The 72,089-nt window shown below is 44.7% G+C and overlaps 2 protein-coding genes across 4 annotated transcripts; both read right to left on the bottom strand.

Annotated features, from left to right (window-relative positions):
- Positions 1 to 23,353: 23,353 nt before the first annotated feature.
- tmem229b (transmembrane protein 229B) lies at positions 23,354 to 32,314 on the bottom strand. Its single transcript, XM_034563688.1, has 3 exons — positions 32,250 to 32,314; positions 30,967 to 31,121; positions 23,354 to 25,912 (listed from the first exon to the last, which is right to left on the bottom strand). The coding sequence occupies exon 3, from the start codon at positions 25,855 to 25,857 to the stop codon at positions 25,312 to 25,314; it is 546 nt and encodes a 181-aa protein (XP_034419579.1). The 5' UTR covers positions 25,858 to 25,912; positions 30,967 to 31,121; positions 32,250 to 32,314; the 3' UTR covers positions 23,354 to 25,311.
- Positions 32,315 to 34,485: 2,171 nt separating this feature from the next.
- On the bottom strand, positions 34,486 to 66,878 carry mta1 (metastasis associated 1). 3 transcript variants are annotated; one of them, XM_034525337.1, is made up of 19 exons: positions 66,792 to 66,878; positions 66,332 to 66,457; positions 58,042 to 58,109; positions 55,647 to 55,740; positions 47,130 to 47,256; positions 45,949 to 46,012; positions 45,442 to 45,559; positions 44,184 to 44,286; positions 43,492 to 43,591; positions 42,853 to 43,041; positions 41,581 to 41,655; positions 41,104 to 41,162; positions 40,433 to 40,893; positions 39,484 to 39,635; positions 38,604 to 38,793; positions 38,412 to 38,501; positions 37,550 to 37,705; positions 35,799 to 35,949; positions 35,009 to 35,630 (listed from the first exon to the last, which is right to left on the bottom strand). In XM_034525337.1, the coding sequence occupies exons 2-18, from the start codon at positions 66,357 to 66,359 to the stop codon at positions 35,840 to 35,842; spliced, it is 2,184 nt and encodes a 727-aa protein (XP_034381228.1). In that variant the 5' UTR covers positions 66,360 to 66,457; positions 66,792 to 66,878; the 3' UTR covers positions 35,009 to 35,630; positions 35,799 to 35,839. The 3 variants fall into 3 exon arrangements, with proteins under 3 accessions (XP_034381227.1, XP_034381228.1, XP_034381229.1); XM_034525338.1 differs by lacking the exon at positions 66,792 to 66,878 and adding an exon at positions 66,639 to 66,657; XM_034525336.1 differs by lacking the exon at positions 66,792 to 66,878 and having other exon boundaries at positions 34,486 to 35,630; positions 66,332 to 66,505.
- Positions 66,879 to 72,089: the final 5,211 nt, after the last annotated feature.

The following is a 72,089-nucleotide window of genomic DNA, read 5'->3' as shown; positions in this document are numbered from 1 at the left end:
AAAGAGTTGCTCATTAGACGGAGCTGCCCAGAAATACGCCCCCCCCCCCCCCCCCCCCACCCACCCCCCCACCAGCACCCATTGCCTCCACACTCTGGAACAGGAAGTGATGGATCAGACATTTGCAAAATTCTATGCTCGCTAATAAACAAAGTTGCTTTATTCAACGTTTGGCTCTGCTGACAGATCCTCTGTGTGTGTGTGTGTGTGTGTGTGTGTTTGCTTGAATGTGTGTGTGTGTGGGTGTGTGTGTGTGTGTGTGTGTCCCTGTGTGCCGGCATGTTTGTTGTACGCCAGGCCGAGTGTGGTAATGATGCACATTTTCCATGAGGTAGGTTGCTGTGTACCCTCCGGCATTAAAAGCCCAGAGAGGGCCAACTGAACATAACTGATGAGAATGGTGACATTTAAATACCCGAAACGACCAGAATAGACGCGGCTGTGATCCACGGAGCTTGTATTTTTTCTTTTATGCACCATACATTTCTGACTTGACGTACAAAGAGCTCGATGCAGAGCACGGACAACTGCAGCTGCGGCGTATCTACACATTAGATTTCCATTTAATGCGACTTTACATTTACAATACACAAAAAATCTAAAACTAGACATTTTCCATATAAAAATGCATAAAAATGTTTTCAAAAGCGAAGATTTGTTGATTTTCAACATTTTAAATCAAGATTTTCTAACTTGAACTAAAGGTGTCACTTTGGGCTCTTGGCAATTGAACCAAAAACAAGCAAATAATGAATTGAGAAAATAATCCACACATTCACATTCCCAATGAAATTAGTCCTTCGTTGCATCCATAAAACTAAGCTGCACCTCAATAAACAACAACAATAACATGCCAATCTAAAACTCACATGGGCCGTTATTCTGCATCGAGTACTTTTACTCCGACTATCCGAAGTACATTTTCACTGCAGGACTTTTCACTTCTCAAGGAGTGATTATCGCTTTTATTTGAGTAAAGGACTCGTCACAGTCCCCCGGACCTGTCTGGCATCGGGAGCGCTTGGCACAACGATTCCTATTGAGTCTTGACAACGACATTTTTTTTTTTTTTTTAAACTAGGTCATTTGCAGAAAGCTCTCGCTGGACACGGCGCAGTGGAAAGAAAATAAACGAGGGAGGTGAACGGAGCTCGACTGGAGGCGGACGAGAGGGGAGCTCAAGATAGTGCTCAGGTTGTGACGACGTATTGCCGTTTTCTGTGATTTGGAGATAATCGGGCCTCTGATATTCATCTCCTTTTCACTGTGTGCCGTGGCTCTCCGAGTTTCCCTCCCGGGGAGGGGGGGAGAAGGTTCAATAACATATATCTCTTCTTATAAATCATGCAAATCCCCATCTCTCTTTTCGTTAACGCACCGACCTTCTTGCAAGTCGGGCCCCGGATGACGTCTGATAGCAATTAGGCTTCAGAGGACTTTCTAAACAAGCCCTTGTCACAGTACGTATGACAGTATTTACGATCTATTCTTCACTTAAAATAAGATACGTTTGCGGCCCACATGTTGTTGTCATCACTACGACGGGGCTTGTGGAAATACCAGCCGAGCAGGAAGTGAAAAGAAAAACCCTCAGATGAGAGACAGGAAGTCAGGTGACTCGAGCTCTATTGTTGCCCCCCCCTCCCTAATAATGTAACAGTAGAAAAAGATTCTACCGGCTTATTAGCTCCAAACAAACGCTCACACCGGAAAGAGGCGCATTTCTCTTCACTGGAGTTCTCAGTCAACGCTCCATAGAGTTATGGAATCGATCCCTGCCCCCACATCCTCTCTTCACCGTGAGCCCGAGGCTTATGTCTGCCAGATGTCCGAAGCAAAGAGAGAGGGGGGGGGGGGGGTTGTATGAAAGGGCTGAAGACTGCCAGAGGTGTCTTATATCGGAGGAATTATTATCCTAATGATATAACATAACACATGCCGTCAGTCCCTCCAGGAGTAACAAACCCCCCGATCTATATTAGAACCACGTCCCTTTCATTTAGCTGACCTTTTTTTGGGGGGGGAAAGCTAAAGGAGGAAGACGATGACGAGGATTTTCCTTTTCCAACCCGGGACTAATGCACCGTCGGCCTGTACCTGAAAGTACGAAAAGATCACTTATTTTTAATCTAATTTTTCCATATGCAAAGTAGTAAGTCATATAGAGATATAGTGAGAGAGAGAGATACAGAGAGAGAGAGAGAGAGAGAGAGAGATAGAGAGAACCAGTTAAAGTAAGAGGAGGAGTTGTAGATGATAGTAAATATAATGTGTTTTCATGGTGCTGCAATCCATACAAATACATCACATTTACTACCATGAACGTGGTTAACGATGTAAATTAGTTTAAATTGTATCAGATGGGTGGCTGCACGGTGGTGTAGTGGCTAGCACTGTCGCCTCACAGCAAGAGGGCCGCGGGTTCAATTCCCGGTCGGAGCGGTCCTTCTGTGTGGAGTTTGCATGTTCTCCCCGTGGCAGCGTGGGTTCTCTCCGGGCTCTCCGGCTTCCTCCCACAGTCCAAAGACATGCTGCAGGTTAATTGATCTCTAAATTGCCCATAGGTGTGAATGTGAGAGTGAATGGTTGTATGTCCCTACATGTGCCCTCGATGGACTGGCGGCCTGTCCAGGGTGTCCCCTGCCTTCGCCCTATGTCAGCTGGGATAGGCTCCAGCGCCCCGCGACCCTAATGAGGATAAGCGGTATTGAAAATGGATGGATGGATGGATGTATCAGATGGATGTATGAATGTAATATTGCAACACAGATTAAAAGGGAACTGCAATCAACTGATGGCTCTCTGTAGTTTCTGTCACACATAGTGATTTGACACACCGTTCATGAAATATTGATTATTGCCCCATTAAATGCCACATCTCAGATTTAGGAACGACTGAAACTTGCAAAACTTTTTGCCAAAAAAAGTTTTACCGAGAAGGATCCATTATGGTTCTGTGCAATCTGAGTCTTAATAGACACACACACACACACACACACACACACACACAGGACTAGGCCTTGAATTCAAGATTATTTTCACTATCAATTAATCTTCCAATATATATTCTCGATTGGTCGTTCGGTGTAGAAAATGTCCGAAAGTATCTTAAAAAAAAGAGAAAAAAAAGAAATGATGATCTACAGATTTAGTCTATGGCAACATCTGTGAGCGTCTGGTTGGGTCTGACCAGCAGTCCAAACACAAGTCAGCTTATTATCATAGTAGATCACGATAAGCTCATTTTCTAAATGGGAACCAGAACGGTGAAGTTTGGGCAACTTAAACTAATTGATTACTTTCGTGTGTCTCAATGAGATTACCTCTCTAAATAATAACAATCAGCTTGTCATTTCAACTCTAAACAGGACTACTGGTAAAAGGGTTGCCAGTCCAGGCTCAAAAAGGTTTGTCTGATAATTGACCAAATAAAGAAAACACACACTTGGGCTCAACGAACCCTCCTTATTTAGCTCACACGAGCTGAAGAAACCCACTGATAAAATCGAATAAAAGATGCCTGAAATCCGTCCCGGAGCTTGTGTAGGTTCTTGTAAAGTATACACATGTCGAGAAACTGGATCCCGTAACCCGACTGGAGTCGTACCCGCGTAGCGCACATGTATACAGACCCTGCTAGATGGATATCTAGCCCTCAGCCCCCAGAGCATTGCAGTGAATGGATGAGGAGGAGGGTAGACGGTACCTGACATTTACTTAGCACTGCGGGATAGACAGGCCATTGTCGTGGCTGAAACGAGAAACTCGGCCGCAGAAGGGCGAACGGGGGAGAAAAGAGGGCGGTGTCGGACAACCCGATATCAATCTAATGAAATAATAGCGAGCTCTGATGTGGATATCTGGGATATCTAGACTTTATACCCCCATTGACAAGAGTCTTTCACGACCTTGGGAAGCGTAGAGGCACAAAAGAGGCTCGAGTCGAGGCTTGTGCGCTCTGAGATGACACATGTCAAAACAGAAAGAATAACTTTATCCCGACTCCCCCTCTTTACCCCCGCGCTCAAAACTTCTGGAGATGCGACCACAGATAGTTTGATGAATTTTACCGGCCTAAATGTCACTCTTCCTGGGGGTTGTTTTTCTGATTGTCTGTTGATAACTGATAGAAATGTAAACAGAGGGAGAGAGGGAGAGGGAGAGAGGGAGAGGGAGAGAGAGCATGTAGAAGGCATAGTCAAACATATAAGGTAAAGCCAATAACACAAGCGCTCCTCCTGCAGTGTGAACAGCTGGGATTACTTTCCCACGTCCCTGCAGTCAGCCAGACCACCAACAACAACAACAACAACAACAACTACAACAACAACAAAAAAGGAGCACAAGCCACTCAGCATCCATCAGAGAGAAAGAGGAAGGGAAAGAAGAAGTTGAGAGATGGTGAAAGGAAGTGAGACTGAGGCCAAACGAAGCATCTGCTCCAGATCCTTTTTAGTGGACTTCGTTCCCCGTTTTGTTTGTCCATTGGTCAGGAACACAAACACACACACACACACACACACACACACACACACACAGAGATGTGTGTGTGCACCCGGAGAGAGGTTTAGAAGTCAATAGGACACCGCTTCGTATCGTATCGGGGATTGTCTTAGCGGCTCGTCCAAAGGAAGAATTATAAATGGGACCGACACAAATCAATGTTATCTTTTCACTCGTGGGGCTTGGAAGGAGCGAGCCAAAAGAGCCACACAAAAAAAAAAGAACAAAGGAACAAAAAGGAGGAGAAAAAAGGAGGGAAGGGGAGAATGAAAAGCCCCCTTCTGACTCGCAGTGACCCACATACATTTGCCCAGCTTTGCCGTGGCTCTCTCTCTCTCTCTCTCTCTCTCTCTCTCTCTCTCTCTCTCTCTTGGCAACCAGCAGCCTCTGTGAAAGAATCCCAGCGTTCAGCCAAAGGCAAAGGGGAGGGAGGGGAGGAAAGGATGGCAGAGAGAGAGAGAGAGAGAGAGAGAGAGAGAGAGAGAGGGAGGTGTGGAAAGGGTGGACACCAGACCCCTCCTCCTCGCCTTCCTCCTCCTCCTCCTCCTCCTCCTCCTCCTCCCGAAGGCCCGTTGCTCCTGGCGACCGGCGCTCAATGGATTCCTCTAGATATCCAAGAGGCCGAAAAACGCACAGGAAGAAGTCTCTTTACTCAAATTTTTAAAAAAAGAACCGAGCCGACATTTTAGTAATTTTTTTTTCTGTGTTCAAAGGTCTTTCAAGTCAGCAACATGCACGTAAAAAAAAAAACTTAAGTTCTGTGGAAAACAAAAAGTGTACACGCACGTCTTCCATTCACATGACGGGTATCAAATGAAATGAAATGAAAAAAGCATCGTCGCCCGAGCTGTTTCATTATATATTACGTAATGACCTCTGACACACCGACGCATGAGCAGCATCTTAATGTTGCAGCTGGTTGGGACTCGTCCAGCGGGTTCCCAAACTTAAAAAAAAAACAAGGTTGAATTATTTTTGACAATGTGCTTTATTTGACGTTTCTTTGCGCGTGTTGTGCAACATTTCCCTCTAAATGGGGTAAACTTAACAGCACTTTGTTCTGTACATTTTCTTCACCTGCAGTCGAAGAGCGAGAGAGAGAAGAGGAAAGTGGATGTTTTTTTGGCACACTGGTTCTCTTGGTGCAAAGCAGCTGCAACCAGCGAAACAAACTGAAAGAGACCCGTAGAAGGTTTTTTTTTAATAGGCCGTTTGATTGGAGTAGTCCAGACTCGTAGCCTAATGATGGATGAATGCGGAGCCTTCTAAGCGACAGTGACATAATCAGAGAGCTGTAGGTCAGCGAGTGACAGCTGAGTGGCTGTGGCCCTGAGCGGGGAGAAAGAGCCCTTTCAGCCCCCCGACGCTCGCGGACGCCGATCCAAGTTCATTAACAGTCAGACCGGCTACAGGGCCCGCTGCAGGCACACATGACACACACACACACACACACACACACACACACACACGTGTATGAGCAGTGCAAAAGACACACACCGAACATCACATAACGAGCAGCTTTTTCTTCTTAAAGAATCCGTTGTTTTTTTTTTTTTTCTTTAATGGTCTAAGGCTGTGATTTTTCGCTCTTTTTTTTTTTTTTATGGCTCTGGCAAAGCGGTTTATCTATAAACAATAAAAAAAAAAAAAAAAAAAAAAAAAGGTTGGGCCTAAAACATTTTTCTCTGGTTTTTGGCCCCTTCACTACTAATCATCTATACACTCTCCCCTCTTTTCCTGCCATTAAGCTGCGATGGAGCCAAACCCGCAGCCCAGCCAACGAACCTGATAGTCGTGGAACCCATGCGGCCGCCCCCCCCCCACCACCACCACCACCTTGGAATGCATTTCTGCTGCGCTGCACTTTTCACCATCCAGCAGGGAATGGATGCAAGTCCACCCCCCCAAAAAAAAGCAACACCCCCGTACCCAGACACCGTTCGTGCCCACACAAACCGACTGACACCGAGTACATTTACTCAAGTTTAATACTTTTTACGACACTTCTTGTAGGGGAGTATTGTACTCGTTACTCAGCTACATCGATCTGACAGCCGTAATCACTGAGTAACAACAAAAAAGAGGTAATCAAGTAAAATACGACATATTGCAAAAGATTAAACTCGTGATTTCGAAACAATAAGCCGCGTTTTAGTCGTTTTCAGCCGTTGGTTCTTCTCTCCTTGTCTGATTAATCATCTCGTGACCCTGCAGATTTTTGGATGGGATTTAGTTGTTTTTTTTAATGCCACTATACTGCTGACATCAAATCTCAGGGTTTAACAGTGCACATTAAACACACACACACACACACACACGTACAAAAGAGCCACAAACACTCACACCCTTCTCCTCATGAATGACCACAATTGAACGAGAGACACATTCCCCCCTCCCCACCTCCCCCACCACCACCCTCCCATCACACTTTTCAGCTTCCCCGAAACCGCAGCAGCGGTGCTTACGGAGGAATAAACGACGGCTCTGGCCAGACGACCCCCCCCCCCCCCCCCTTTCTGAGTCTGTGATCTTGTGTTTCAAAGTCAACACAATGTGGAGGCCACTTCACCTACAACCCACACACACACACACTCTCTCTATCCGGCGCATCTCTCAACCTTCTTATTCGATTCCCTCCTCCCACCTGCACCGTAACGCCACTCACTCCTTCCATCCGCCGCCTCTGAAGCGTGCCGACCCCCCCCCCCCACACACACACACACACACACACACACCTCGCCGACGCACGCATGTACAGTAATTTGGGGAGCGACTGTGGAGGTGTTTGCACTGAAAATAACTCAACTTGAGCTTTGAGATTGAAAACTGGGAGGGAGGAGGGCGAGAAGGAAAAAGCAAAGATGGACGAAGAAAGAGAAGGAAACAAGGAAGATAACTAGAGTGTGACCTGCACCCCCCCCCCCCAGTCCCTGTGGGAACCATTCTACTGCCCCCTGGTGGTGCACAAACAACAACAACCCTCCAGACAATGAACCCCTTAAAACACACCTCTTTCCCACACCCGCGGTCTCACTCTTCATCTCACTCTCTCTCTCTGTGATGACTCAAATTATACGGCGTACTCGCTCTGTAATTACATCGACGCAAATGTGTGTCCTTGACACAAAAAGAGACACCTCGCGCTCTCTCCCGCTTCCACACCTCGCCGCTCTCGACTCTGCACACGTGCTCACCTGCAGATTATTTTTCACGAAGACATCAACTATAGGTCACGACCCCCGATTAGAAGATGCAATGAATGTGGATGCATGGAGAAAAAAACCAAAATGACACCCTTTGGGCCCGATATCGTGCTGTGTGTGTGTGTGTCAGTCTTTAAATCATATCTGCCACTGAAGACACAAACCAGAACTTCACGTTATCTTTTATTTATTAACTGCGGCAGAACCCAACATCATATATATCGCAATGAGTTGGGATATCGTAGCATGCTTAACTCATCAGCATCCTCTCTAGGGCGCTCTCAAGCCAGTGGAGACAAGACGGAATATTACATGTCTGTATTGAATGTGAACTCATTCGCGTGTTAGCGCGGAGGCTACGAGGGATGTAGCGTGACACGGTCTGATTTGTTTACTGTTGCAGGATCAGAATCATCTGTATTGCAGGAGGAGGAATCAAAAAGATCGACATCGATCCGCGTCAACTTTAAATCCTTTTTTTTTTTTTTTTTTAAATAGCCTCGGAGAGCGAGTGCTCGCCGAGTCGGAGGAGTCTTCGAGATGCGCGTTTGCCAAAACCGACCAGTTAAGTCGTCCTCCTTTTTGAAGCTTTCGGTCTGATTGAAAACACGTCCAACGCGGCATGGTTCTCATCTTGGTGCTGGGCCCCCGTCCCAAAAAAAAAACCCGGTTGGTTTGGCAAAAATAAAGTCGGTCTGGTCAACTTCCCAGCCTCAGATAAAAAAAAAAGAAATAAAAAAAAAAAAAAAAAAAAAGAAGAGGAGAACAGTCGCTTCCCTTTTAACCTTTTCATGGAAAATCAAGTGCAGCGGATGAGCGTGCACGAGGCACAAACCCCTGTCTTTTCCTTTGGTGCCACCCTCAGGCCAGAACTTACATGTGTCGCCCTACAAGTCGTGAGAATCTCTCTTGGAAACAGAGGTTCTCCGTCTAGTTTTCACCCAAACGACCATCGACACTTTTGACCCCACGACCTTGAGACTCGGTGTATCTCACATGTGCCAATGCAAATATATACACACATGATTCTTGGTTTTGATTCTTGGTTTTAAGACCTCATTCCTGCAGCACTCTATTGGGTTTGTTTGCATGTGTGTGTACATTACATCAACGTGTGTGTGTGTGTGTGTGTGTGTGTTTTAATACCGGTTTGTGCAGCAAATCTGTAACAGCTTTATTAACTATCGGAGGTGTTATACATAGCGAGCGAAGCAAATAGATCGAGCGTCCTCAACTGCGCCTTCACGTAGCTCTGGTATCACCGTCTGACTTATCGTTGCGCCCCCTACTGGTGACATTATATATAAGTAAAGAAGAACAGGAGGAGAAACAACAACAAAAATTAACAAATTGGGCGAAGTAAAATGACTCGCTCTGCTAAAAATAGATGTCGACTCAACGGAGTTGACAAGGGCTCCGGCTTAAAAAAACAACTAACTATTTAATAATGATATCCATCATCGCGGCCATGCAAGCGCACATTCCTGGTAAATCACTTCCTTGTAAAGTGTGAACACTGCATCTGTCCTGTTCACCTATCAATCAAACACAGTTGTGGAATCCTTCCCTGTATTTGTTTTTATTAAACAGCCCTTCAGTGTTTTTTCCCACGCCATAAGCCTCCAATCTCATTCACTCAAACTAGACTTTCTGGAATTACGTTTTGTACCTGAAACAACGTACCTGTTTGAACATCGGGCCTCGGGTCTAAACACCTACATTGACTCCGGGCTCAACGTGTCACATGTTCTCCTGGCCAATAAAATACATCATTTTTGTGCCGCCCTCAATGAAAGATAAAAAGTGTAAAAAGTTGTACAAATCGTGCCTTTTAGTGTCTGATAAAGCGTTCGCTTTCACTTGCAACTCATCGATCTGTGCATAAATTTTTATTTTTTTTAAAATACAAAACGTGTGGCGGTGATGCCACCAAGTACACTTTACCGGATGACGCACAACAAAGCACAATCACAAGAAGAATAGTGACAGACGACGACCTCTGACTCACATCAACAACACGCTCGTAAAGCGTCTGGCACATTAGTTGGCTGAGATAATACACTGTGCTATTGTTCTTGGGTGTGTTTATGTTATATACAAGCTGATAAAGAGATTTTAAAAAGTTCCTTTCTCAATTTCTCTTCTTTCTTCTCTTTTTTTCCAAAAATACTTTAATAATATTTATTCAAAGAGTTGCATTTAGTGACGGTGTTTGATAGAGTGGCAGCGGGAGGCGGGGCTTAGAGCAGGGTGAATTGACACGTCAAACACGAGCACTTTCAAATGACCCATATGAAGGTTTTACATGATGTAACCTTGATGCTTTATGAGCGGTTGAACAACAACGCACTCATGCTTTATGGATCAGTTATAAAACATTACAGAGACACACTTTTGAGTTGTACAAAAAGCAGGTAATTGGTTATAAACCAAAGTATTGGTACGAATACAAACGGGGTCTCCAAAGTTCCCCCAATTCATCCTGTGGTGGAGAAAAATGTCACGGAAAACTAATTCTATAGTTTTTGAGGCATTTTGTGTTAAACCACAAAAGTCCACCTCGTGGATTCATCAGTACGCCATTGAAGCGTTGCCCGTAGTTACGTCGTTTCGCAGCATCCGATTGGCTGACACTTTCCTGCGTCATTGGAGCGCTGAAGGAAATGTTGAGACCGCAGCTCAGCTTTGATTTGTAGCGCGTTCACGCGCCCGCCATAAAAGCGACAAGATAAATAGTCAGTCGGAGCTTCGTGTCCCCGGCCTCCATTAAAAAAAAATATATATATATATATATATATATTTCAAGCCCGTTGCCGTGCCGGAGGGAGTGTGAATAGAGCGTCACGCACCAGGGTTCATCTTCTGGGGAACATGAATGTCTGTACATGACGAATGTCATGGAAACTTCAGAAGTAAGCCAGCTGGTTTTTAGCTTCTCAAATGTGAGGAATTTCTGCTGGAATTCTCCCCAAATGTTCTGCTGCTTGAAGATTAAAACCCATAATTGGTCACACATTAGTCAATAATGGTCTTTACTCAACACGGACCGGTGTAGGCGTAACAGTGCACCGTGTGATGTGCCGCCATCGAAAGCAATGAATGGACTTCCAGTCAACCTCACAAGAACTGTCATGTCACTCGCGCACAAACACACACACACAGACACACACACACACACACACACACACACAGACAGGTGCACGACCTAAACAGACAGGTTGGTTGCGTCTTCCCGCCCTCCGCCCTCTGCCTTATCTGCTCAAACGGGGCACTTTAATCTTTTATCTACCTGCTTAACAGCTCTCAACGTTTCACATCTGCTCCGACAGACTCTCGTAAACACCATCGAATGGCGTTCCCGTATCAATCGCTTTGCCCGTTGGTCTGAATCAACAAACGGGAGCGAGAAGACTTTGGATCTGAATGAGTAACGGCAAACTGAGGTTAAAGTACTCTAAACTAGGTATGAGGGGAAAGTACCTTCGACCCGCTGAAACTACATAACTAAATATAAAAAGGAGGGAATATTAATCCTCGATCTTATCTCAAGCCGCGCGAATTCCTCGTCATGCTAGAGGAATTAAAATCAATCTCCGAGGCATTTATTAGACGTTATTGAGACTTTTGGAATTAGCTTACAGAGGCTCTCAAACTGTCCCCGATGACAGGGGGGGGGGGGTTCGGACACCAAAAACGCGTACAGACTGCTATCATCGCAGGGCTTCCCAGGTTAAGAGGGGTCCAGATGGGCCGGGGGGGGGAGGATGCTCAGATGGGCCGCATTCTTGAGAAAAACTTCAACCTGGCAGAGCATTTTTTCAGATGTGGGTGGTCCGCCCGGCGTAACGTGGGACAGGCGAGGATGTGGAGAGGCACCAACTGTCGGCGAGCGGCGACGAAGCAGACATCAAAGGGTGTCAGGGGCGCGCGGTGGAAAGTGACCCCGCGGTCCAGTCTGGCTCAAGTCTGTCACCCTTAATACCCCCCCCCCCCCCTGGCAGAGGACCAGCTCTCATCTACATTCACATTTCACAGCATCCCAGATTCTCTTGTCAAGGCCACATTGTGGCACCTGCTGGACGGGACTGGGAGGGAGGGTGTGTGTACGTGTGTGTGTGTGTGTGTGTGTGTGTACCCCTGACCCTGTGACCTTAGTAGCTCCAGTCTGGCCCCGCCCCTCAACGGGTACCAAAAGGTGGGTGGGCCTGCCATAGAGACAGAGGGCAATTCAAGGCCTGAAAGCTGCCGTGTGGTGGGACGACTACCCACACGGTAACCAACCGGAAGAAAAAAAAAACACCAAACACAAGTTAGTCACTAAAGTTCCATCTCGGCTTTCTCTTTATCTTTATTTAAATCAATTAAAAAAATGTTTCACCTACAATTTTATTTCAGATTTTAAAGAAATTTTCAGGTAAATACGAAAGCCACGGCGGATAAAATTTGCGAATCTCACTCAATCTGCTGTGGAAGTTTTGTCCTCCACTTAAAATATAACAGAATAATAATAGATTATATTCAATAGAATAAATCTCTTTACACATCAAATCACAATTAGAGGCTGGCAGGAGAACAGGATTCCGCGCAATTAGCGTTCCCGCTCGGCCCCGTTCCCTGGCATCGTTTAGACGAGGTAATCTCGGTTACACGTGGTGGTGGTGGTGGTGGTGGTGGGGGGGGGGGTGGGGGATATTAAAGAGTGAGATCACCGACGAACCCGCTTACTCATCTGTCATCCAACCCTCGGGCGGCCATTCACGCAGCTCGCTGCTGCTCCCTTTGGAAACCTGCGATTCCAGTTTGCAACAACCTCTTTACCACCGCCGACACTCGTCAAAGTCTGTGTTTGTGTGTGTGCGTGTGTGCGTGCGTGCGTGTGTGTGTGTGTGTGTTGTTTGCCTGCTTGTGTGATTGGCATGTCAGAACAGCCAGAGCAAACTCTAAAAGGAGGCTTGAGAGCGCTAATGAAAGGTTGAAGGGTGTGTGTTTGGGTGAGGTTGTGTGTGTGTGTGTGTGTGTGTGTGTGTGTGTGTGTGTATGTACAGACGAAATCAATCACCGAGCGCAAAAGCCCGATGACTAACAGAGGTCATAAGCAGCTCAGGTGAGACAAAAGGGAAGCCCTCGGGTAAGTTGCACGACAATGGCTAAGAACTCAGTGTACCTGTCTGGCCACTGGCTCTCGGCCAATCAGAGAGCGGGATGGAAGGAAGGGCCTGCCGAGCTGATGGATGAGCATTAAAAGGACTATTAAGGAACTGGCACTGATTTAGAGAAGAAGAAGAAGAAGAAGAAGAAGAAAAAAAAAAAAAGCTCACCGAACAGGTTGGATCTCGCCCTCCGTCACTTCTCTCGTCTCTCGGGAGCTCAGAGATTTAGTCCAGTTCCAGTCGCACTGCGCGGGCGTGAGAGAGAGCGACACAGATAATAAATAACACACAGGAATGAGTGAGGAAAATAGGCTTTTAATGATTTACTGCAGTAGTAAAGAGTATCCCCTTGCTATTTGGTATGTTTTATGTTCATAATGTCAGCCACAATACAAAATATGAATGTTGCCTCGGTCTGGACCACTAAATACAAACTTAAAGTATTACATGTGGAGCTCCATTCATTATATACAAGAGTACTGCGGGTATGAAGTTGAAGCCACGTCAAGCTGCAGGCTCCATAAAGCCGATCATTTATTAAATCAATAAGTGTTTTACTGTTCTTATTGTGATACTCGTGTTGATGTTATGGGTGTGTAATTTTTACACTGAATAAACAAGGATCTATCACAAGGGTGGGCAAGCTACGGCCGCGCGGGGGCCGGATCCGGCCCGTTGGGCGTTTTGATCCGGCCCGCCGAGTATTCTGAATTATAAATTATACTAAAGACCGCTGTGTTACCTGCTTACATTCAGTTTTACCTGTAAGTCCAGGTAGATACAGAATGCTTACATTCAGGTTTACTTGAGGCAAACGAAAGGGAAGTTAGAAACTGTCTCCATTGAGCGAGTGTGAACGACAAAGACATATTTGACACTGAACTAGTTCATCTTTATCTCAGTGATCGTGTCCAAATGAGCATAAAATATTACTATGACCCTCAAATTCTGCCTCTTGTGTTATCATATGCTGAATGAAGCAAAACTACAGAGCAAAATCACACTCTGATTGAACCAATCTATGAACAGAAACAATGGATATCAGGGGCCCACATTCACCAGGGTGACACTCCCCTTGGGGCTTAGCCCCCCCTTTCTTGGAATCCTACAAACGCCCCTGCTCTCCACCCATCTGATACTGGCCCGGCCCGTCTGTCAAATTTTAAAAGTCAATGTGGCCCCTGAGCCAGAAAGTTTGCCCACCCCTGACCTATCAAGTCGTGTGCATTTTAACAGGAGCAGAAATAAGAAATGACCTGGAGACAACAACATTATTATTATTATTCTAGTTAAATCAATCGGTATCAGCTAAACTGAGCCTGAGTCCTTTAATTAATGTTGTGTAATAATCGTTTCTTAATGCAATGCAGAGATATTAAATTGTCAAGCGTATGCATTGGTTTTATTGTAATAACTTTAACGCACTTGAAGTGTATCTATCTATTATTTGGGCTCAGCAAATAGGATTGCCCGATTACCCGGGGACAGTAAAACGCCCCGTCAGCATATCTAGCACCTAAAAATATTTTTTGAAAAACAATGAAAAACAATTAAAGAATGTTTCCTGAGCTGATGATGCAAGGAGCAGAGGGTGGGTCATCTCATCCTCATTGCAGTGATAGTTATACTATAAGTATACAGTTGTACTTCTAAGTACTGGGTATGAGAGAATACATTGTACATGATTTCGTACTCTGCTCCTTTTTGGGGTTTGTCACGGCGGTGTAAAAACAACAACAACAAAAAAACACTCCTCTTCCAGCAACGTGCGCTGCAGTCACCTGCGAGCGATCACTCATCTCCCTCCTCCCTGCTCCATGAAACGCACACCTTGAAACACACACGCACACACACACACACACACACACACACACACACACACACACACACACACACACACAGGGGCCATTCTAAAGCTCTGTTTTCATAATGACTGCAGAGATTTGCAGAAAGAGGGGGAGGCAGCAGACATGATGTAAAATAACTTAACTGCTTCATAAAGTGCAAAAAGGGGAGAAGGGGGAGGCGGGCGAGGGGGAAGGAGGAGCTCCCATGAGGGGGGGGGGGGGGGGGGGGGGGGGGGGGGGGGGGGGGGGGGGTGAAGAACAGGCGAGCTGAGGGGCCACAGTCGGACTACACTAACCGCGCCGAAGCCCGGCGCCAGAATCAACACGGCAGAATCCAGCAGATGTTGTTTTTTGTTGCTGACAAATTACGTTTGTGTGCTACTTGACCCCTTTTTTTTTTTTTTGTGAACGGGCGAATGTCCAACCGCGGTAAAAAAGGAACGTTAAGCCCCCCCCCCCCCCCCCAATTTAGCATTTATAAGCAGTATTAAACTATTTAAGAAATGGCCTATAAACACATTATAACACAGTTGTAAAAAGACACGAGATATTTGTAAGGGTTATATTTACTTTCTATTTACCGTGCATGAATGAATATCGTAATAAAAAATAAAAAATAAATTCCCGTGCAAATTTATTACATAAAAAAACAAAATAAAACTGTGTTTTAAGGCCTTAACGGCTCAGCAGCCCCCGCCACAGGGTGTACATAAGGGGTTGGTTACAGCTCGGTGCTGGCCCGGTGCCGGCCGGCTACAGTACGAGCTCTCTCCATCGGGCCGGGGGGAGGAGGAGGGAGAACCAGGCCGGGCTCACAGGTGGCTGGAGGTAGGTCCACATCAGCTGTCAGTCCACACATCAAAGTAGCTATAAATAAACGCTGAGTGTGCCCCCCTGTGCTTTTCAGCTCCACCAGCTTGAGAGAGGGTGAGGGAGTCTGGAGCGGTCAGGGGGGGGGGGGGGGTAACCACAGAGTGGACCCGAGGCCGGAAATCACACTGTTTTCCTTGACTCTCAAATGTGTGTGTGTGTGTGTGTGTGTGTGTGTGTGTGTGTGGGGGCTTTTTTGGGTTGGAAAAACAAAAAAAAGGCGATGAAGGCCCAGCATATTTCATAATAAGACGTCATACTGCAGCCCACCTGCACAAACAGCGGCCCTCCACTGTAGCCTCCTGTACGGGTCGGCCTCGCCGCGCACACGCCAAACGAGCCCCTCGGCGGTTCAGGGGGGAGGGGGGGGGGGTTACCATGTTTAGAGGTATAAAATCTGAAGTTTAAACACAACTAAAAAGGAGCAGTTGGCCCGGCAACGAGGCGCGACGCTCACCCACCGAGATAAAAGGTTGAAAGCGCTGAAAACGGGCCGGAGTGGTGCGGTGGAGATGTTGATGTAAAGTCTTTTCTTCTTTTTTTTTTTTAAACGACACGTGTGCCTCGGCTGTGAAAGACATATTATGTTATATTCAGACCCGTTAAGTTAAAGTACCGATACCACAGGACTACTTGGGGGGGGGGGGGGGGGTTAGGGGGCATTCAGCGTAATTAATTTGACTTTTTTTTTTTCCCCCCGATACTTTAAAAAGCAGCAATAACCAATATTTTTCTTTTGCTGGACCACAACCCGACTGTTTTGGTTCAGCAGGCGGACTTTTTAAAGTGAAAAACACCTGCTTAGCTCCACAAAAGCAGACAAGAAACAAGTGGAGACTAGCTGGTGAACAAAGAGAAGCATTTAGCAGCTAAAGAGACAGATGTGGACTTCCAATTTCTCAATATATCCAATAATATATCGATATTGTGACACGAGATTAGATCAATATAAATATGGTAATATCATGACGTCGCACAAGTGTCGTCTTTTCCTGGTTTTAGAGGCTGTATTACAGTACTGTGATGTGTAGTTTTCCAAATTATATATTCTATTAAATATGTCAGCTGGTCCATTATTGTTACTTTACCCACTTAGTCAACATTCTGATGATTATTTATTTTTAAAAAATGATGTAAAAGCCCAAACCCAACAATATATTCACAATATCAATAACGAGGTATTTGGTTGCAATATTTGATTTTCAGCCAGCTCGAAGAGAAAACCGGGCGCTGCGTCTGCTTGGTGTGTACAGTAAATAGAGAAATGTTCGACAACGTCTCTGTTGTCATCACAACTCGTTTCCTGCCCCCCCCCCCCTCCCTCCCTCCCCCCACAAGCCGTTAATTAAAATCAATAAGAGCAGCTTTAAATTCCTTAAATGTGCCCGTGTTGTATCCACAGCTGGAGCAACACAGATGTGAGTCTATTTCCATATCAAAAAGCGCCGTCAGGTGTTGCTTCACCTGGTGAACATAAAATCGGTAGGTACAGAGGCAATGAGCCAATGAGAGCAAACAGAGACCGACACACACACACACACACACACACACACACACCCTAATGGCATCCTGGAGTTCCTCAGGAGGCTCGTGTCAGACTCGATCACCGGCCGCTACCGCTGGGCTTGCCGCTTGGAAGCTGCACAAACAAAAACACTTCCCTCTGCAGGCGAGTCACTCTCCCACCGTCGGGAAAAGATGACGAGCAGAAGATGACCGGGGTGTGTGTGTGTGTGTGTGTGTGTGTGTGTGTGTGTGTGTGTGTGTGTGTGTGTGTGTGTGTGTGTGTGTAGGTGTGTGTGGGGAGGGGGGCTTGTGCATCAATAAACCCCCTGTAGTTCAGCTCAAGGGGGTCAGCGGTTAAGATTAAGATTCTTATCTTGGCTTGTTGAAATTATGAAATACTCTGTGTGTGCGTGCGTGTGTGTGTGCGTGTGTGTGTGTGTGTGTACACCCGCAGCTGTCATCAGTGTCAACAGCGAGGCAATGTGACAGCAATACCGTTGATTACAGTTAGGCAATAACTTAAAAGATGGCGGTTGGCGTGTACCTGAAGATCATTGGTTCCCAGGACAGGGTGTTACACACACACACACACACACACACACACACACACACAGGCAGGAATGAGCGGGAGAAAAAAACCCTTCGGCTGCTATCAGTTGATTCAGTCCACGTCCACAACGTGCGATTCCTCACTTTCCAAAATAAAGGTTCTCTCACAGAGATGAACCAGTGCCAAAGTGTTTCTCCTAACGACGGCAGAATTAAATAAGGCAATCCTCCCAATAGTTGTCCAAAAAAAAAGTCAACTTCAAAGAAAAGTTTTTTAATCTAGAAAGTTTTATTTTTTTTACTTTTTCCGTCTGGAAATAATTAATGTCGGCACCTGAATTCTGTGCCGAGATAGTGTGTCAATGGTTTAACACACTAACATAATAATACCCACTTACCACTCATAGGCTGAAGATGACAGCGACAGCAGCCAAGATGAAAGGGTTACCAAGGGGCGTGATGTGAAAGCCAAGATTTTGATTATTTCACCGGGCCGAAGTCGGACACATTAGACCTCTTCTTCTGTTTTCACCCCCAGAAGGAAGCAGACAAAGATGTAGTGCGGAGAGCTTTTTTTTTTTTTTTTTTTTTTTTTTTAAAAGATGGCACAAACAGAACATGTCTATCGTACAGTGAAGACAAAAGAAGCCCTCTTCTAGTCCCTTTTATCTGGCTTTTGCTAAACCCAGAGAAAGAGCAGCTCTTTCATCACGGGCAAGTCCAACCTCACACACCAGAGGGTTGAAGAGCATGAGAGGAGCCACCTGCACAGAGGTGGCGCTGAGGCACATTTCCTCAGATCCTCAAGAAGCACGATCACGGGGACCTTCTCGCGGGACCTCGGATTGTCGCTTCACAGAGAGCGCAAGTGTTGGAGCGCATTGTAGATGTGATGGAGCCCATCGGCGAAAGAGGTTTGAGCTTACAGGGGCGAGGCAGCGTGCACACTCGATGACCACACCAGTGACCATGGTAACCTTTTGGGAAATGGTAGTTTTACTGGGGAAAGTGCGACGTCCCGTCTCAAGGAACACCTCACTGTCTGCATCGAAAAGACCAAGCAGATACACCAGTCTGGTTCAAGGGGAGGTAGAGGTGCCCTCGCCTCGCTCCTATCCATAAACGACCACCGTCACTACATCATCACTACCATTCAAGTAGAGGGAGCAGAGCCCCCAAGTACAGTGTGGCGTCTGTTTGAAGCTAAGCGGACCCACGAGAAGACACAACGCAGACCGGGGGCCCTGGGGCCCGATGGACCGAGGGCGGAAGCTGGCATCGGCGACCGCTGGACAAATATAAGGCACTCTAAACCTTGCCCAAAAACATGCATCTGAAAAGGCCAAATGGAAAGGAGGCCGGACTTGAGACTAAGTAGGGATGACACGCACGGAAGGAGAGGAAGGAAAAAAGTTGAACACTGCATTCGGGTGAATTTGTACGCACCGATTTATGGTGGAAATGTCTTTATACATGCACAACACATTTAACTGCACATTTCTATAAATATAAAAATAAAAATTCAAACAAATTCCTTTGTTTTCCGTGAATATTAAGAGTTCATAAACGACTGGCGACGGCAATTAATGCAGAAGCCGGGCCAGCAAAATATTTGCCTATTATCTGATGCACTGGAATATACAGGATGTTGAATAACTTATTTATTGACAGTGCAAACAAAGAATATGGAAAACAGCGAGCGCAAAAATGGGCAGGGCGGAGGAACGTTTGTTTCTCTTGGCAGGACGTTGCGTGTTGACCTCGGGCCGCGATCAGATTCGCGTGAATGCCGCATGATTAGGAAAGCACCTTTTAACCGGAGGTCTAAACTGATGTCCTAAGTATTCAACAACACCTCAATCAAGGGTTTGTTCTGATACTCCAGAGGCAGCTGTGGTGGCTCCTGCGTCAACACCACCTTCTATTTTAAAAAAAACAACAACAAAAAAACACAACACCTGAAAACAACCAAAATCCATGTAAAGCAGCGTGGGAAAGAAGCGTGTCGCTCCATCTCGTTATGCAAAGCCTTCGCAGGAGATAAGCTGTGACAGTTAGCAAAAACGGCAGGTTTTGTTGGCGCGCTCCAGCTGGCCACGGGTTCAAACTGTCAACACACGAATGGGCAGATCCTTTCGTGTGTGTGGGGGGGGGAGGAGACACCTGGCCAGAATAAAAAAAGGTTTGGAGAAAATCCACAAATCAGGAGGACCCCCCTTCAGACATGTTTTAAGACACACAAACGCACTTTGCATGGGAGGATATGATTGAATAATATGACGATTTGCATTTTTTTATTTTTTATTACCTGGTTAAAATGAGCTAAAACAACATCTTTTCATTTTAAAAGTTCAACCGCTGGATACGAGACGCCTCAACACATTTCTGTAACTTGTACACATATGTACTATACATGTGATATATTATATTCTGCACAGTGAAAGTCAAACATCTCAGTGATGTAACTAAAAGAAAAAAGGGGATTTAAAAAAAAAATGTTGTCAGTCTGTTTAGAAACTAATTGTTTATATTATCTCATGCTGGCTACAGTTTGATGGGTCGGCCTGGTATGAATTTAAGTCAAATAAGTGCGCTAACTTCATTCTGGAAAAACAGTTTGCCAAAAGTGGATTTAGGCGGGTTTAACTTTTTTTCCGTCATCCATGGTTGAAAGGGTTTCATCAAAAGACTTATTTGGCTATTTCAGAAGATTTGTTCGGCCTCATCAGAGGAGAGTTCGAGTACAGAGGGGGGGGGGAGACGAGAGCCTGTTCAAACCTGACTGCGCGAGAGAGAGAGAGAGAGAGAGGCCTCGACTGCCAAGCAGCCGACGTGGGGGGAAAAAGTGACTACGAAAAAAAGTGTTTTCCAGCGAAAGACCCAGAATCTGTCCAAAGCCGTGAACGCATGAATGTGTTTTTCGGGAAGAGGGCCCGACGCATTCGCTCATTCACACGTCAAGCAAGTTTCCCCTCAATGGAGGGCTCTCTCCTCGCTGGCTCCCATTCAGTGGAAATGCAAATGTTAAAAAAAAAGGCCTTTTTCCCTGATTGGATGGAACAACTCATTTTGTCAGCTCGCCCTCCAAACCTATGGAGACGACCCGCCCACCAGGGCATAATAAATGCACTATGACGCCGTCACTCACCCCACCACCCTCCAATGCCAACCTGACATTCAACTGTCCGACAGACTTAAAAAAACTAAACATGCATCGTTCCCTCACACCTTGAGGATGTTAAAAGTGCGTCAGTGTGCCACGCATGTACAGGCAACTCCTCCTTCTTGTAAGTAGTTCAAAATGCAATTAGTTTTTTTCTCATTTCTATTAATCCACGGACGTCTATACGTTTGTACTTCCTGTTACACCTGACACCGAGAACAATGAGGTGAAAACAAAGACAGGCCCGGCGAAACTTAAGCTGAAAACACATTTCTCCTCACACCCAGAAAGAAAGCTTAACACACATGAAGGCGTGCACACAAAAACACTCACAAAACAGGCCCTGAAAACCGGCCTTGGGGGAGGACACTTGTCATCTCCACGGCACAGATTACAGGTTGTTTAAAGTGCGACGAAGACGCTGTGCAGGGTTCATGCCATTAGTGCAGCCGAGCGTGTGAAGCGGACACACCCTCAGGTAGGCAGGCCACCCCCCCCCCGGAGCTGCATGGAGCTCACAGACAATTAAAAGATTTGCCAAGACAGGTAAATAACTGAGATTCTCCCGAACCTGACACATGGTGTGCCAGCAAGACGGGGGAGGGTGGGGGAGGTGGACATTTTTGCCTGAGGCCTCGACTGAAAACAAATGGAAATCTGTCATCGAAGCATTATTCAAAATGAATGAGTTCCTTTTTTTTTATTATTATTATGCTCTGGCTATATAACGCAGCCATAAAGGCATAACTTAAATTATTGACTAAAATGAGAGGGCATGTTGGTTCACAACTGGCCGGCATAAAGTTATACTTTAAGCCAATATCTGTCTCATCTTAGAAAGCCTTGTGTTAAAAACAGCTCACAAATCCATCTGCACATGTAGACTGATGACTCAGGAACAACCTGTGTCTTCATGCTGTATAAACTCAGCTAGTGAGTTCATTTCTGGTGAAAAAGAGCCCCCGTGTGGCCAAATTAAAGTACTGCAGTTTTTTTAAACAATATTTCTGCCCATGTGTTTCTCTGCAGGAGCAGAATTTAATTATGTCCCTTTATCTGCTAATGGATGGAAATGAGGGAAGCTTCGTGAAAGTATTATAGGAGATGTCAGTGTGCATTTATTGTGTTCGTATTCAATGTTGATGTTAATAAAACTTAATATAGCGGAGACAGAAGGAGCTTGTTTGGTATGCAATGCTTTCATCTGTCAGAATTTCTTCTAAAAGCATGATAATACAAAATATTTCTATGACAAACATAAACATGTTGATACCCTGTGACAAATGCATTGAAGCTGACTGAAAATGCTCTAACTGAACTGAAAACGTTGCCACTTGATAGATAGATAGATAGATAGATAGATAGATAGAGATAGGATAGATAGATAATGAGTATTAATACCATGAAATCTGGCTCCAGGTATTCTGTTCTTGTCAGAGGTTTAGTGATACCCTGACTTCGCATGCAGCACCGTCATCAGCTCAAAAAGTGTCCAATACTTTGTTTTTTGATTAAATAACTTACCTACAAATATTAGCCTCAGCTTGGCTTTGGGTTTAGCGCTTTAGCACAAGTGAGCATGCTAACATGATAGAATAAGCAAGTAAATGAAGAGTATTCATTGCAAAGTACCACTGTGACAAAGTACCTTTAAAACGTTGCTCAAAATAATAATAATAATAATAATAATAATAATAATAATAAGTGCGAGGACACAACAGCAGTATTTCTAGTCGTCAGTGTGTATTTCAAACAAACAATAAATATGAGTTTTATCAAGGTTATGTCACAACAAATGGAACTAGCTAGCTAACACAACTGCTACCACAACTAGCTCGCAGAACTAGCTAGCACAACTGCTAGCACAGCTAGCTAGCACAACAGCTAACAGGTTATGATTTTTTTAAACTCCTCAAATGTAACATAGTAGGTTGTTTAAAACACTCACCGCTACTCTGACTGTATTTCCATCTTCATTGAAGACGTTTCTCATTATTTGGATGAAAATATTTGCGTCTCCTGAGTGATTTTCTCTGTTTCTCCAAGCAAGGTAGCCGACGGGCCGCCATCTTTGTTTTGATTAGGAAATGAAGGTGAGCTCGGGGAAACTCATTAAAACTTTGAAAGACTTATTTATGGAAAACAAATGTAACTACTACTATTCAAGGTAGGTAATTTAATGATAAAATAAAATATAGAACATAATAAGTATAAAGCTATACAATTCAGTGATATATATATATATGTGTGTGTTTTAAAGGTTAATGTTTTTGCAGTTTGTTTTAAACATTTTAGAGCTAAAAGTTTTACAGTGAAAAGTTGTAAAGGTGAATGTTGTAAAACTAAATGTTTTACATTGAAAAACGTTGGACAGTGAAAAGGTTTAAAGGTATATGTGTTCAAGTTAAAATTAGTATAAGTAAATGTTTTAAAGTGAAAGGTTTTACAGCAAAACAGTTTTAAAATCTGTATAAAATGTTCATAACTATTAACGATCACATTGCAAAAAAAAAACAGTTTCATCAGAGTAGATTAGTCAAAGACATCGGCTGCACACAAGTTCTCATAATATAGTTTATTAGATTTTTAAAGAGAGTTAACGGCCTTGAGCTTGATAATCATTGCTGGGTCAGAAGCGACTATTGCTTTGAAGCCTGTTGATTCATGTGTGAAATAAAAACACGATAATAAAAACATTTAAATCCTTCTGAATTTCATCCTAAAAAAAAAAGGATTCTTGACCTTTTGTGCCGTCTTATTTGTTGTCCAAGCATAACAAAATATTTGTTTTCCAGATGCAGTTTCCAAATGTGTCCACTGGGTGGCAGCAGTTCATCTGTGGAACAGCTTTCTGACGTCCACCCTCTGGACTTGCAGGGGAACACTGAATGTCACACCTTTACATAGTCCAGTAGTGTTGTGGAAACATGGATTTGGATGTTTGTTGTTGTTGTTGTTGTTGTTGGGGGGGGAATCAGCCCATGTTTCCATTTCCCTTCTGGTACCTTGGACTCATTCCCTGTAAAGAGGCACGTCTCCGACCGGCTTTCAAGCTCGATCCAGTAGCACCAGCGATTTTATCGGCCCCTGAATGCATCGTTCTACTCACACAGCGGAGGAAGTCTGAGGATCAACATCAGAACCAACAACAACAAAAGGAAATGAGCCTTATTTGCATTACACGTTATCACCTGCATGGAGTTAAAGGACCATTTTTTTAAAAAAACGTAATCTAATACTACCTGAACTGTTACAGTTAAACGTGAGGAGTGTGTCAGGTGTCAGTCAAATATCACAGAGGTCATATTCACAGAGGAAACCCAAAACAAATGTTGTGAATCACAAATCATCAACGGTGAAAAGAAAATGAGCAGCAAAGTCCGAAACTCGTGTCAGGAGAAGTGTTCCTTTTAATTATGTTAAAACGTATTTTCAAGTCAAGAAACCCGACACCTGCACGTTTTGTAATTCCGCGTCGCTCAATGTCGTGTTGCTACTTTTTGATCGTGCATGAGGAGAGAGGAGAGAAAGAAAACAGGGTCGTCAGGAGCGAAGACGACGTTACAGAAAAAACTAAATGGACGTCCAGACGCGAAGATGCTTCATGCTGCCAACAGAGAAGAGACCCTGATATTATGGCAAATGGACTGCATGTATTTAGCTCCTTAAACACACCTCACATTAGACTACACACACATGCACACGCACACACACACACACACACACGGGGACGGTGGAGAAGCCGCCATGCAAGGCCGTGAACCGGCTCAGCAGTCTGGAGGTCGGTGCCTTGCTAAAGGACACTTCAACATGCTGTGAGGAGACGACCGTGATATGAGCTATTGTCCACCCCCCCGCACACACACACACACACACACACACAAACAGCAGTTTGACATACTGTGTGACTGCTGAATGAGCTTTATATAAATGTATATCATATTGGAAGACGACTTTTAATTTTTTTTTTCATGCTTTTTTTTCCAGGCATTGTGGGTATTCACTAAAAACATTCCTCAGGATGTACTCTGACCTCGATGTGTCTCGTTCCTAAAGAACAGTGTGTGTGTGTGTTCCTAAAGAACAGTGTGTGGCTACATTACTACAGTACTAATGGGTTCTTTCTTTCTTTTTTTTTTTTTTTTTTGCAGCTACTTTTTCTGAGGATTTCTGCTTTCAGACGTCCGCCCTTGAAAAACAGACATATTGTTCTTGGATTTGTTCCTTCACGGGATGATAACACCAACTTTTGTTATTCGGAGGTCTTCGCAGATGGGGGGGGGCGGGGGGGAGGTATTGAAAGTGTAATCCGAGTCAAGAGTTCAGATCTGGCTGCGTTATGGGATGCATATTGGGCCTCTGTCGACGCTCCCGGAGCACAGTGAGCGATTTGGCCGTTTTGAAGCCTCCGTTGAGTTTGTTTTCACGGCTGTTCGGATGTTTTGGTGCACCTGGGGGAGGGACTGCTCCATGGTGTTCTTCCTTCCTTCCTTCCTTCCCTCCTTCTTTCCTTCCTTCCTTCATTCCCCTTTAAGGTAGCCGTTGGCGTCACTTCCCCTCCCTCCTCCCGCGGCGTCCGACCGGCGGCTCGACCAGCCGTCCTCGGGCCCCGCGTGGAACCGAAGCCGCAGCGTTTTGCGGATGACCCAGCGCTCCACGATGAAGGAGGCGCAGAACCAGGGCACGGCGTACTCGGCCGTGATCAGTCCCATGAAGTTGTAGCGGAACTGGGAGTAGTCCCAGGGGCAGGCGTCGAACTGGCGCAGCAGCAGCCCCGTGCCGAACTCCCACAGGTACGTCCACAGGGTGTAGATGAGGCAGCGCGGGAGCACGCGGCAGCGGCCGCGCAGCTTCAGGTACATCCGCTCCACGGTGAGGATGCACGTGCCGTAGATGAAGAGCGCCCACACGCTGGTCACGCCGGGGAACTTCCAGTTACGGTTCACCGCGAACTCCCAGGCGGCCGTGAACATGACCTCGCAGAAGTAGCCGTGGATGGCGTAGAGGTACCAGCGGGACAGCGCCGTCAGGGGCACGGGAGCCGGCGGGGCCTCCACGGTCGCCATGACCTTCCCTCTTCACACAAAAAGGTTTTTCTGTCTCCGATGGTGCGATGCAGGTCTGAGGAGAAAAGGAGTGGAAAGAAGAGGTGTAGGTCAAACCGTGAATTTATTAATTTTAGGCTCAGACATTTACGGTGTTTTTAAAAAAAAAAAGGTCCCTCTGTACAATAGTGTTTGTTTTAAGTGGCGGAGTCATCCATTTCCGCGTGCAGTGTGTCATTTTCGGTGTAATTTCCTCATTCAGTTCAATTAAATGTTCTGTATTTTTGTACAGCAGCAGTACTGGATGTAAAATTAAAAATAAATAAAAACAGCCACAGTGAGCGTTCATGTGAGGAGCGACCTCTAACTCCTCCTTTTTCTTCACGATAACAACTTGAATGGCCCAGAAGTTGAGCTCGGGTCACGGTCAAAGAGGCAATAAAAACACTTGATGGGCACGATGAAATTAGAGGTGGCGGAGCTCCGGGGGGGGGCGGGCACTTTCCTACCACTTCCCTCTTCCTCGATGCTATTTACTGACCGACTTATGTAAAGTATAGCTTTTATCAACCGACCGCCTACGTCATGTGCTCTTCTTCCAAATCCGCTCACAGGCTTTTTGGGTGTCAGGTGTCATGGAGGCCCACGCAGGGTCGGATTCTTTCTCATCTCCATTCATCACATCGCAGGTCTAATAAAGGCAAACCGAGGAAGGTCAAAGGTCGAGCCGTATACGTCTCCTAGCGTGCCGATGCCGTGTCGTAAGAGAAACACGATGGATCAGTACCGCTCCGTAAAAACTCCGGAGAGAGGTTAGGACTACAAAAAGGCCCGTTTGAAGAACAAAAGCATTAAAAAATATATATTATTTTGGGCTCTTTTTGTCTTCAAAGGGTGGCCGGGTTCCAGAGTGGGTCCATGGGGATCAGCACATTTCTCCCAGAACGTGGAACCATCTTCTCACTCCTCTCATCCAACCGGCGGTTAGTCACTAAAGGTTTAAACTTATGTTTGATTTGAGGAGAGGAACAAATTTTTAAAAAAAAAGGTCAACTTGAAATTGTACCTTTAGCAAGAAATAATTGACGAAAAGTGTCGTCTCAACTCCCCTTTTTGCGTCTAAAAATGACTTTCTGATGAAATGTTGTTGGCATCCGCAGCTCGTTGTTTACGGAGCGCCGGGCAGGTTTGTTGTTGTCGTGGAAACCGGAGGAGGGCGAGTTGTGACGCAGCGAACGGGTTCCTGGAACAACGTGATTATTACAGTTTTATTAATCCTGAAGCTTTTACTTACACGTGACCGCCAATCTCATTTCGCCATGATGTTTGTGTTTATTATTTATTTACACAGTCCAAATGTGCACCGGCGTTTTGATACGACAAAAGTGTGTGTGTGTGTGTGTGTGTGCATCGATCGACATGTTTCCTCAGCAGGGCACCGCTCACCCACTGGGTGCTATTTGACTCTGTTGTTGTTCTTGCTGCTGCTAATGTTGTTGTTGTTGTTGTTGTTGTTGTGGGATATCGCCCACTAACCCACCAGCTCTCACATCGGCACCGGGGTATCGATCCCACCAGCTCTCGCTGCGCAGACCCCCTTCGCCATCGCACCTTATTGAACCCCTCTACAGGACAATCACAGTGTGACGCTGTCTGAACTGAAAGGGGGGGGGGGGCTTTACGAGGTTGAGTTAAAACAACAACAACAACACGGAGGGGCCTCTACTGTGCCGACAGCTGTGGACCCTGACTCCTCGATGAAAGCAGAGACCTGACCTCGCATAACGCCATAATCCCCGTGCGTGTACCGCCGCTCGCTCTCCGGCGTTGATCCTTTGGGAAGGTCACTTCGCTCTGGGGGGGAGGGAATGTGGCGTGGCGGTCGGAGACCAGAGCGTTTTTTAAGAGCCGGTGACGCGATGCCGGGCACTTGCAGCCGCCCTTGTAGGTACACACACACACACACACACACACACACACACACACACACACACACACACACAACACACACACACACACACACACACACACACACACACACACACACACACACACACACACACACACACACACACCACACACACACACACACACACACACACACACACACACACACACACACACACACACACACACACACACACACACACACACACACACACACACACACACACACACACACACACACCACACACACACACACACACACACACACACCACACACACACACACACACACACACACACACACACACACACACACACACCAGGTTTTAAGGGTTTCTGACACACGCACGCCCGAAACAATGATGACGCATGATTTATGAACTGGACGACTAATTGTTTGAGTGAGTTGTCAAGTAAAAAATATTAATATTTTACGGTTGCAGCTTCCGAAAATATGAGGATTCAATGCTTTTCTCTGTTTTTATGTTAAATAATTTGATACATTTATTGAAAAAGAAACAAACCAAAAGGTTCTTTTGATCCGTTGTTATAACTCGTTGTCCATAACATTTTATAAGCAGATGTCAAAGTTATTGCATAACCTTTAAAAAAAAAAAAAAAAAAAGAGCTGTCATGGTGCTAATTCAACATGGCGGGGGTTAGCATCGAGAAGCTAACTTTATTAAACACCTTTATTAAAAAAAAAAAAGGTACCTGCGAGACGATGTACTTCGCTGTTGCTAAAAAAAATATTTAAAAAACGGACAAAATGCAAGAGCTGGGTTACGAATCCATAAATAAAAGGCGACACTTCGCTAAAGAATATGACGAAAGCAGCGTAAAAAAGCACCAATAACACGTCATCAATTTACAATATCGATATAATGTTTTTGACACTAACAACCTGCTGGTTATTCATCTATAAACAGTTTCTAAAAATGAATTATGTGAAAACATATACAATAACATTCTTCTTCTTCTATGTAACAGTCAGTCTGTCTCTTTATCACCCAATACATATTCACACAATTACCTTTTTAAACAAAGCAACCTTTAAGGTTCAAATCTTTTCTGAAAGATCCCCCTCCCCCCTCCCCCTCCCCCAGCACCATCATTACAGCCCTTGAGCTCTCTGCAGCGTAATGAAGACCCTAAAACATGGCGGCTGAGCCCTCGGTCCTGAGCAGCATGTGGGTCAGACCGGCAGATTAGAAAATCTGGGGAGCAGCAACAGAGCGAGCGTGCAGCGCTGTGCCTCCGATGGGAAGGACGACGCGTGCACGTCGATGTGTTTTCAGACAAAAGAAGCTTGTAATCAATAGATGACCATGAATAATTGATGCTCGCTGCTTCCTCTGGAAGGTTTTTTTTATTCTTCTTATTTTTCTTTAGGAACAAAAACACCTGCTTTTTTTTAAAGCGAAATATTTAGCCTGCTGTTGTTTGTTTTTTTGTTGACCCAAAGATTAAAAGGTTTCATTTTTTTAATAAAGAACCCCAATTGGTTTATTTAAGAACTGTGACCAATGTACGTAATCAGAAGAAATCATTTTCTGTTAAAAAAAAAATGTAATTGTCAGTCCCTAGAAATATGGTTTTGAGGTTAATTTATATGCGGTACACATATCTTTGTCATTTCCAAACTGCAATTTCAAGCCAATTATTTTTTAATTCACGTGGTTACATGTCAGAAAGGTGATTTATCTTTGAACATTCTCCTCTCTCACACACAGGAACATTTCCTCTGCCTCCTCGATGACCTTTTAAGCCTTTAACCTGCGATCCAATCATACCCTACATGGTCTCTTATAATAAGAAGCAGCAGCTGAAAACCCTGCATGAGTGCATTAATACCATAATAACTTAGACCACAAGTGTCCACACAGCTGAGGTCAGTTGAATAGTAATTTTTTTGGGGGTCATTCTGGGATTCCCTGCTGTGAAGTCTGCTGCTCGAGGTATAAATAGCTCTATAATATCAATACAGTCGGTGTACAACTGAGAGGGATTATCTCACCCCGAATAAAAAAAAGGTGAACTGCAGGCCGTATATGGAGTGAATCAATGAGGGGAATTTGGGAATCCATCCCACATATATAGCAGCCGCTCTTTCTGCATCCAATAAATGTGACAAAAGAAATGTAATAACGATGGGAACCGTCTGCAGATTAAAAACTCCCAACGTATGTTACGCAAGACGGACACAAAACTCATAACGTCGTCCCTGGAAACGACCGGGCCAATGAGCAGGCCCGCCTCCATCCCACTGAGCAGTGCGGCACAAAAATCAAGGCCGGTTTCCGAGCACGTGGCACGAGGGGGGGGGGGGGGGCACACAGGCCTCTCCACTGGGACGCCATTCACTTGGCTCTCATGCACGACGTACGCCAATATGTTTATTACTAAATCAGCAGGAAAGAGGTCCTAAAACCAGGAAGTGAGTTAAACATGGCTGCACTTCCGGTTCCCGATGGATTTTCTTTGAATGGGTTTTTGGTTGGATAGTTGGAATAAAGTTTGTTTCCCACTGAGCTTCTTTTCTGCAACAATTGTTCTTTTTTTTTTTTTTAATAGCTACTGACTGTGCGGTCGAAAAAAGAAGAAAAAAAAAACACCCAAGAAGTCCAAATTCTTTACAATAATTCACTACATTTATACAATCGGGGGGAAAGCAAGCTCATTAAATAATAACGCAATAAATTAAAGATCAGTGTATATGATGCGACAGTCAGTGGCATTAGATGTAAGAAAGCCACTTGCATTACTGTACACAGCCCCATCCCTCCCCCCTGGTAGACCTCCTCTCCTCTGGAATTTGACGCAGGGGACCTGGAAGCACGTTTATCCCTTACAAGGCATATTTTAACTACATGGAGGCACAATGACACACACAGGTCACCTCTCATGCTCCTCTGAGTCTATACCACCGGTCCCAGGAGTAAAAGAAAATATGTGAAATGAAGAGCAATGCATCTTTTATTCTAACACTATATGTGCAGCTATGTACTTTGCATTCATTACAGAGGACTTAACAACAACAACAAAAAAACCTGCCAACTTATTAAGGATTTAAGGATAACCGACCGCTGGTTACACACACACACAACACAATGTTCTCACACACCGTGTTGTCTCTCCAGCGGACGGACGTGAATCATCCTTTTATCATTTCATATTTGTTTACCTTTCAGATGATGGAGCTCCGCGGCGTCTCCCTCGGCGATGCAGGCCGGCGCATCAAACGCATCAACCCGGGGAAACGGTGCTGGACGTCGCGGTGTCGGCGTGCGGCTCGTCTGCTGTGCACCGGCGTCTCCTGCTCCCTCCGCCGGGCTCCTGCTGTCCGGTGGAAATTGACACATTTTACTTGACTGCAGCAGCAGCAGCAGCAGCAGCAGCAGCAGGTCACGCGCAGACACGCTCACGCGCTTCTTGTAATCTGCGCGCGCACGCCCCGACATTGTGTGTTAATCCGCAGGATGTCAAACTGGGCTGAATTCATATTTTGAGCACGGCGGTCATATTAAATGTTCAACTGAGAAACATTAGGACATTTATGAAGGTATAGTTTTTTTTAGGAAAAACAGTCCAACAATAATTTACCCAGCAGCCTCTCTGATAGCTAAGCTACCTGCTGCTAGCTTTCACTTTATATTAAATAAACGACAGTATAGCATCAACTTTAGATCTTCTCATCTAACCCATAAGTTATATGATGGTAAAATATATCAGTTTAACATAATGGCGTGTTTGAAGTTACAACTGCAACTCAATTTGTACCGTGACACCTTGCAGGTGAGGCTGACAGATCACAGGTAAGGTCAAAGGTCAAAGCGAGAGAAGCCGAATCCAGTGAGGTAGTCACGGCTACTTTTAATGTACTTTCACCTCTTTGGGTGTTTCCTGTAATTAAAACATATTAAAGATAATGAACAAATATCTTTGTTTTTTTCCCCTCTAAATAAATAAACTAGTAAAGAGCACCAAAAGAACTCTTCTCAGCTTTAGCCACGTAGAATTCACAATTTAGGGGTTTTAAGTTACTTTTAGCGGTTGTGTTACACAATTGTAAATTAATGTTATAATGGTAATTAATAACAAATTGTAGATAAATAAATAAACCCATTTTAATGTGTTTTCCCCGGTTATAAACCATTTACCAATAATTGATATAACGTTACTAATGTTTACTGCAGTGATAATTGGTGCACACACACACACACACATCAGTGCCCGCTTGATGGACATTGTTTCCCTGCTATATTGCAAATATAAAAAATGAAATGCTCTACCGTTTCTGTTCCCTTTGAGAGGTAATTGCTGCCCTCATTAGCATCATTAGCATCAGGTGTGTGCGACAGTCACACCGTATACACACACAGTCTCAAGGAAGCCGATACTGACTTTAAATATGTTAAATTGACAGAAAACACACACAAGTGACTCATTTTTGACTGGTGTACTCACGCTTTCAAAGACTTTTCTGCCGTTTCCCCAAACGTTACCAGCCTTTGAAGTAATCCTGTTGACTCTCACTGGGCCTCCGGAGGGGATGAATACTTTAAGAGTCCAAAGAAGACGTGTGAATCCTCACACGTATCCTGTGACACACGAAGAGGCGACACCTGCGCCAAAAATAATCTTGCTTTAATCTATAAAAGTTTTTTTTAGAAGTAGTCAGGAGTAAAAACCCATATAACACGATATATATATATATATATATATATATATATTTTTTTTTTTTGTCCAGAAGCTATGAAGACCTTGACAGTTATAATAATTAATAAATAAACCAGAAGAGTGCAGACCCTGTACTCTGACATATAGTCGTATTGGAGATGTAAACATTGGTTGTTTACATTTATGTTTAGATGATTCCTTGTAATCATTAAAACACAGATAATCAGCAACATAACCACCGTGGAGGAATTCTCCTCGACAAGTAAAAGAAAAATCATGCATTTAAAATATTACTAGAGTAAAAGGATTAGCATCTAACTGTACTTGTAGTACCGAAAGTAAAAGTAGTCATCATGCAGAACGGCCCTATTTCATAATATTGTGCTTTATATTGCATGTACTATAATTATTGAGTCATGTGTTCCATCACTTTAATGTTGCAGCTGGTAGAGTTGGAGCCACTTTTAATGACTTTATATACTACTGGGTAGTTTGTGAAGTTTCAATAAAATAAACAGAATCTCATCTTAACCAATAACAATACGTATCCGTTGATATGTTGTACAATCTGAATCTGCAGAGTAACAAAAAAAAAAAGGCGTAAAAGAGTACAATATTTCCCCGAGATGCATAAAAGTAACAGGAAAGGAAATACTCAAGTAAAGTACAAGTACCTCTAAAATGTAATTTAAATGGTTACTTCCCACCACGATGCTGCAAGTCCATTGGATGGAAGGATTCAACCTGCTGATGTCTGATGACGTGATACAGGAAGTAACTAATAAATCGACCCTGATGACCGTCCATCGCTTACAGATTTAAGTGCTTTTCAAAGTGAGATTTAAAGACCACTGTAACGACGTTATCGGTGTACATCGGACATGAGAGGTGGATACTAAAAAAAGTTTCCAGAGAGAGGGGAGGGGGGGGGGGGGGGGGGGGGGGGGGGGGGGGGCGGCGGCACTCGCTCACAATCATTAGGTTAGCCATCGGAGACACGGATAAGTGGGCTGGAAGTGGAAATAACAGCACAGGACTGTTAGCGATGGTTAAGGACGAGTAGATATTATAAATATTGAGTTTCTCCAGCGCACAAACAATCCTAAGAACAACAATATGAACTAAACTCCAATTGTAATAAAAGCCTGGACTAGAAAATAGTCAGATAAATGCAGATTCTTTGCATCCAATTTGACTTTAGAGAATTTGAGAGGATAAGAGAGAAACAACCAAATTACGTGTAGGATAAATAAATAAAATTTAAATATATATATATATATATATACACACACACACTATTTATATACAAATGTATGTATATATATACATACATATATACACATACATATATATATACATACACACACACTATTTATATACAAGAGTGTGTGTGTGTGTGTATATATATATATATATATATATATATATATATATATATATATATACACACACACACACACAATATATATACACACTTTTTTATATATATATATATATATATATATATATATATATATATATATATATATATAGTATTATTATTGATACATTAATGTGTAAACCACTTTCAATGTTGCAGCTGTTAAAGACGGGGCTAATTTGAGCTAATTTAAATACATTTATCTGCTGGGTATCTTGTGAATTCTCTCCCAGTATTATCTTAACCTATAACTTGACATCACAACTTATTTATTGAGCATATAACTAAAACCAACTCAGTGTCTTGGGGTGGGGGGATGTTGTCTTCTGGATGTTATTACATTAAAAACACATTCATAAACATATCTAAGCAGGTAAATATCTTCTATATTAACTTCTTAAAACGTTGTAACATGTTTTGCCTGTTCCGTCTTATTTTATAGTTGGGTATCTTATTGTTTTATCTTGATTTTCCACCATGAAAAAGCACTCATACATTGTTCAATAAAGTTTACGACTTGTTTCCAAGTATGAACGAACAGCCGAGCTCGATAACTAAATGGAGATGGATACAACGACAATAACCGTCAGCAGGTGTTTTGTATATTTTTCTTGTACCGACCTATGACTGATGTTTATATCAAGACAAGCTTCTACTGAACATAAAATAAAAATAAAATAAAAAGATAAACACAAAATCGACAAAATGACCGGACATGAAAAGCAAGAACACAATTCTTGATTTTTGGTGTTTTTTTTCTTCTTCTTTTTTACGGTTGCTTACAAAAAACATGGCTGTGTTTGTCCATCTAAACGTCTTCAAATACTGCTCTTTTTTTTTTCTTTCTTTTTTTTTAAAAAGGTTCATAAACATTTAAATCAATATTTGGAATGGAATTTTTGCATATACCCCGTTTTGCATACCTGTGTGAGTAAGAAAACCAACCTCTCACCTCTGTGCACAGACACCAACAGAAGAGGGGAAAAAAATAATATCAATTCTCTTCTTTTTTTTAATTACATTATCTAAGCATTGATGCATTACTTGTGAAAAAGGTAGAAAAAACAGCAAGTCTTTCTCAATAAGTTAAACCTCTCTCGGGTGGGGGGGAGGGGGGGGGGGGGGGCTGGCTCACAAAAAACAGAAGATTTCCCCATAAAGCATTCAAATTCATCGAAACAAAAAAAAACACAAGGATGTTAAACTCGTGGCGCTGAAATAGAAGTCGGTCTCCTTGATGAATTTAATTTGTTAAAAAAAAAAAAAAAGACAAGATGATGCAAGTGGCTTATGTTACAGTCCTTCCGCCCCTTTTCCCACGGGGGGGGGGGCTCTCTGCAAAAAGCCGGGTTTTTGGTTTATTTCATGAAACCTCACGAGTTCCATCGTTTGATCGACAAACAATAAAGCGGGGGGGTGGGGGTGGGGGCAGGGGGGGAGTTATAGTTGGTAAAAAAAATTATAATAACAAATAACGATAATTACAATGACGGTAATAAACGAGAAATGTAAGTTAATAAACACAGTCCTGTACAGTCAGGCTTCCCCGTCTTTCTCGTCGACCGCGGCCGAAAGCGTTCGACTCATCGATCGGTCTTCAGCAGCGCGACGGACCCCCAAAACTGACGCGAGCAAAAAAAAAAAAAAAAAAAAAGGGGTGACCAATGGCGTCGTCACCCACGGGCCCGCCCTCGGCTGCAGTTGGTTGGGGGAAAAAAAAGGGCCTTTTTTTCCGTTTTCCCGTCACACTGCGAAAGAAGACACCAAAGGCGACGTGATTATAAACCTTCGTAGTACACACACACACACACACACAACTAATTACAACTGACAGTTGCTATGCAACTGGGAAACCCACGGGGCAAATGTAAGTCAACAACAACAACAACTACGGGGCTCAAAGTAAATGACCTCACCTCACTGGGGTTCGTCGTTAGAGGTCGTCCCCACAGAGCGCTCAGTCGAGTTCGTGCACCTCGTCCTGCATGGAGACCGAGGGACGGCCGGCTTCGCTCAGACGCTTGGCCATGATGTCCCACTGCGGGGCCAGGATTTTGGATTTAGAGCCTGCAGATAAGAGAGAGAACAGCAGATGTTCACTAAAGGATCAAGTCTCCTGCCCCCTGGTGGCTCCATAGAGTACTGGTTTATTCATTCGTTTCTGCATTATTCTCTTTAGTGAGAAATATATATATCCTTAAAATCTTCCCACTGCTGCTTCCTTCCTCTATCCTTTTGTTCCTCCTGCTGCTGCTGCTTCCAGTCTTTATGCTAAGCTAAGTGCCTGCTGCTTCCTTCCTCCATCCTGTCTCCTGCTTCCAGTCTTTATGCTAAGCTAAGTGCCTGCTGCTTCCTTCCTCCATCCTTCCTCCTGCTTCCAGTCTCTATGCTAAGCGCCTGCTGCTTCCTTCCTCCATCCTTTCTCCTGCTTCTAGTCTTTATGCTAAGCGCCTGCTGCTTCCTTCCTCCTCTTTCCAGTCTTTATGCTAAGCTAAGCACCTGCTGCTTCCTTCCTCCATCCTTCCTCCTGCTTCCAGTCTTTATGCAGTAAAGCTCACGAGCGACGGTGCTTCCATTGACACGAGTACGACCTAAACGGGGACTGCACTGGTTTCACAAAATGTTGAACTCGTCCTATATTTAACATTTAATTTGTATAGAAACAACAATGTCTCGATTAAACTGCTGCTCCTCTCAAATTACTCTCGAAGGAGGATGAACTTGATAAATTGGCGAGTGCTAAATAAATAAACGAATAAAATAAAAAAGCTAATCCCTCAAGCTTGATCCTGGCTGCTTTCCAACCTTAATCTCCCCCCGGTGTGTTATCCCAGCCCGGGCCCCGAGGTGGGCTCACAGACCAGTGGAGATGCTCTCCCTCAGGATACACTTACCGAGCCCTCCTCCTCCTCCTCTTCCTCTTCTGTTACCATGACAACGTAAGACTGTAGCCTCCAGCTAAAGCAGCAAGGCCGATCCTCCTGCAATCTTACTTTCTCCCTCTTTCTGACTCCCTCTCCCTCCCTGGCATACTCTCTTGATCTCTCAGTCTGTCTCTTCCCCTCTCATTTCACAGGGGAGGGAGAAAAGTGGGACACAACCCAAAAAATAAAAACCCCACTCAAACCCTTCACCCTTCGGTGGTGAATGTTGGCGTTGCATCTTTAAATATTCCATGTTTCAAAAGGGTAATGTAATGCATTATAGTTTGTCCTAATACCGTCAAATAATAAAAAATTAGACTGAAAAAAAGTAACACTAAAATGTGTTTCAAAGTTCATGACGACAGCATTATTGCACTCCAATCATTTCTGCCTAAAGGGTTAAAGATTTGCTCATAAAACATTGAAAAACTTAAAGTAATTTCCTTCATCTCACGTTAAAGCAACAAGGGAATTTGAGAAAACAAAACCCTTTTTAATATCTTCTATCAAGCTAATTTTTCCACTAAAGCAGAGATTTAAATCAAATGAGTCGTTTTAAAAAGTATTCGAATATTTTATAATAACTAATAGTGGAAGACAAAGTCAGAGTGAAGACTAAAAAGCTCCGTTATCATGATGTAGAAAATGATCAGGCATGTGGAGTTTAGTGAATTACATTAAAGCAGAGAGAAAAACAACAACAACAACAACAACGCCACAGTGTCCTCGCTCCTCTCACTCACCGTCCAGTCCGTTGTGCTGTTCGTAGCTGCGCTTGCCCAGGATGGTGGGGGAGCCGTTGTTGAGGATGGGGGAGGACTTGATGGGCGTCAGGCTGGCTGAAGAGATGGACGCGCCGCGAGGCAGCGGGCCGGGTTTGGCTGGACGGGGGTGTGCTTCTGCGGGGGGGGGGGGGGGGGGGGGGGGGTTCACACCCACACATTTACCAAAAAGGTACTTTCAGAAAACAAAAACTTAATACACAAGCGGGTACGTGCATGAAATCTGACCTCTGCGTTTAACCTTTAACCTCGGAGGAGCAACAACTCGGGGTTCAGTGTCTCTCTAAAAACACTTGGGACATGCAGACTATAAAAAGGCGACCGTGACTTTAATCCTTTGAGAAGAGCACAACTGTATGTATTAAAATTAAATGTGTTCATTTTAGGAAAACAGTGTTAGAGGGAGAGCTTCTTCCTCTTAGCTGTAGCGCCGTTTACCAATCAGGATATCCGCCATGGAGACGTCTGCCTGGACTACGTGGCACAAAGCCAAAATTAGTATTGTTGAATTTTGGGGCCGAGCTGCAGCCTTTAACAGCACTAAGCAACCATCAACAATACTAAAGAGTCTCCTGCTAGCAGCTCTGAGGCGGAGCTAAGTGCTAACATTGGGATGCTAACACGGTCAAAGCGACAACAGTATTACGCTGACGTTTTACACAAAGTACAGCTTAAGGAATATCCCCAAAGTTGTGACAATTCAGCCTGAAGTGAATACACCAAGCGAGTTGTGGAGCCACCGAACGACAACATAAAAACATCTATATATATATATATATAATATTAATTTAACAGCTGCAGTGGGCATCCGGCTTCCTCTCACCTAAATACCGAACCACAGACTCCAGAGGTTTACGTTCCACGGGTTTCAGTGGCGAAGGCTTTTTCGGCCCTTCTGGCGACCGCAGGGCACCTGCAGAAATGAATTGCAAGAAATATGGTTTAAAAAAAACAAACAACAACAACAAAAGGATGACCCAGTCCGCCTGAGGGTCACGAAGAAGAGGTTCCTCACACTCGGCCTTTATGGCGGCTGTGTTGACGGGGAGGTAGGGGTGCCTGGCTAGATATCGCGGCCGGATGATGTCATAGCAGAGGCGGCGCGCCATCATCGTCAGGCCGGTGGTCTGCAGGAAGAAGGCCTGTCTCGTCTTCACTGCGAATTTGGGGCTGCCGCCGTGCCTCAGGGGCAGGCCGTGGGGGCTCTGGGGGGGGAGGGGGGAGGAGGGAGGGGGCACAAACAGAGAGACGGCGTTAATGGAATGGATACATCGGCGCCCGTTCAACACCCCGGCTAACGCAGACTAGCTGGAGCTAAAGTCATTTAGTGGCTAATCATTTACCCGACGGCTCAACAATACGTGTACCCATTCGGAGCGTGTGTGTGTGTGTGTGTGTGTGTGCTCAGTACTTCATCTGGTTTATTGACACTGTACACACACACACAATAACGTACACGACAACGCGTCGCCGTGGTTACTCGAGAGTCTGTATTAACCGTTAATGCTGGAAACTAAGGTAAAGCATGAAAACGGAGGGTTACAGAACTGGTTACAGATGAGGGTTATTGATCCAATGTAACCTCCAAATATTACTTCATCTGGTCATGACGTTGGCGATTCCAGCTCTGTCATGTTTTCGAGTTTTGGGATAAAAAAAAAAAAATGAATTGAATTGAATCAATAATAAAAATAAGCAGCTCTAATGAGCATGAAAACTCATCCGGTGGTTCAAGGATGAGAAGCAAAATGTTTTTCTCTGGAGTATTAAACTCTTCCTCTGAGGGTACAGCTTCAGGCAAACAGGCAGGCTGCTGTTTGCAGGACAAATAAACTAAATATCCAGTGAAGTGTGTGTGTGTGTGTGTGTGTGTGTGTGTGTGTGTGTGTGTGTACCAGGCTGTTGCGGTTGGGTCCCGGCCTCTCTCCATCCAACCTTGTGGGCATCTTCAGCCCGCCGTACTTCTTCCAGTAGGTCCAGCATGAAGCGCACAGGCGACATTGCATGTTCGGAGGTCCCCATGAGTACCACTGGTAGGAGCTGCTGGCTACACACACACACACACACACACAAAAGTATAAAGTACTATAACTTTATATAAAAGATGCCCACGACGGACGATAATCCACAAGTAATTACACAAGAGCCTTTAATCATTCATCACTGAATTAACTACAACCACTGAAATAACTTAAATAATACTCTGCTGCAGGGTGTCTCTCTCTCTCTCTCTCTCTCTCTACCATTTCATAAATCTAATATCAAATGTGTGCCACTTAAATGTTAAAATCAAATTGGAAATGAGTGCTGTGGTTTAGGGTTTTGTGGTCGTCGACAATTAGAACACGAGTTGGCCGTTAGGTGAAATAATAATTAAATGAAAAAGAATAACTCGATATAATGTGTAGCCATGTGTAATAAAATCAGAAACACATATTTAAGATGTTTAAAGTAAACAAAAAACAAGCTTTTAACAGCACCACATTAATGACTTAATAAATATATATATTCAACCATCTTGATGTGCATGTACTCCTGAGAAACGACCCCTCTCTCCACCTTTCTCTGACATTTTAAATGTCAGAATAAGCGCTCATTCAAGCCGCTGACCTGTATTTATGTTACGTAGCAAAAAGGAATCAAGCTTGTGAATTAGTTTCAAGGCTTTTTCAGTGATATAACTTTTTTTTAAAAGGTTGTTTTTCCCTCGAGGTGGACGCACATTCGCCGTTCTTTAAAATGAGATTGCAAAACCGTGGAGGCCAAAGCAATTATCCCGAGTTCACTGGAATCTTTTTTTTCTCAAAGCAAATAACGCGACGACGGCAGCGCCGAGCGACTTACTGTAGCAGCTTTCACAGGCTCTTCCGAGGCCAGGGATCTGCGCGGAGCCCGGGGCGCCTGGGACCCCTGGGATGCCTGGGACCCCTAGGAGCCCTGGAACACCTGGGACGCCTTGGACGCCTTGGATCCCTGGGACGCCGCCCTGGAGACCGGGGACGCCGCCTCCTTGGAGAACTGGGACGCCGCCTCCTTGGAGAACTGGGACGCCGCCTCCTTGGAGAACTGGGACGCCACCTCCTTGGAGAACTGGGACGCCACCTCCTTGGAGAACTGGGACGCCGCCTCCTTGGACACCTGGAACGCCGCCTCCTTGGACACCTGGAACGCCGCCTCCTTGGACACCTGGAACGCCGCCTTGGACACCTGGGATCCCCGTGATCCCCGGGGTCCCCGCGACCGCCGCTCCATTCACCAGAGCTGGTTTTACGTTGTTACTCAGCTGGTTGGGGTTTGGCTTGTTACTGGATGGGGGCGGCATCAGAAAACAGCGAGGAGGGTCAGACCATCAAAAGAGAAGCGATGGCGTCCGTCAGAAGCAGTTACATCCGACACGGGGCCGTGAACACTAAATGCAACTGAAGGAAGCGTTTGTGCTTCTCACAGCAGTGATACACAGTAACTCTGATAATAATAATAATAATTTGATTCACATAGAAAGTTGAGGGACTCACTAGTTGGGGATGTAGACCTGCTTCAACTTGCTTTCTGCCTCGGCTGCTTTTAATCGTTTCTGGGACGGAGGAAGAAGAGGAAGAGGAGAGAAAGAATAGTGTGATGAGGTTTGCTCCAAAGACACCCCCCCCCCCCCCCTGGATTCCATTGGCTTTAAGACAGCGTACAGAATATATATGTATGAATGAAACTGACTCATTTCCTAATGATTATTTTTGTTACACGTTGTAATTTGCAGCCTCCCTGACGACAGAATACAGTCAAACTGTGAGAAAAAGGAGTATAAAAAAAGAAAAACTAAATGGAATTGTTCACCAGAAGAAAACAAAAAGAAGAGTGAGACGCACTAAAATCACGTGTAACAGAAATCGTAAAAAAAGGTCAAAGTGTAACAGTGAAAAGCTAAAATACAGCTCGATATAAATGCCGATGAAGATTAGTCTTGAAACCGTGAGAAATGATGAATGTCGTTTTACCTGCTGTACATATCTGTCTGTGGTCTTCCACATGTAGTAATACTCAATAATACTCGTCAGGGACTTCCACGGCAGCTGGAGGAGAGAGGCACACAATAATAATAATCATCATTTCAGTGAAGACTAAGCAGACCAACAAAGTGTTACATTTTTCTCCACACACCCGATGTGCTTTTTAAAAAATGTTAACCCTCCCGTCTCCTCGACGATGACCACAAACAAACTGAACCGGCCACTTAAAGCTGCCCGGAGCCTGAAGGAGCACCGTCGAGTCGCCTCGGAGAAGTTTGCGGAGGAAAAAAGAAAGAAAAAAAAAAAAGGAGCCGTCGAGGCCCCACCCATAAATGGTGGCGTAGTCCTGTTGTTTGAGAAGAAGGCCCCCCGGGGGGGGTGGAAACACCGAGCGAGCGGCACCGACGGCAGACGGCCACCAGGTGGTGCAGTGGCGCACGCGGCGGAGGGCATCGGCAGAGTCCAACAAACATTGTGCTCCGGCCCCGAAAAGAGTGCCATGTCACTCTCTGCTAGAGGCGACGTTACACCCCACAAGACCACCGTCGGCTACACAACTTAAATAAAGTACATAAGTGACTGCGACACAAGTTTATAATTCTTTCGACACTCAAGTTGTGGCATTAAATGCCGATTCCACACATTATTTTTTAATTAGACGAGACGCATTCCCATAGGTGATGAGCTGCTTCCTCACATATTTCCACACTATTTAATGAGGCAGAAATGCTTATTATTATTTCTTTAAGATAAAAAAGATGGTGAGAATAATTTAAAGAACTTCTTACTACCACTCTTATGACCGTTTCCACAATTAATATACTTAAAACATTTAAATTATTTTAATCCAAATGTCTGCTGTAGTTATAAATGATATATTGAAATAGATTTTCCTCAAAACATCTAGCGTAATAATCACGATATCGAAAAAACAAAAAAAACTTGGCAGTGAATAGTGCCGATTAGTTAATTTTTGTATTAATTTTTTTAATGAAGTAAATTCCTTAAATGAACCCCTGCTGAATTACTGCGTTACACCTCATTGGTTTCATCCGTACAAACGATGCGTTGTGCCGACTTCCTGGACCCTCACTGTGAGGGTTACCAGGCAACCGGAGGCGCTTTTGCAAGCTTTTTTTTTTGGTACTGTTTAAGAAGGCTAGTCACACCCCCCACCCCCACCCCCACCCTCCAGTTTCCAGTCTTTATGCCACGCTATAACGTTTTTAAATCCCTTTTCTACCGACGTTCGCCACTCACAAAATCCTGCTGGATGTCCGTGAAGTCTTTGCCGTATTTCTCCAGCGCCTCCTCGAACAGGTTGGCCTCCGAGGCGCTCCACTCCTCCATCTCGTCCCTGCAGAGGACGGGCCCACCCTGAGGCACCAGCGCCGCGATGGCTCGGGTCATGTCGTAGCCCGTGGCGTGGAGGGTGTCCATGGCGTGAAACTGAACGCGCAACGGGGGGGGGGGGGGAGGAAGAGGAAAAAAAGCACACGTTAATCTGGATTTGTTCAGTCCGTGGAGTTTATAGGCAGCCCCTTGTTCAAGGCTTAGGGCTCTCTGTGTGTGTGTGTGTGTGTGTGTGTGTGTGTGTGTGTGTGTGTGTGTATCTAGCTACAAGGCCTCTCGTCTATGTTTTATATATGAGGATAAGATCTAGGGCAGAACAGACCCACTAGGCTTCTGGGGTCCGCGGTGCTTGTTTTTTTCGGGATAACCGCAGACGAGTCTCAACAAATCACCGCAAAACGCACATTAACACGCGTCGTGCGCTACGAGCACAGCTGACGCCCTTTCCACCGACGGCGGTGCGATGCCCGTTTCACCCCGAGGGCCGCTTTCATGCTGTGTGTGTGTGTGTGTGTGTGTGTGTGTGTGTGTGTGTGTGTATCTCACCAAGGTGATGTCTCTGGAGGCCGCGGCAGCGCTCATGTGCAGACTGGGCTGCCGGACAGAACTACTGCAGTCCAAGGCTCTGGCGAATGTACCTACTGACCTATAGCGCACACACAGAGAGACGTATATATATATATATATATATATTATTTCTAGAGAGGAATAAGCTTTAAGTTTTACTTTTACATTTAGTGATTATAGTTCCCCCTGAAGGTCTTATGCACAAAAACTAAATCCAGTGCTTCCTGATAAAATATTCAGTGTTGTAGTGTTGCAGTCAGAGAAAATTATACAACTGCAGCCAATTTGCACCGAGATAAAACTCTAAATAAAAAATATCCTGTTTGACGTAGAGCCAATTTAAAGTCCACCGCAACTTTCACGTTGAATGCAGTCAACAAAAGGTAAGTGACGCAGAAACAGAAGCTTCGTTTTTTTAAGTAGCACAAATCCTAAATGAAAACCCTTCACCGATGGTGAGGTTGTAAAAAGAAGGGGGGAAAAAAAAGAGCCTGAAGCGTTATTCAAGGGCCATAAAAGTAAGACGCCGACTACAACGTCGTCCAATTAGTTGCTCGGAGGAGTCGGAGACGTCGCTCTCCGCCTAACCAGCGCACGTATAGACACTTTGCATCCCGTTTCCATCCCTATAAATGGTTCTTTTCCCTCAAAATCATTGTTCATCGACTTACCGAGCGACGACTAAGAACTGGTCGATCTGTTTCTCCGTCAGCGAGCTGTTGGGGTCAAAGATCTTCTCCTCTAGTTTCTCCAAGTCTCGGCCGTCTTCCTCGTCTGCACGGACACAGAAGACGCACACACACACACACAGTTATTTATGCTACACCGCTTGAGGCCTCTGTGGTCCCCCCGCGGACCACATGTGTACAACAAGAGGTTGTAATTTTTTCTTTTTGTCCATGACTAGCTTGTGCAAAGCTTGAATGAAGCCCTCAGCCAGAGAGGCGGAGTCTGTCGAGCTGCCAGCCTGCAACAAACCAGCCTGAGCTTCAACACATGTAGCAGAATGTCATTAACATGGCTTTGATTAGAGAGCTCGGGGGTCCCTGTGGTGCCCAATTGCAATTTCAGGAGGTTTTTATTTTCTCCCCACCTGCTAATACAATTCTGGCAAAAAACCCGAAATATGGCAGGAGAATGGTCACATAAAAAAAAAAAAAAAGCTGAATAGAACGTCTGGAAAATATCCTTCAGACTGCTGGAATCAAAGATTAAAAACCTTGTGTGGAAACGGACACGAATAGATAAAAAAAAAAACTGGTTCAAAACGTACCGCCTCGTGACCATGGCAACAATAGAAACTACAGCAAAACATGAGCCAGGTTTTATGACACGAGTTAGCAAAAACTTGTCATATTAAATTTAAATGAACCATTTTTTCTTCCATTTTTAAAGCTCCAACCCGCTCCATGTACATGCGGGGGCGAGATTATGGGATGCGGACAGCGGCGCGAGGTGGACGGGGCCGGTAGGGTCGGAGGAAGCCAAGCAGGCGACAGGCGTTTATGTGCATGAATATACATACATATGTACGTACGCCTGTGTACACGTTTTCCTCTATTAGAAGGAAATTGGTGCTTTTAACAGTTATTGAGCTAAAATAACGGTAAACACTCCCGACAGTGAGGCCTCCATCCTGTCCGTGCCCTCCAGGTGACTAATACGTCATCACTTATGCAGCGCATAAAACAATAATGTGTAATTCGTGACGCTTTGAGTATGTATAAATCACGGCGCCGCACTGATTGGCATTGAAACCCAGGTTGATAATTAAATAAAGATATTCAGTGAATGGCGACTCGGGGGCAAAAAAGACGCCGTAAAAAAAAGTTCATGAAATGTTGCGGAAAAAGAGAAATCTGCACAAATGAGGTAAATAAAAAAAATTTAAAAACACGCCCCAGATTTAAAGTTCAAAGTAGGATGTACCTTCTTTCATGAGGTCGGTGATGTCGGCCTGGTACTTGTTCCCAACGCGGATCTCGCCCTTATCGGCCAGCAGCGTCTTTTGCTGAGGGTCGTAAACCAGCGAGTAGAAAAAGGAATCCTGGGGGGAAAAAAAATTAATAAATACAGACGGCACACAAAAAGGCGTCGGGGTGGTGGTACGCAAAAGGAACGGAGAGGGAGAGAGGGAGAGAGAGAGAGAGAGAGACGGGCAAGCGGAGAGGCGAAAGAGACGAGTGTATCCATGTCTGCATATATATGTATGTGTGTGTGTGTGTGTGTGTGTGCCCCTCTGCTAGTCTCTCGTCTCCTCATTACTGTACGTGAAAAGAACATTCTGGGTCAACACGTTGAATAATTCATTTGGAAACGAGAATCTCTTAACTCATAAGTCTCTCTCTCTCTCTCACTCTCTCCAATCCTGAAATCGAACACACCTAACCACAGTTCAGAAGGCCGCGTCCCGTCTCTCCAGCTGGCGGTACGTACCTCTCTCTCCAGGTAAGACTTCAGGGCTTCCGTCTCGTTGAGCAGAGTCACGCAGCACTTCCCCCTGGGAGTCCAAGAGAGGATGCAAAGGGGAAGGAGGTGAGGAAGAGAAGGGAAGACGGAGAGTGAATAACAGGTTGCAGAAGGCGCCGCCTCGGTCGACCCGTGTAAGAGGACACTTTTGATGTCGGGTGAAGCTCAGAAACGGCAGCGACGACGGGGCGATAAACTCTTTTAAATGATGTCAGTTTGCTCTCCCTGCCACTGTTCAGAAATGTCATGTAATAATAAATTTTAAAAAAGGTAGTAATGATCAGGTGGGTTCGCCCCGCAGCTTACCGACGAGCAGCGGCGGTTCTATATGTACAAACGGCTTAGCGGTGACATTTAAGCGCTCAACGTGCACACGGAATTATTATTTTTTTTGTATGCCCGAGTTCGTTAAGACCGGAAGCTCCCGAACATCCTTCAGTCGTCACGTAACCTTACGTGTGGCAAGATAATGTGAGTGAAGGGAATCAATAAATAAACACACCGTCAACCTCGAGAGTCGGAGGATCTGCAGGTTGTTGTTTTTGTTTTTTAGAGCCGCACAGCCCACGATCCAAAAAGAGTAGACATTTATTTAATCTATTACGACCATTAAAATAGAAGGTAAAAAAGGAAATAACTCTTAAGTAGTCATTAAGTAGAAGGTTAAGTAGTCAAACTGTTTAATTCAATCTCAAGGTTCATTTAAAAAAAAAAAAAAAGGAGAAAACTGATCAGATAGAGAGATTCATTCAATTTGTTGGTCAAATTTAGGATTAAACCAAATGCGCCGTTACTACGGTAACCGACAGGTATCGTTTTTCTTGTTAAGTTGGAAAAACCCTGGGATTCATGGACTCGATAGTATGAAGGAAAAAGCTCCATTCACAGCCTGAGATTGGGCCTCGAGAGTCCAAATCGCTTGGGGGAGTGAGTGTGTGTGTGTGTGTGTGTGTGTGTGTGTGTGTGTGTGTGTGTGTGTGTGTGTGTGTGTGTGTGTGTGTGTGTGTGTGTGTGTGTGTGTGTGTGTGTGTGTGTGTGTGTGTGTGTGTGTGTGTGTGTGTGTGTGTGTGTGTGGGGGGGGGGTTCTACTGAAACTAAAGTGAAACGGATACGTCGGTGGCGTGACCCCAGGGTGACCCCCAGCGTACCTGATGTGTGTGGCGGGTAAAGACTCCAGTTGGCGGGACAAGAAGAGCTCTCTGTGTCTGAGCTGGTGTTTCTGTTTCTCCGGGAGGTCCGCCATCTCTGGATTCTCCATCTCCTCCTCCAGCTCCCCTGGGGTGGTAGAAAGGTCGAAAGGTCAAACACAAACACACACATCCATTGGACGAGGAGGAACAATGACGTCCGCAGGGAGAATCGGGGGGGGGGGGGACATAGCGTCCTCGGGGAGAAGGACACTCGTGTATGCATTCGGATATCTGAGCGAGACAGTGGGGCACAAACGTGCACTGAAAGCATGCGTATCCAGTTCGCTGGTAACAGAGCAAAGGAGAAGCTCAGATGACACACACACACACACACACACACTACATATACTAATGCTCTGAATATCTGATTTAGCACCATAAAAGTTTTTTTTAGTTTTTTCAAAAGTTGGACAGCGAGACTTTTCTGATTTGGTGTGTGAACATTTTCCAGAAACCCATAAATGAATGATACATTTAGTTAAACAAATTCTAGATTTAGGCTGGAAGCAATGTTCCTCAAAAGTCTATTTTATGGTTGTAACCAAATTACACCTCTTCCAAAAAAACAAGTTATCAAATGTATGCAGATTGCTTCGCTTTTATAGCCTCGAGGGGTTTGAGAGAGTTTTAAACTTTTTTACGCCGTCGCCCACCAAAATAATAGAGCCGAGGGGAAATTTCATTAGTGATGCTGAAAAAAAAAAAAAAAAGCACAGACAAAACAACAACACTTATTCAGAATAATCCACAGACCCTCACGGTCATAAAAAGTTTTTATTAGAACAAAATTTCGACCCGATCTGTGGCTCATCCAGAGAAACGAGGACGCCGTTTCTGGAGAGGCATGTCCTCGCTAAATCAGTTGTTGTTGTTGTGAGCATGAATACAAATAATTTAAAAATATTCACCTCCATTAGGATTTTGGGGGTCAAGTGGCAGAAATCTCAAAACTTGTGGGAGGGGGGGAGGGGGGAATTACCGTGCAGGTTTAGGATAAACAGGCCGCAAGAAGAAAAAAAAAAGGACAGAAGTAAACGGATGTGTGTTTATATTAAAAGTGTGTGTGTGTGTGTGTGTGTGAATCTTAACCTAAATGAGTACGTTTTAACGCGGACCTCGTGCTGGACTGAGAACTCATCAGGGGGATTTTCTCAGACCGGAAGAGGCTCCTCCAGAAGGAGGAGGAGGCATTATTCTGTTCTCACAGTCCTCCACTCGACGAGTGCACCGCCCTCGTGTCGTCGATCGAGCTAATTTCTCACAAGTCGGCCTCGGCATGTACGCCATTGTGTCTCGGAGCGCCGCGACGCGGCTCCTCCGAGGGGTTTCCTTTCATTCCAGGTGTAAAGCTTGATGGCTTGGATTAACGGGAATCGATGGAGAGAAGAGAGAGAAAGAAAAAAGAAAACAGTCCTGGATAATCGTCGAAGGCCCCGTGCGAGTAGGTCACGTGTCCCCGAGTCGTCCTATGAGAATAGGTCATCCCGCTTCATGTGTGGATGAAGGGAGGATGAAGGAGGGAGGAGGAGAGGAGAAAAGAGAAGGTGAGGAAAACAGATAAAGACAGACAGAAGAGCACACGGGAAGAAACGTGTGACAAAAGAAATGAAGACAGAGAGATGTAAAGACGACGATAGAGAATAGAGAAATCAGCAGGGGGGGGGGGGGGGAGAAAGAAAGAGAGACAAAGACGGAAAGAGGGGGAAGCCAGAGAGAGAGAGAGCGACGGAGGGAAAGAAGAGCAGTCTGTACGTGCTCCAATTCATTTGGAGTTTCATTAAAGGGAAGCGAGACAGAAAGAGGGAGACGGGGGAGCAGAACAAAAGCAATCAGGGGATTTTCAGGAGGAGAGATGTGTGGCCAAAATCAATAAGTACTCCCCTCACTCCCTCACTCACTCACTCTGCCCCAGCACTCTGCTGACACACCATCAGTGCCCAGGCAAAGCTCTCACACACACACGGCATGGGCCTCGCTCCATCTTCTGCCATGTAAAAGCAACTAAATGTGGACTGAGATTATTAAAATAAAATAAAAAGGGAGTAGGAAAGAAGGTGGGAAGCTGAGCGGTGAGGGAAACATAAACTGTGTGTGTGTGTGTTTTAGAGAGGCATCTTATTTTGACACTGCGTGCATGTACACGTGTAATATTACAACCGAATATCACGATATCTTTTGACCAAATAACTCACTATCGATTTAAAACTGATCATAGATTACTTTTTTGGGGGGGGTGATGGATCAATAATTGGCCAAACCGGCTCATACTGTGAAGAGGAAGTAGATCCGAGCGGCGTATATTTCTCTTTTCTGTTTTTTTTTTATAAAGAAAATGAACCTCAAGAAGAAAAAAAAAGAACTCCTAAGTTATGCAGGAGCTGCGTAGAAGAATAACGGCGTCACGGCACAGACGCTCGTTTTTCTCTTTTTAAATAGAGCTACACAAAAGCAAAAAAAGATGGCGACTAGGCACACAAATAATTCTTAGATAACAGACATTAAGGGTTAAGAGGTTCGTCTCCACAAAAAAAAAAAAAATCCCTCCCATCATTCTGAAATGCTGCTTTGATTAAAAATAATATATATATATATATATATATATATATATATATATATATATATATATATATATATATATATATTTATTATTTTTAAAGGCAACAGTGTGCATTGTTCAGCCTCCAAAGCCCAGAAAATAGACCCGAACCTCTGAACGATCGTTTTTAAAGAGGAAACGTTCTTGCGTGAAATACGACAAGAAGACATTATTTTCACTTAAATGAAAAATACTGAAAACGGAGCAAAGGCGGGGGTGTACCGGCTGCTGCGATGCCTTTATTGTTTGGGGCGCAACAACAACAAAATGAGGAGGAACTGTTCTTTCTGGAGAAAATTGAGAAATTGTTGCTTCGTCCTGGAAAAAGGGCGTCTTTCGTCTTTATGAGATTTCCTCCTTTATTATCCTTGTAAAAGGGGTTTTTTTTGTTGTCGAGTTTTCTTAATCCAAAAAGAGCCCACCCACCCACCCACACAGCAGGAAGGCTCTTCCGACTGCACCCCCCCCTCCCCCCCGGCTGAGCATCCTTGACGAGCAACTTCACTCCCCAGCCTCGGTCCTTCTCTCCCCTCCTCTGAGCCAATCTCCTGGCGGTGCAACCAGACCAACACTCTCTACAAATTGCCTCTCCATCTCACCTGTCCCGGCCAATTATCAATTATTGATGAATGGGTCGCCTTACGGGGGGGGGGGGGGGGGGGGAGCGCAGGCACATCGGACCGTTATTACCTTAACGAACTGCCTGCACCTCGAGGATACACTGTGCGTTGTTTTGTGTGTGTGGTAATGAAAAAAGGGGGCAGACGGCAAGAAAATCATCCGTCGGAGGGATAAATAAACGGGTATCAGAAAAGCCCCATCAAGTCAAATATGTTCTTAACCTGGTCGGTGCATTGCGGTACGCATCTGTACAGTAATGTGCATTTTATGGCCGCACATTACGGTCCCGTCCATTAACACTTTTTTTTCCTAGGTGACTAAATTAGCAACCCCTTTAAAATCTCTTAAAGCACCAGTCGTCTTACTCAAACTCCCGCGTGACGATTCAGATCTGTAGGCCACGACGTTCATTGTTGACACGAAAGTCGGAAACAACAGCAGCAGCGACGGTTTAGTGGAAAACTGAACGCTTTACGATGAGACTTGTAAGTCCAGCTGACCGTGTGTGTATTCCACGGAGGTGCACGCTCTTAAAAAAAAGAAAAAAGGAAACTACCGAGAGGGACTAATTACAAAATCGACTGAATAGATGTGGAACATGTTAACCTCCCCTTCTGATTGAGAGACGTGCACATGTCCATTGGTGTGTGCACATGCACTTCGGAGTATTTAAGATATTTAGTATTACGGATTTGCAGAAAGACGGTCAAACTGAGGGCGAGGTATGAAGGAAAAAGGAAATGTAACTTCCAATACCGACGCCTTTTCAAACTCCACATCTCCACTCTTTCCAGAATTACAAAATCGTAAGACCAGATAGCTTTGTTACCCCCCCCCCCCCCCCCCACAAAAACAACACTTCCTCCAGAGAACCAGAAGACATTAAACATCTGTTTCCAAAAAAAAAAAAAATCAAATGTCTTCAAACGCCATGTAAACAATAAACAATAAAATGTCTGTAATTGAGTTGAAGCGGTAGGCAGTGCATGTAAACAAAGTTCAACACTACTCAGATGTAAACCCGTTCTCTTATTGCCTGACAAACGGAACGAGTTATTACATTTTTACAAAAGAAAAAGAGGACTTGACATGAACTCTCTCCGTGAGGATGCGAACGAGAGACTCAGGACGCGCTTCCCGCGACACCTTCGCCGTCTCGTGTTAAATATAGAGCGGGCGGCGAAGACAAGTACGAGCAGCGGGGGAGGAGAGACGCCGAGACGTTACCCTGCTGCGAACGTTTTCACTTATTAAAAACTAAACTGAAAGCGTGCAGATAAGAAAAAAAAACGGGGGATGTGACTGGTGACGGAGCTTTGTGACCCACTTTGGAGTCCAAGCAAAAATAAACTTGTAGCTCTGTTACTACACTTACAGCCCCCCCCCCTCCCTCAATTCACCGCTTCTACTTTTGTGCTTCAGCTCACTGGCAACATGGTCGTCTATTGTTTATGGGACCCTAGGAGCCACATTTCAAAAATAGATTATTCAAAAAAATGCATTATAAAAAAAGTTTTGAGTCATGGCTCATTCAAACGTTCGCCAGAGAGCACCGACCACTCAAGAGGCTGCGTCGCTCACAGGGGGGAGGGGCCAGAGTCGGAGGCCCCATGTGCCTCTGAGCTATAAAGCTTCGAATCTCTGCAAGCAAAATATTTGATCAGTGACTCACAGGAGTCACCCCCCACACACACAGTCAACTGCTGGCCTCCACTGATCCATAAGGAAACTGAATTAAATGTACCCCTTCAGCGATTCTGTGACAGGACCCAGAGCTAAGACCTCAAGCCCACCTTGCATTTAACACACACACACACACACACACACACACACACACACACACACACACACACACACACACACACACACACACACACACACACACACACACACACACACACACACACACACACACACACACACACACACACACACACACACACACACACACACACACACACACACACACACACACACACACACACACACACACACACACACACACACACACACACACACACACACACACACACACACACACACACGCGGTGCAAAGCCATTCCTCCCATGCATATTCTTCTTTTCTCTTTTTTACATGTACCAAATGCCTGAAAGCCCCTTCCTGAACTGCAGCTGGCAGAGCTCAGCCCCCCCCCCCCACAAAAAAAAACCAAGAGCGCTGTATAGAAACTGCTCATGCAAACGTTACTCCACTCCGGCTAATCAGCACGCCAATATCTTTAATTTGATGCTCGGTTTCTGTACGTATGCACAGAAACACTGTGCCGCCTCCAGCGCTCAACAGGAAAAACTTAGACGAGAGTCGTCATTGAAGTTTCATAAAGAAATTTTAAAAAAAGTGCTGCACTTGAGGGATTTCTGTCATTTGTAACTGAAATTGCAGCAACAGTGCCGAAGCGGTGGCCCCCTGGGGAAAAAAAAGGGAGCGGCCATAACTGCCAAATGAGGAATCTAGAGAAGTCCGTTTTGTCACTCACCAACTGACTGATGAAATTACGCAATCAGTCATTGCGCGTTTCCCGAATGAAGAGGCGGGCGCCGGCGTTTCCAAACGGAAAACGTCTTTTCCACGAAAGAAGAAGAAAGAAAAAACACTCCGCGATAAATCATATGGATCATGGAAAGCCGACGAGGTCGTTATCAATGTTCTAATACGGTTTAATATCGTTCATGAGCCGTCACTACGACGCCGCCGTGCGCCCGTTTCCTCTATGATTGAACACGTCAAACAGACGATAACGATATTAGTTAAAGTTCAAAACATCCGAGAACATGACCGACGCAAATTGGGATAAATTTAAGTGAGGAAGTAAAGGGTATTACTTAAAAATGCAATTATTTAACTTTTTTTTTTATCAAAATCAAAACATCCTCATAAAAATATAGAGCCTTTTCGACCAGCGCAGACCAGATTTTAATGCACATGTGACGTGAAGCCGTGACTTATCCTTTTTTGAATAAAAACTTGATTACAGACTTTCTTAAAAGGACACGCACACACAGACAAACTGATGCTGTGTGGGCCGACAGAACAAACAATCCCTCTCGTGCCATCGGCCCACCCACACACACACGTAAGCTTGTGCAGTCAAACTAAAATGACACTGGGTGGGTGACACACACACACATACACACACTTAGCCTGCCACACCCAGTGAAAGTCTAGTGGGTGGTTCAGTGAGTCAGGACTCCAGGATGGCAGCGTTTCTACCGGCATGAATGGTGGAGGGAGTAAAATCGAATTGTGTTCAATTTGTGTTCGCTTTGAAAGTTTGTCGGTACGTTTCATGAAAGTTACGCCATCAGTAAAAGCCGCGCAGGGTGTTTAAACTTCTCTGGCTGCACCTTAAAGACCAGACGACCATCCTCATTAGTGCGACTCATCGCGGCTCGTCCTTCGCCTAATAACGCTCCCCACCCCCCCCCCCCCATTATAAAGATGTGGTCAGACGACACTTAATATGAAATGCTTAATGTCAAGTACAACCTGGCCTTTACGCACGTTAAACGCATCATTTTGGTGTTGGAGAGTCTGTAGCCGTCAGCAGTTTCAAGATCCAATATATTTTTTTGTCTAAATGTGACTCGAGACGATGACTAACTTTGCAGATACGGTCTAAAAATCGGCCAGGAAGTGGGGTAGTCGCTGGCGGTGGTGGCGTTCTACCATCAAGATTATCTTGAAGACGCATCACCAGTTACCGGGCAGAACGGATGCTGCCCACAGGCGGGTCTTCTTCCAAAAGGAACGATTACGTCACGGATCAGCAGACAACGAATGAGGAGCAAATATAGCTTTTGAAGACTCTCCGATGTCCCGTTCCGTCTTGTTTTCGTATCGTCGATCGTCTGTAAAGCACTTTGGTGCTGGATGAATAAAACCTCGACGAGAACGTTTTTGTTGTTGTTGTTCAGGACAACTGCTCGGAAGCCAGTGTAAAGCATCAACAACGTTAAATGTTAGGATCTGGCAGGAGTATAAAAGTAATTACAGCTATTAATAAAAATGAACACTTAAATTGTCAATAGTTAAAGCACTCTTCAACATTTATGGAGAGGGTTAAATCCGAGCACCGAACACAACAAACGTCTCTCATTACGACTCAAACTAGTCACAGAAACTGTCCTTAAAACTACAACGATGCTAAACCTACAAGGAAAACACAAGCACGTGTGTGTGTGTGTGTGTCACAGGAGGAGAGAGAGAAAGAAAGGATCGGTACAGACCACAGATCAGAGAAAAGATAGAAGGTCAAAATAGGCAATATAATTTCATGTTTAAATGTATATAAAAATCCTGCAGCATCCCTCTCTCTGCTTCTTTACTCTTTTGAATTCTGGCCCAGTGCCCTGAAGGCGTCATTTCCCAGTGACCACTGGGGAGGCGACCTGGACATTCAAGAACTTCTGTGGCCTTTAAGAGATTCACTTTTGTTACCTGTGACTTCTACCGCGTTCTCTTTTACCCCTAAACATCCTACACTCACCATCTGTGTCCTGCTGCTAGACTTCTGTATTAACCCGCTCTCTTTCTCTCTCTCTCACTCTCTGCCCCCACCTCATTGTTTGTTTCTTAAAATCAATCGTGTCTCGCCCTGAAAAACATCCTGGGTACTCGTAACATTATAAAAAAAAAAAAAAAATCAATTAAAAAAAAAAAAAAAGGGCTGCTTGAGGTAGTAGAGGAGCCCAGTCCCAAGTATGCCAGCTGCTCCAGATACTGCAGTATGTTCTCCAAGCTCTGGAGAACAGCACCACATTCAAGCACGCGCTACACACCCACGCTCAATAGCACATATGCATCGACACACACACACACTCTCTCAGGTGTCGTCATATTGATACTCCGAACAGATCGAACGCCGTCTGCAATCAGGCCCGTCAGAGGAGGGGCTGCTGCAGTCTGGACTGATTCTTGCAGCACAGAACCCCCCCCCCCCCTCTCGATGTGCAAACCAGCCGTACAGAAAAAAAAAATCACAAAACTGAGGTGTATTTTTCTCAGTTCTGGTTGATCTCGTTCAATTGGACTGTGTAACTTCGCAGTGGAAAATAACTGAGGGGAAGGGCTTCCCGAATAAAAAGGGGCAGTTTAAATAAATATATATATATATATATAAATATATATATATATATATATATATATATATATATATATATCTCGTTGTGTGTGCGTGCGTTTTTTTTGTGGAGCCGCCTGGTCGTTTTGCTGCCCGGGTTACGGTCGGTCCACTCACTTGCGTGTTTGTCTGCCAGGGCGATGAGTGTGCCGGAGATGTCCCTGCGCCGGTAAAAACACACCACTTTGGCCTCCACGTTCCCATTGGCTGTCTGCAAAATCAGAGACAAATCGACGTTACCACGGCAACAAGTGGTGCCGCACATAGAGCACCCACACACACACACACAGATGAAAAAATAAATAAAATAAAAAACCATAGATGAGGCTAGTTCTTAACTATGGCTGAAAACAGTGTGAGGCAAAAGCAATTCTCCAAAAAAAAAAAATCAGTGAGCGTTGCGGTTATCAGGACCGCGGCTGGCGGTTGTCCGAGCAGCACCGAGACCCCATTTTTATTCCCGAGTAAAGCGACATTCATATGTTGATATGACACGTTTGTTAAATTAGAATTAGAAGCTGCCTGATGATGTGTTATCAAACACAGGCGTAAAGGAAATTATAATAAAAGCAATGAGGCTCATTAAGAAGATGATTTGTAGCTTCTTGTTTTACTCCATACACATAAAAGACTAATTGAATATAGTAGAAGAGGCAATATTGATGACCTGTGATTCTTTAAAGTGTTCATCGAGCATATCGGATTAGGATCCCTCGTGAAAGGTAATGCGAGAGGGAGACGGATGAAGAATTAGCAAACGCAGCCAACATGTCAGATTTCTGGAGCAATGCAGAATTTTGCAATCAGCGAATAATTAAAGAAAAAATCCAATTTCCCTACATTTGAGAAATGGCGACAAATGGTGCAGGAACGAGCAAAAAAAAAAAAAAAAAAAAAAAGAGATTCTAATTTAGGTTTCTGACAGCAAAAACCTAATTTTATATATAAATGAAGGATGTTTTATAAAAAAAAATATATATATATGATTTTGGAGATTTTGCAGCATTTAAACACAATATTAAACGTGTTGCAAAACAACGACGTGCAGATCAGACTGTTTGTCTTTCAGCTCGTCGTTTTCCTTAGTTTTGAGCAGCTGGCGTTAAGACTTTCTTAAAAAAAAGAAAAAAAAAAAGAAAAAGGTGCATCTAAGCCCTCATGGAAGAGAAACTCTGAGGATCCCGGAGGAGCAGCGAGACTGACAGCGACGGGCAGAATAGAGGGCTCACTCTGAGCTCTGCATCAATCACATGAAACGGGGGGGGCAGACGGCGGCGGGCACCTGGAACAAGTCTACAGAGACAGGGGGGGGGGGGGGGGGGCTCTTTTTCTGCTCCTCTGACTCGACACAGCAAACGAGACGGGCGTGCCGGGATTTACCAGACGGCACCCAGACAAACATCATCATCATACTTGTGATGACAGATCAATACGGCTGTTACGGCTTCTCAGTGCGATGCGACACACACACACACACACACACACACACACACACACACACACACACACACACACACACACACACACACACACACACACACACACACACACACACACACACACACACACACACACACACACACACACACACACACACACACACACACACACACACACACACACACACACACACACACACACACACACACACACACACACAACACACACACACACACACACACACACACACACACACACACACACACACACACACACACACACACACACACACACACACACACACACACACACACACACACACACACACACACACACACACACACACACACACACACACACACACACACACACACACACACACACACACACACACACACACACACACAGAGAGAGAGTGCAGCGCTATCGCCCACGGCAACGGACGTTGCCGTCATCTATTATGTTATTAGTGCGTCAACTGTGCTGCAGGAGGACGAGCTCACGATATGTTGGCGTAAGATTTATGAACGAGCCTCATTATCGATTAATGTGCCGAACATTTTCTTTTATTAATTAATAGATTATTTGGTCTTTTAAAAGTCATGAAATAAAATTAAAACGGTGACGTCTTGAAAAACGTCTTTTTTCCTCAAACAAACAAACAAAGTCTGAAACATTTAATGTCACATACGACAAAGAAAATCTGCTGAATCACAGGATTGGTCAATATTTTTGCAAGAAAAATCACTTAAAGGGTTGATTGACTAATTAAAATCAGCCAAATATTTCAAGAATAAATCCTGAACCCTTTTGAACATTCACAAACCTGAATTATATTATTAAAATGTACTGATCCTGAGCCTCATAACCTTTATATTTACATGTTTGGTCACAAAAGACCAAAAATTCAGCTTTGAGAGAACTCAAACGAAGATTTCCTGAACACTAAAAAGCCAAAAGTAATTGTGTTTATGCTTTAGGGATGCAGTCAAGAACAATGTGAAGTCATTTGAAAGTAGATATGATCACGAGTAAAAAGACGTGATGTGCGCTGCCATTGGGAGTAACTCACCTTGTTCAACTCCTCTATCCTCCTGATCAGCAGTGGGTTACTGGACGAGTTCTCAAAATAAACATAATCTGCAAAGGGAGGAGGAGGAGGGGGAGAAGAAGAGAAAAGAGAAACGTCAGTCAGCATCTCGAGGTCATCCAAACACTCAGGGTGACTTCCAGTTGGACCGCACCATGACAGCTTAATAAGTCAACGCAGACATCCCCTCAATTAGGTTCATTTCATACACGCACACGCACAATAAATCAGGCTTTCCGAAGCTCTCCATTCAGGCTGCAGCCTCACGGTTCCTTTGCCTTATTACCGCCGTTTGCATGCACGGTGCGTCTGCATTGGTGCGGGAGGGCAGGAGAGCCTAGCACAAGCTTTACCACGCATGTGTGACCGTGTGAGTGTGTGTGTGTGTGTGTGTGTGTGTGTGTCTCCTGGCACCGCTCCAGGCCCCTTTGGAGGCTTAGCTCTCACCAGGATGTCCCCACAGGCCCCCGGTCTTGGTAGGGTGCCTGGTCTTAGCCCCGCATGTGTCTTGGCTGAGCGCTGTCAGATTATACCCCACACTTGGTTGGCTGCCTGGAGCTATCCTCCGTTCAACCCTGAACCTCACCCGGCCATCCGATATATCCCTCCTCCTCCGGGGCCCCCGTCTTCTTGACCCGACTAGGCCAGAGATCGCCCGAAGTTCCCCCAGCATAACACACACGATGCACATCCGACTCCTGCTATTATTTCCTGCACCTTCGGTGTATAAAACTAACTGGTTTAGGCACGCAGCCGTCACGTTTGAACCGACATCCAGATCTATGGAGGAGTCCACCTGAACAGTTTAAAACAACCATCTGTAATGTGGACCCCATTGTTCTATAGTATAGACTTTTACTTTGGTTTAGTAAGAATAGAGAGACACACACACACACACACACACACATTATACTTATATTACAGAGTGTCCCGTTTCCAGCTGTAAGAATGTAAGAAGAAACCGACAATTCATCTATTATTAATATACAGGTAATTTTCTGCAGATACTCGTCGATTCCAGGGGAATATTTGAGTTGGAAGCTTCCCAGGGTAATTAAAAAAAAAAAAAGTTACCTTTCAACTGGATTAGAATAATCATACAGGTAGCTACACGAAATTCCACCTCTGTATTCAACCCATCGGTGTTGAAGTGTGACACTTGAGGATCGGCGTCCCGCTCTCACGCGTAAGAGCCGGGGGAATCGACCGGCCTGGTTATTAGGACGACCCGCTCTAACCCCCCCCCCCCCTCCGCTGAGCCACAGCCCCGTCTCTCAACAAGGAATTTACCTTCCCTTCGCATCCTTACTCGATTGCAATATCGCTCAGACTCGCCTCGAGACTACAGCTCTAATTTTCTTAATTTTTTTGTTTTTTGTTACCCTCGGTAACAATTTAAAGACTGAACTATGACTGCTCAACATTATGTTGGCTGATTTTTTTTGCAGCCAAAACAAAAAAGGTAAATGTTTGTCTCCCCCCGGAGACGGAACACACACACACACGTTTGACTGGAAAAAAACCTTTCGCTCCACTCTCCCTATTGGGATTCCTCTCTCCACCCACACTTACTACAGATTCACGCCAATTGCCAATGTAATTTATCTCCCAATTAAAAAGACGGTAGAAGGGAATTCAATGAAACACTTCCTAATATGATCGTTTGTATAAAGGAGCGCAACACTCTGCGCAGGGTTAACTAGAAAAAAAAAAGGAGGATGCAGCAGTTTAGAAAGCATGTAGAGTGTAATTTAGAATAACGGCTCCTCCTGGCAACGGCGCATACTCGGCGACGACTCGACATCGCTACGAGACGAGGAGCGATCGTCACAATCGCGCTCGTCTTCGCCCCTGAAAAAAAAAAAAACGAGCTCATTACAAGCCTCCGCTGACAACCGTGACATCTTCGCCCTTCCGAGGAATATTAAAAACGGGACAACTGGAAAGTGAGCGGCGACGCCGGGACATGAAATGAAGAACACAGCTGGAGGTTAGAGGTCAGAGAAAAATCTGGCTTCTGATAATCAGATGGGGATAAAAAAATTTTTTTTTTAAAGTGACAAGCAACAACACCAAGCACAGGATGCTTCTCGGGAAACAGGGTACGTTTTGGTTTTGCAATGAAAAATTGCAAAATCGCATTGAGCAATATTTTCTTTTTTCTTTCACCCCGCCCCCGGTATATAAAGTCGATAAGCCCTGAAAGTAATTCCCACTTGTTAACGGGACACTGTACTGCTGGGCATCAAATCATATCTCATCAATGGCCTCGTGGTTTCAACTCTAATGCGAGTGTACGGCCTGCTGAGAGAAGACCTATCCTGGTGAATAAGAGTGTCAATGTTGGAAAGAACCACAATCAAAAAGTCTTTTTCACGTTCAAAAACAGGAACGGGGTCTCATGACAAAGCGCAGAGAGAAAATGATATATTTTTATTCTTTTTTTTTTTTTTTTGAGGCCTTCAACAGTCGCCAGCTCAGAGGGACCAATTAAAATCGAGAGCCGACCATTTGGTACTGAAACAGAACCACATGTCAAACCCCTCAGTGTTGGCGTGGGGTTGGGTGCGATTTGACCCGCCGTACTGGTTCTTTTCTTTCTCCCAGTGCACTGTGACGGTGGGCTGTTGGGTTCCCTGGCTCATACTTAAGTTACCCAAAAGATGGAATCACTTTTAAAGTTCAAGCCGTGCCCCCCCTCAACCCCCCCCCCCCCCCCCCCCCCCCTCGTCGCCGCCATTCGTGCAAGAAAAAACAAATGGGGGGTAAGTGACAGTCAACAGTGGGCTGTTTTTGAGTGTTTGGAGTTTCCACCATGTGAGGAGCTGGAGCCTGGTGGAGAGCGAGCTGGAGAGGATCTCAAAATGAGAGCAACAGAGAGAGAGAGAGAGAGCCTGTAGGCACTGAGCAGCGTCACTCAGTCTCTCCATTTTCCCCATCAGCCCTCCTGCCGCCTCAATCCGCGTATAACCCCCCCCACCCACTCTCCATCCCCCGCTCCCAGTCGTCAGCCAATCCGCGAGCTCCGGCGCCTGTGATGTCACGGTGCAGTCGAAATTTTGTGCGAGCCAATCAAGGCATGTTACCGAGCCCCAAAAGAGAGAGAGAGTCTGCTGGGCTGACTCAAACCAGGCGAGAGAGAGAGAGAGAGAGAGAGAGAGAGAGAGAGAGAGAGAGAGAGGCAGTGATGAGAAGAAAAACAAAAAAAAACGAGATAACCGATGGGCCGAGAGACGAGCAGAAATGTAGAGTGGCCGAACGAGTTGGAAACAAAGTTAAATTAGGATGAAACGTCTGAGATGAGGTATGTTTGTGAACATTCAGGCGGACACACACACATAGTGCACTTCTACCCGACTTGTGGGTCACTATCCAAACTACGCACTTCCATGTTGTTTGTAAAAACCTGACCAGCATAACTCCGGTATGGCACCTGCACATACTTAAGAAAAAAAAAAAAGTGCCACATGTGCGAGACGCAGGACCGACAGCGCCGTAAAACACCTCAGTGCAACGCCCAGGAACCCTGGAAGGTTTCGCAACAGGGATGATTGACAAACCATTTCTGCTTAAAATTTTTTTTGTATTTTATCTCCTCGGGATAACTGTTAAATCATTCCTCTTTATTTTAACTGCAGACGGGGTTGTGAGTAGGCACCGTAGCATATATACATAATATAATAAAAATCAGTATTAAAAAAATATATTTTTTTAAAAGTACAACGTCGAGCATCTGGCGCCAAACGTACGCGCTCGATAGTTTCCGATATTTGATCGCACACTGAATTTGCTATTCAAAACGTATTGAGAGCCTCCAGTGAAACGACACCGACGGGAGTGAGAGCGACTCGGCTGGAGCGAGGAAGGGAAGATGGAGAAGCAGGAAGCGGAGAATGTGAACGTCCACCCAAGCTCGACCATGCGCACACCCAACCCAAAGCGCACACACTCTCTCTCTCACACACACGCACGCACGTCGTTGTGAGCAACAACCGTGGATGGGATTACGGCTCAGGCTGTCATGGTATGGCTGGAGGGTTCTGGTAGCGGCAGGTAGTTTCTGACCTTGTTTTTTTTTTTTTTTAAACTTTCTTTTTTTTTTTAATGTCGCTCTAAACTGGCCTCGGTCAACGCATCCCTTTCACCAGGTTCTACTTGTCGTTCCCGGCTGAAGACCGTGAACGTCTGCTTTAAGACAATAGATGAATTTCTCTAAATAATCCTTTATCATAAATGTCAGAGTTAATCTGTTTCGTGACGTTTACATTTTTTTTTTTTTTTTATTCATCTCATAAACAGCGACTGCTACTTCACTCCCATCATGCATCATTCTTGCACTTGTGCCGCAGCCACCAGTGCATCTTGTTCCAGTTCAAGTGTGACCGTTCCAGCGAACGTGTGCAGGTTGTACACACAACTTCTCCCTCAAAACAACCATTTTGGGACAGGAAAAGGCAACCACGTGTCTGGAGGTGTTGGGAAGAGACGCCACGAGGCCAGACGGCCCCCCGCGGCGAACCCCCGTTAATTGTGATGGATGGATGCATGCAGTTGGATGCAGTTCGGCTTCCAAAGAAACGTGACGCTCGTCGTGCGTCTGGCTGACTGATCGTTCTGAACTTGATGGGATGGCGAGACTCAAAACTCTAAAAAGAAAAAAAATGTAAAACTCGCCGAGTACACCCACTAGACCTGCGAGAGAGAGGAGAGTGCACAGCGTTGGGGAAATTAACACCAACCACCAGCCAAACAAAGTGTGGGCACTGGCAAAAGTTAGTACGTTAGTATATTAGTAAACATTACAACACCTTTAAGCCGGGGTCTGAATCATAACTGGCAGAAAGTGCTCACCAGCCAACAGCAAAAAGAAATGTGGGCACGGACAAAGTTCGTCACATTTTAAGTTATTAAGAACATTCTGTCGCACTCCAACAGCTGCAGGTAAAGCATTTATTCAAAAGGGGGTGGCTTCACAAATTGTCACGATTGGCTTTAAAACAAGTCAGGTGTTCATGTGAAGATTTAAACGCTCGGTTTCGCTTGCTGTGACCATCCCTTCCGCTTATACTGGCTATCAAGATTCCCCCTTCGTCTACAGAAAAATACACGAGGACGTTTAGCTGAAGCCAATATCAGGCTTGAGCAGTCCCAGTGTACAAATCAAGTGTGCATCTTTTTTTTTTTTTGGGGTGCAAAATCCCCAACTTTGTGTCATCATCCCTCCTCTGAAGCGAAGCACAGAAACACTGAGATGGGTCCCTCAGAGGAATCAAGTGGGTATCTTCCACACTAACTACGGCTGCAGTCAGAAATACATAAGCCCCCCCCCCCCCCCCCCCATAGACATTTGTATAGGAGCAACGAGTTGTCAAGGTACAGAGCTACAGCAACAACAAAAACACACATGGCTGTTTGACAAATAAGTTCAACCCATCTCAACTTTTGTCACAACGCCCCGTCATCCAGCAAGGCACTGCGTTGGCCAATCAAATGTGTCCACCCTTTGCCTTGTGATCGTCATGACGACTAAGCCACTATAACTATAGCTTCAGTTAAAATTAGGAATATTTGTGCCCCCCCACCCCTCCATTAAAGGATCTTTTAATGGCCGGTATGAACAGGAGGACGGATTACAGCCAGCAAAATGTTCTAATGTTTCGTACGGGCACACAGGCTGGAAAAAGAAAACGTGTCTCATTGTCCGGCGAGAGTGTCATTTGTGTGTGAACAAGTCTTTGTGACTCTTTGTTTGGGAGGTGAAGACTTTTGAAACTTCTGTGGTCTAATCATCTTTGTCCTCGCCTCTCTTCCCGTCGCACCGTTTAGATAATACGATGTATAATATAGCCTATACTTGGTCGCCAACACTTTCCTGTGGAGGGTGAGGGGGCACCACAGTGGAGTGTGGCCCGCAGGATGAAAACAAAGACAGTGGGGGCCTACGGAGCCAGCTTTTGTTCCCCGGTTCAATCACAAGGAAAGTCATTGCTTTTCCAAGATGATGCTGCATTGTCTTACAAAGTGGCGGCCATCTTTTCAAGGGTTCTGCTTTGTTCTGATGTCGAGTTGAAGTCGTCTCACGAGAATCTTTCAGTCAATTATGAGACTTATTTTATTGCCTAAATTGGGCTTGTTTTTTAATCTCCATTATTATCGCTAGTGTGTCTGGTACAACTTAATGGTATGTTTATTCAGTAATGAGATTTTAATGCTTTGTTAGTTTGGGTTATTACACATATTTATAATGTTTGGATTTTGTCTACAAAGAATAAACAATAACTGGTTGGTTAATATGATCTCAGGAGGAAGGAGTGTCTCTAACTTCAAGCTGTGTTGCAGCTCATTCCAGCAGAAAGATGCCAATACACATGTGCACTATACAACGGCGAGTTAGAAAACAATTATTATGGTGTTGTCAGAGTAAATAACAGTGGGCCTAATATCGATCCTTGAGGGATACCCTCATCAAGCACGCAGGGACTTGATTTGGAAACCATCAATAACGGTTTGAACTCGTGATCTACACTGTGTAAAAAGCCTTGGACTGATCTACAGAGATTGCAGCACAGTGTTGCTTTGTATGAAGCGAGTTAATAATGTCATCCACAGCAACAGGACTTATTTTGCTTTGGACAGATCTAAAAAAAAAAAAACTCAGACTGCTGCCTCTAGGAGGCCGCAAAGTTGTAAGTTGACTCCAGGAAGAAAAACGTGGAAATAGGTTGTCGCGGTATAAATGTAAATAGTAATGCAATTTCACTTTTAACTGCTACAGTACAGGGCTCAAAATGCACCACCGTAAAGCTACAAAGTAGCCAGGCAGGGAATTTGTGTGTGCGTCACAAATATGTACCGTTTAAGATATACATACACAGAGATGCACTAAATTCAGCAACATTTTTGGCTGACGAAGTGTTTAATTTCTGCCTCGCTCTGGAGATAATCCTGTTCTCATTCAGGTAGGCCTTGTTTAAATTTGACTAAATACGAGGGCTATGACGTTCACTACGAGCTATTTCTGATGTGGGTACCATGCCAAGGAAAGTCAGTGCATTCCTGTTTCACTAGATAATTGGCAGCGATCGCATGGAAGTGTATATCCAGAATGTGATCGGTCACTCTCGCTTTAACTCCATCTCCCTTTGACATGCATCCAGTTAAAAAAGGAAGTACACGATTTGTCTACTCAACTAGAACATTAAAAAAAAAGATGAATGAAAATAAAATGTTTGATGGAAGTATTCACCAGATCCCTACTACTAGCGTACACTTGTCACGGCACACTTTTAATGCGATTGTTGTGACACTTTTTTTTCACAGTGAATTTTAAAAGAGAACATTTTACCAGCAGTCTAATAAAATGTCACATTGAGTCAAAACTCTGCCCCTCTTATGTGTGTGTTTGTTTAGTGTGTAAAAGCATCTGATCCCATCATTTCTTTTGTGCTTCGGTAACTTTCATGTGCCTATTGTCACACAGTACAGTTAGATGGTATGAATCAGAGCAACATAAGCAGAACATGTGTGGGAAAGTGAAAACAGGAATTCTAATTAGATATTAAGTGGTGATGCATATGCAAAAAGTAGAAGAAAAAGATTTGAAATGCACCAATATACTTCTTTCAATAATTTATTTTATCACACCTTAAACTTTTTTTTAATTTTTTTTAAAAAATCCTCACTTTCTCTGCCCTGCTAATCTCACTGGGTTTCTTGCAGGCTAGTGGAGCACTAAATACGTGCTGGTATTATGAGAGTAGAGAGGGCAATAGTTGAATGGCACGCAAACAAAAAAAAAAAACTTTTCGTTCGCCACGCCAACGTAAATATATTTTAAATAAAAAACACACAACGCACGACTTCGGATGCATCGGCACATCGAAGTAGTTGTTTCGGGGGGGGGGGGAAGCAACGCAAGTTACAACAAAACACAAAAGAAAACGAGGGGAATCCAAGCAATAAGCGAACCACTACTCTTCATCGCCATCCTCCTCCTCTTCACCACCACCATCACCACCGCCATCATCATCATCATCATCATCATCATCTGTGAAGCACAAGGCTTTTTTAGCTTTAGGGAAATAAAAGGAAGAAGGGGAAGGAAAGACGGACCCACGCTCCTGTAAAAAGAAATACCCAAAAAAATAGACCCGCGGCGGATCGTGCCGAATCCGACATAAAAAAAAAAAAAAAACATCACGGGAAGGTTTCTAAAATGTCTTCCCCCCCCCCTCCTTCCTTCCTTCCTTCCTTCCTCCCTTCACCACCTTACCTCCAACCCGGTACATGTTGGCTGCCATGACTGCCCCCGGTCCCTGGCTTCCTCTCCAGGTAGAGAGGGGTGGCTCTCTCTTCTCTCGCGCTGCCGGGGAGAGCTGCTGTGTTAGCGCTGCCGCCGCTGTGTGTTGGAAAATGGTGGATTGATCAATACGAAACAGACCAGCCGACCGACCTTAAAGAGACAGTACACTATTTAAATTTTTTTTTTTTTTTTTTTTTAAAAACGAAGTTAGGAGGGAGAGGAGATGAGAGGAGGAGGGAAGGAAGGAAGTAGCGGAATAAATAACTAATGTCATTACTAGTTTACTGTGCCGTAAAGCTGTTCCGTGTTTAACGCGAAAGGCCGCGGCCGCGGGGCTTTTGTTGTACGGTCCCGCACGTGACGTCACGGATTTATCCTAAACCAACGGCTCTCCCAATTCACTTAACGTTAGTTACTTAGTTAACGTCACCTGCGTAGCCAATTAGCTGCTGGTTTTGAGGAGCACATCTCGTTGTTGTTGTTGTTGTTGTTGTTGTTGCTTTACTACCACGACGTAACACAGTTGAACTGGGTTTAAAACTGAAGCAAACATGGGTCACATGGTGCAACACTTGAAGGTGGGGTGGGTGGGGGGGGGGGGGGAGGAGCTCCGGTTGCACACCTTGAAGAGTTTGCTGATAAAACAAAAACACGCCCCGGAGTTGGTAGATATGAAAAATAATAAAATACTTACCTGTAACATGGTGTGTCTGAACAATAAGCCTCCATGTGCCATTGCTTTACAACCAGACCCCCAAAACCCCTTGTGGAGTCAAGTGGTCTAGGACCCACCAGGGGGTCTGGAGGAATGGGCTAAGAGGGGGTCACTCAACTCACAGGTTTATTTACCAGCAACCACCACAACAATAGCTATAGGAATACATGAGAAAGATTACTTTACGGGGAATGACTGGCCTAATTGTTTTGGGTCGCATACTTTGATTTAAATGTTGATTATTTACTGTGTATTTCATATATGTAGACTTGTTGTGGGATATTCATGTGACATTGGTACGATTACTCTCGGATTTTGTTTATTTTTCTCAGTCCTTGCTCAGTGATGAGGTCAAATCAACCTGCTGTTGTTCATTTTGTGCATTTTCCTTGTCAATTGTCCACAGTGTGCAACAATGAATCAATCTGGGAATTATTTGCATCCTACAATGCAGGTTTTATATATTAAAACAGTGTTCTATATAACTCGTATTCTCACACGCATAGCTCATATAGCTTCATAAATGTAAAGCTGCACTACAGTATGTACTCAGATTGCAATGAGGGCAGCGCAGTGACAGATGATGTGATATTATGGGATACAAAGGATTCTGGCACAAGCAGGTGTAGGACTATCGATCCTGATACAAAACCACCTATTTTGTTAAATGTATGGACATGCATGCATATTGGCAAATAGGAAGGATTTTGAACAGAACAATGTGATATTTTGTACTGCAAAAAACAACACAGATTAAGATTATATTGCAGTATATCGTAATAAAAACAAGTATTTGTTTCTAAAATAAACCCCACAAGAATACCGCTTTTGTTTTCAATACAAAAGAGTGTTTAGCGGAAGATGTCTAATGAGTGAGAGATACAGTAAGACACGAGAGGGAATATATTAAATAGTCTTTTGTAGACGGTGGGTTGATTAGCTCAGTTTTCATTGTGGACACAAGCGTGGAGCCTCTGTGCTGGAGGAATGCTGTGGTGAAGGGCTACATCTGATCTATACCATATGGAAGCCTCAATTACTGTTTCCTAACACAAGGGACTACAGTCTGCAGTCACGTGACCTACCGTCAGCCAATGGCGTTGCACTTACAGTACGCACTCCTGCTCAAGTGTGCAGCCTTAATGTTGGAACCGTGCTGCATTGGAGGGATCCTGTATTGTTGTCTCGGGGCTCTCTTAAGAAAGAGAGCGAGAGAATATGGGTTCTTTCAATGCCAGAGAGGGAACACAGCTAACTGCGGTGTGTTAAAGAAATGAAAGAGCATTATTACCCGACGGATATGCTTGCATATTATATATATTTATTTCCCAATTTACAGCACGCTGCTCATTGCATTGTGCCTTTCTGCATGAAGCACGCATCCATTAGCTGTCTGAATATTGCTGCATGCTGTTAAGAAAATTGCTCCCCCAGTATTACACTTTGTTTCATATGCTTACCTTGCTAATTTACTTCTTCTTTCGGAGCAATAAATATGCAATGCAGGATATCAGAGTGAATCCCTGCACTGTGTGTGCGTGTGTCTGTGTGTGTGTGTGTGTGTGTGTGTGTGTGTGTGTGTGTGTGTGTGTGTTATATATCATAGGGCGACACAAGTGTGCTGTCTTCTCAGCAGTTGTAATGTTCCCCCAATAAACTTGGAGGACAACAGTGCCAAACCTTAAAATGGGGTTCGTGAAAAGAGGTCAACATTGTTGCCTCGTGTTTGGTAACTGTGACTACTTTCATTACGAGTGTGTGTGTGTGTGTGTGTGTGTGTGTGTGTGTGTGTGCGTGTGTTGACTCGGCTGCTTGCTGCTGTGCAGATGTTCTTTTTGAATCCATACTCTCTTCTCGGCCAAATGTTGCTGCCGTCAGGAACACAGGCAGACGGTGTACATTGCAGAGCGGTGCAGGTGTCCCCCTCAATAAATCTCAGTCTGTGGAGATGGATCGGCTCGAGAGAAAAAACAAAACAAACCTCCTCTCCGTTTGGTTGCAGTCCCGGAGGATGACCTCTGATGGCCTCTCTTTCTTCCTCCTCCTCCGGTCCTCCACTCCTCCACGTTACAGATCCATGCAATGGAGAGACAAAGAGGAGATCAATTAGGCCTGTTTCCTGGCAGAAACCACTCCACGTCTTTGATTGTGGGTTTTCTCACTAGGGGCTTGCGCTTGGATCCAGAGACACTATGGGAGGTAGAGCAATAAAGGGGCTATTGTTAGAGTGCTTTTCTCCTCCACACCCTAACTATACATAGGTGTATTTCTGTGATGGGTTGTGTAAAAAAAACGCTAGAGTTACTCAATCATTTTTATTACCAATACCTGTCATGTGCTCCCCCACAGAGTCCCTGTCAGCCAGGTGAGTGACAGTTATCTTTCAAGCCGCTCCACGCTCTTTGTTTGGCAACAAAAACTCTCGAACACCATTGCAGTTTAAAGAAAACCACTCTTATGAGCTGAAGTCTATCAAGTCACACGAGTGTAATCTCTTGACAGCTCTCTGTTGCAGTCGTCATTAGCGACTAGCCGTGTTTTTCACAGGCTCTGAAAGGCTTTGACGCCCAGGCAGCAACAAACTCTTTTTAATTGGGAATCTCTGCTGTAGGGGGGGATCTGTCAGACAGATGTATATATCAAGAACTGAACAGGATCCTACACAGGACCTATACAGCGTGCACTTATCAACATCAGACTGCAGGGGGAGCTGTTGTCTTGCTTAAGACAAAATGGGCGATCGAGACAAAGAAGTTGCAGCTTTAAGGTCACACGTAGATGGATGAGTGCGACCCATGACCTGTAACTCGTGGAAAACATACATTTGAGCCCTGAGACCAACGAGAACCCATCAACACATTCTGAACACCGATGCCTAAATGGAAAAAACAAGATGCTTCAAGTTGCACTTGCCTCCTCCCGCCAGCAGGGGTCACCCCTCACACGGCCTTCTCTATTGTCCTGAGTAGTGGGGTGAAGTTATCATGAATTCTGGGGACAATGCCAGAGAGAGTAGCATCAACATGTTGACTGTAGACATCAAGGATGACATCAATCAAGCGTCGTCGCCATTGTCCTCATCATTGTCTCTATGCCGAGTGCCAGAAAGCTGCTCTGCAGCCGTGGTGCTTTTTGGAGGTCATCTCTCAGTCTGTCATCCGTTACTGCCGGCATTGGCTTGTCTGGAAACACTCAGCCTGCACTCTGAAGGCACTCACAAGAAACCTTGGCCCTAATCCAAAGGAATTAACCACATTGCAGTCGCGGGGGTTATTGATACTGTGACCTTCACAGAATGAAAGTGGAATAACTATCACACTGAAAAGACTGCGTTGGATATGGATGCAGGCTGGTTGAATATGTGGCACACACATACATACGGGCCTGGGCCCCACCTTGCAAGGGAATCCCGCCCTGCCAAGTGTCCTGCCTCCAGCGCGGGACCATGTGCCAAAAAAGTCAGGAGCCGCCAGACATATTTTGTGAAACAGCTGGTGAACCGCCAAATGTGTCTCCATCTTCAGAGAGAGGAGAGGCACTGGCAGTTGGTGAGAGAGGACTGTGTGTGTGTGTGTGTGGGGGGGGGGGGTGGGGGGGGGGGTGAACAGGAATCACAGGAATGGCAAATGGCATCAGAAAGCCACGTCTTGAATGTCCTTCCCAGTTTTATTGATGGGGCGAGACAATCAGAGCTGGTGCACCAGCTGAAGATTCAACCAACTTGTGTGATACACGTCCATATTTTATGTCCGAGCGCCCGAAAATACACACGTGCACGAACTCACGCGCGCACAGGATATCTGAATGATCAGTACTGGAGATAGAGGGTGCTTTTTTTTTTTAATAATTCAAGATGCAACTCGATGCTGCGATAAAAAAAGAAGGCGTTATCGTTGAAATAAATCACGAGTTAATGCTTTGTGATATTCAGCTGGCACACAGATAGAGCCTGGTGTATACATCGTTAAAGTCAAAGACACTAAAGAGGGCTCTGAAATGATGTATCACCGGGGTTTTAAATCACAAGCCTACAATGTGATACACCTTCAGGCTGTTATAGCGGATCATGGCAGGTTGAGCAATGCTGGACGGACGAGTACAAATAAGTTAATTTGCTTGTTTGACCAGCGCTTTGAGACATTTACAGCACAGTAAGTAGATTATTGGTGTCTAATTAGAGTAAATTAGAGTTATCTTAAATCAGCGAACTAAAAAGTCTAAAAGCACTCTGAAAGCAAGATGAATATCTCTTTGTATTATTATTATTATTATTAGCATTATTGGCATTATTAGCATTATTTTGTATTCTTTTTGTATTCTTATATCATTATAGGATTATAATGTATCCACCCCGTAGCCCAGAGGTCATTTCGACCATCGCGTAGCAGCTTGATTGAGGTGAGAAATCACATCACGACTAAAAAGCTCCACGCGATGAAACCAGGAGAGAGAGAGAGAGAAATAAACGTTCCACCTTTTTAATCCTGCAGAGAATAGATGCTCGCTCGAAGGCCCCTCCAAGCTCCTAAAACCAGATCTGGTGTTTTCCACCGCAGCACCGCCCACGTTCAGAGGGTCTAATTAAGAGCTCAGCCATTTTTTTAAATGGGCTGAATGTGACCAGTCAGTCAGTTTTACTGCGTAGGGCAGTGAAAGGAAATGTCCCCGCCCGTGTAGGAGGAAAACCGGCTTCAGTTTGATGCTGAGGTAGAGAAAACTGAGGCCTGAAATCTGGGCCCTGGAGAGAGAGAGAGAGATATTGTTTGTGGACACTTATCAAGGGAGCGCCTGTCAGTTTGAGTGCATGTGAAAGAGAAGGCACTTTCTCTCTCTCGGGGATTTCAAGAATAACTTGAGATACTTTTTTACTTCAACTGCTGTGATGACTTTGAATCAGTGGCGTAGTTGCAAGTCTTTTTCTGACCCACGTGCACATTAGGCCTTCTAGTTACACACACTCCTTTAGGTGTATATTTGACCACCAACGTGTTGGCTTTTACAGTAAAATGAGTT

This window comes from Cyclopterus lumpus, chromosome 22 (assembly GCF_009769545.1).
Source record: "Cyclopterus lumpus isolate fCycLum1 chromosome 22, fCycLum1.pri, whole genome shotgun sequence".
Classification (NCBI taxonomy): Eukaryota; Metazoa; Chordata; class Actinopteri; order Perciformes; family Cyclopteridae; genus Cyclopterus; species Cyclopterus lumpus.
Note: the sequence above shows the minus strand (reverse complement) of the source record. Positions and strands in the feature narration are given on the sequence as shown.

Excerpts from the sequence above, each read along its gene's own strand:
- tmem229b (XM_034563688.1), bottom strand. The coding sequence starts at position 25,857 with ATGGCGACCGTGGAGGCCCCGCCGGCTCCCGTGCCCCTGACGGCGCTG.
- mta1 (XM_034525337.1), bottom strand. The coding sequence starts at position 66,359 with ATGGCAGCCAACATGTACCGGGTTGGAG. Across the intron at positions 58,110-66,331 it reads CAACATGTACCGGGTTGGAG|ATTATGTTTATTTTGAGAAC; the intron begins GTAAGGTGGTGA and ends CTCCCTTTGCAG. Across the intron at positions 41,163-41,580 it reads CAGACAGATATGTACAGCAG|AAACGATTAAAAGCAGCCGA; the intron begins GTAAAACGACAT and ends CCTCCGTCCCAG.